The sequence below is a fragment of the Ochotona princeps genome, chromosome 7 (assembly GCF_030435755.1).
Source record: "Ochotona princeps isolate mOchPri1 chromosome 7, mOchPri1.hap1, whole genome shotgun sequence".
Lineage (NCBI taxonomy): Eukaryota > Metazoa > Chordata > Mammalia > Lagomorpha > Ochotonidae > Ochotona > Ochotona princeps.
In genome coordinates this window covers 65,907,947-65,980,035 of record NC_080838.1, presented here as the reverse complement: position 1 = coordinate 65,980,035, position 72,089 = coordinate 65,907,947, and the positions used below count along the sequence as shown (strand labels likewise).

The following is a 72,089-nucleotide window of genomic DNA, read 5'->3' as shown; positions in this document are numbered from 1 at the left end:
TCCTGAGCTGTATCTTCTGTATCATTTTTGGTTGTCAAGGAAGGAACTTGCAGAAACCCGCTGTCAAACATTGTCTCAGCTCTTCCTACAATCTTGGCTCTGTTTGAATTCAAGTTTGTGGGGCTCAGGGACAAAGAGGTCACCAAGTCAATAAGATGGTGATGAACAGTCAAGGTCACTGGGTTATACGTGGCAGCTAAGATGGCGGCCAAGGACAGAGCCCTGGGCGTGAACCAGGGCAGGGGTCACGCTGTCTCCAAGACTGATTGGCCAGAGTCATTTCACTCAACTACCCGGCCTATGGGAGGTGGTTTCTGCAGTCATGCTCCTAAGTAATTGGCTCCTAGTTTCTCCCCTCTTGGAATTGTTGAAATTCCTTGCCTGAGGCTATCCCTCACTCTATGTAAGAATCTGAATTTCCTCAATAAATTGGAACTGCTTAGAACCCCTGTCCATCTGTCTCTCGCGGGCCAGGAGGCTGGGTGGCGGGCAACAGGCTCCTTTAGTACCCTGTTATGGGAGGGGATGAATCTGTGGGGGAGACCCCACACAAATTAACCATTTGGCCTTTATAGCCCCTTCGGAATGACAAGCAATCAAGGGACTGTACAGCTACTTAGTGAAGCAGTACTACATTCTGCGCAGTTCAAGTAGTATAAAAGCCAATGCTTGAGGAGCAATGACTAGCATTTCTCTAGGACTTCATACTGGCTCTTCCCCAGGGATTCACTGCCTTGAGTATGCCTAAGAGCCAAGAATACAAATGCATTAAATGTAAAAAATTATACCCAACACAAGGCACAATGTATTTCAACACTCCTCAAAGCAGCTTTGCTATGACTTCCAGACAACCACAGACCAAGAGAAGCAGTTAGCTACCTTCCTCACTTTGCTTCAGACTTCAGTGACCTGTGAACACTAGGACATTCAGTTCTGTGTCCATGCATCAGTATCATGTAAGGCTCATGCACTGAATCCAACTCCTTCTCATATTAGCTGTACTGGTAATAGGAAACCAATGACTTTCTATTCCTTTTCCACCCTACATCAAGGCTGTTGGATGAACAGATACAAGACTTGCTTTTACTGCTCTGTGACCCAGGATTACAAAGCCCTCTTTTCAACTTGTTCAAGCCAAGCAACTGAACTGCAAGCTGGATTTGGGGAAGTAACACATACCCATCTCAGGACCCTCAGGAGCAGTGCAACAGAGCCACTATCAGCCCACAACACTTGGTAAGGTTTTAAAGGCACCTTTATGGTAGAACCACATCTGACTCAGGTAAGAGCCATTGCCCAGCTACACTCTAATGCAACTGTAATCTTGAGCCAGGGAGCCCAAGATGAGAGCACTAAGCAGCTTAAGTAGTGCACCACTGAACATCAGTCTCCTGGCTATCTGAAGGGCTCCCAGGTGTAACAACTGACCCAAGAAGATGTTGTATGAATCCCTTATGCATTGTCAGCTAGAGTCAGCTTTCCTATGTCATGCTATGGCCACATGACTAAATCCCAGTGGTTTGTGACATGACGGTTTCATGTGAAAATGTACTCACAAAGGTGGGCATGACTAGTTTTACCTACTCTCCTTTCAGCTACCTCAAACACAGGCTATGGTAACCGAGACTGCTTCACTGATATAACAATAATGCTCTTCTGAATGCTGCAACCAAACAGCTAAGTTGGATCCCAAACTCACGGGTGACCCTGAATAAAGCCATAACTACTATAATTCAAGCTGCTAGAGAAACAGGAGTTTCATACCATGGTTGACATTTAAAAGCAGCCAGAACATTTGAGTGTTATGTACCATTAAGAACCCATCTCACCTTTCCTAGGCATTAAGAAGTTCAGCAAGGACACCAGACTGATACTTTTGGTGATGCACTTGTAAACTTGACGCAAGCAGATTGGGTTTTTCGTGGAGCTAGAGGAAAACTTCAGTGTTTTATATCAGAAGAGTCCATAAAATGCTCAGCTCTTCCTGCCAATCTTCTACCATCATATATTGGCATTATTCACAGTCAAGTTGTAGCTACTGTATGGTTTTCTAGGCAGTCTGGCTCTTCCTGATCCACCCAGTCTTATAGGTAAGAAGTGGATTCACAGCTGTTATTTACCATACCATTTCAATGACCACCCAGATTTTTTCACTGCAGCTCCACTAGCCAGCAGTACACTAAGTCTCTAGACTTGAGACAAGTGAAGCAGAGGAACCACTCAGAACCCTTAAGGGCATGAATGCTATAGACCACAGCAGAACCACTTGTTTCATACCCAGTCCCATTGTTCTGCATGCAAACGCAAGCATGGAGTATTGCGACTGCACCAACTCCTGCCACAGTTGATGCAACTGCAGAGTTCCAAACAATATGCCACTAGCACACCCAGCATGGCTTCTTCCTATGAAGTGCCATGAATTCAATCTCCTCAGGCCCCATAAAAGCAAGCACCAAGCATCTTTGGAGCCCCTCAAGCACGGGCAACTTCTGTTCTATAGGAAGGGCCTCTAACTTGTGCACCCAGTGCAAGAAGATGTTTCTCTAGTTCCTGGACTGACACCCAGTGAGAAGGTTGTGACTGTCAAGTGGATACTTAAGAGCTGCACCGAGCCTGGTTAAAAGTCAAAGTTGTAGCTAGAAGGCAGAGAATCCAGGAGGGAGGTTGCAATTTTAGGCTTCAAGGAAATTATTCAAGTTAAAAATTCTGGAAGAGCTGTCAATGTTCCACAGCAAGTTAAACTGCTGCTTGCCACACCTGCATCCCATATCCAAACACTGGCTTGAGTCCTAACCACTATGCTTTTAATCCGGTGTCCTATTAATGTGTCCAGTAATACAGGTTTTAGACCAAACATTTGAGTCTCTGCCATCCATATGAAAGATGGGGTGGCATTTTTTTATTCCTACCTTCAGTTTGGCCCAGCCTTGACTGTTGCATTCATTTTGTAAGTTACCATTTTAGAAGTTGTCCACCTAGCAGTTGGATTATCTATTCAAAACACTGGAATAGATAAAGTCTAAACTCAGTGTAATTCTCAGGCTGGCATTGTGGTGTAGCAGGTAAAGTTGCCACCTGCAATACTGGCATCCAGTGTGGGCATTGGTTAGAAATGCAGCTTCTCTACTTCCGGTTCACCTCACTGCTAATGGACTGGGAGAAAAACTGAAGGTGGCAGAAAGTACTTGGACCCTGTGCCCACATGGGATGTCCTGAAGCTCCAAAGTCCCTTGTATACTTTGGCCTGGCCCATCGTAGTCACTTTCAGTGTACCAATGGATACAAGACTGTCTTTTCCTCTTTTATGTAAGTCTAAGTGAAAGCAAGTCTGAGTTGGTGACTATGAGGTTAGAAGCAGAGACACGATGTTTTCTCCAATATAAGGAATCCATCATACTAATTGGAATGTATGGTGGAGTATGCAGACTATATCCAGAAGTGAAGACACACTGCAACATGCATCTCTGCTTCCACACAAGATGGACTCCCAAATTGTTGGCTTTATCTAGACAACAGTATGATCAATTGCCTGACATTGTACCAGCAATGTTGGGGCACACTTAAACAGACCAATGGAATTGTAACTCTGAGAGCTGTGACTTTACGGGAAAAATCAATCAGGGGATTGAAAACGGAGGCAGGGGAATCCAAGACTACACAAAATTGTATTAAATTTTGAAAATAAAAATCAAAGCAGCAGACACCCCAAGAACCTGACACCCCAGCAAGCTCAAGTTGAGGTATGGATCCCTCTTGAACAATGTTTTCCTGTAACAAAGTTAACCTCGTCTAGGTAAATTCACTGTATGCTGAAACTTCATACTCCAAGCCTATGCCAAGCAACTTGACAGGTTGTGTAGTACTGAAGTTGAAAGCCGGTTTCCCATGTTCTCCAGAGTGGTTTTCACTACCCAGGGAGTGGGTTCTAGCAAGCAATATGAGCTGATAGAGGGAAGAGTAGGTCTCCCAACACAGCAGTGTTGCTACTCAACCATCCTCAGAAGGTCATCACAGATCAATCCAACATGGATCTTGATTTTCACAGCATAATACAAGGGCTTCATTGTAGCCTAAGTTTCTACACTGAGTATTTTCAGTCATATTATATAGATCTATTTCCCTAGAAAACAAGCTTTGGTTTTGTGTTGGCCTACTTCAGACTGTCGCCCAATAACCCAACAAAACTCCCAGGAAAGTCATTGTCTTTTAAATCAGTACATCTTAGAATATAAATTGTTGGGACGAGACAGTTGAGGGCGTTCATAGCCTAGGCATCAAGGAAAGGAGTACACATTAACAGGTAAGCTTAATTAGTACAGCAGGTTTAAGTTTCTGCAGCTCCTCAATTGGGATCAGCTTTTTCTAACCTAATGTTCTAACTGCTGGTCAGCTTCAACACCAGGGGATAAAGTGACCCACAGGCATTTCTTCCCTAGCACAGATACTGTGTAAGGAGTTATTCCAATATCTCTCCCTGGACCCGGCGCCATTCCTTCTTCCTCACAGCTCAGGAAGTTCGCGCCGGTCTAGCTATCCACCAATCGGATGTAACCTGGCTTTCCACCTGAATCCCACCTCCCAATCTTCCAGCCCCCTCCCCAACTCCGCCCACTTGCCAATCATCCCTAGGCATTCACCTGCAGGCGCCAATCCCCCGGGGGCCTGCCCTCAATCCCTCCCAATCCCCACCCCCTACACCTGGCCGACAAAAAGGCTCCCCCAGGTGCTGCTCTCTCTTATCCCGGCTCTTATCCCTCCCCCTCTTACCCCGCTCTTCTCCCTCTCTTATCCCTCTCTCTCTTCTCTCTCTTGCTCTTCTTTGCTCTCCCATTTTCTCCTGGTTTTCACCACCTCTACCCGTTCCTGCCCCGTTGAAATAAACCTCCTAAGATACCTCGTTGCGTCTGGTGTTTCAGCTCACGGTAAAGAACCAGGTTGTGGGAATTAGCTGCGCGTAATGGTGTGTTTCAGCTCACGGTAAAGAACCAGGTTGTGGGAATTAGCTGCGCGTAATGGTGTGTTTCAGCTCACGGTAAAGAACCAGGTTGTGGGAATTAGCTGCGCGTAATAATATCGGGATAATATCGTAATATCGTATGAACTAGAACTCTACAATCTTTTTAAATAACTAACATACTGTCTTTAGCAACGGAAAGTTGGGAGTAATGGCACGTCAGCTGCAAGCCATCCTGCAGTAGATGTACAAGCCTCATTTCACTAGCACATGAGACAGACACATGGGACTGTGGATCAGGATCCACTGGAAACCCAAGTCATGCTCCTAGTTGAGCCTTTCCACTGCGGAGTGTCATGCTTGAGGCATCTGGCTGTTGTCCACTCATCACTATACTCCAACCCCAGAGCCAAGTCTGACAGTCTCAATCTAGAATCAAAGGACAGCAAGGCCACCCTCAACACCTACTGGTAGATCCACCATGATCCTGGCCAGGTTGTGACCATCTTGACCCTTCCTCACTTGTGAGTGGACAGTGGAAACCTGCCCCCATCATAGTTCTTCCTCCAGCACTGAAGCTTCCCTTGTCTGACAGTCTGCTTATGACCACCTGTGGTTCTTACTGACAGTGGTGCTTCAGGTAACCCAGGCAGAACCCCTTTGGAAATGCCATCTCCAGATCAGCAACTGTCTACTCAGTGTAATAGACTTTAGAAGCCAAAGGAAAAACCCTTCAAGTCACTTAGAACAAATGCATGCATCAAGTACTAAAGACTTTTAGGATTGAGTGACAGACTACCCGGGTATTCTAGGTTCCCGTGTTAAGGATCAGACTCTAATATAGCCTCAGTAAAGCTGCAAGCAAATGCGACTTGATTGCCCATCCAACTAGACTGGAAGGATTTAAACTTTTTGCTTCACATGGCTACCCAGTTCAAGCTGCATGGATTCCCGTTTTCTATTGGCTACAGCTGTCGAAGCTATCGACTCTTTCTGCAGAAGTGACATGCATCTAGGGGATGATGTAGGCCAAGAAGCATGCGTCTCAGGCTGCAGATGCTCTAACAGCCTGAGCCTGCATTGCAGAACAGGATGGAGAACAGGGCAGAGTTCCCTGCAAAATTACTGTGGCTTTGATACTGGGAAGTTCCAGTTCTCCATTCAGGACACTTTTCATCCACCTTGCATTAGTCTGTCAAGGGGTCAAGGCAACAGTCACCTGAAAGCAAGATGGCCAAGAACATCGGCTGACAATTCAGAGCTCATCTAAGGAGACTTAGAACCTTTGTTTCATCACCTGACCCTCACCTCACCCCCACAGGAGACATTCTCAGCAGACAGAAGTGACTTGGTCAGCAATGCTACATGGATCCCTCAGAGGTCTCAAGGTCACACCATGTCTCCCAGCTGATGACCCGTTTCACAGAGATCCAGTTAGTGGATTTTTTCATAGCGCTACTTCTTAAACTCTTCATTCTTGCTCGTTAGTAGCTAGCAAGCTGAAGAGCAACTGCCTCCTTACATCCTTTGTTACTGCTGAGGAGACTATGCAACTCAGCAACCCAAACCCTTAAGTGGGTTTGTGGATTAGAAATGCAGGTGAAGATCAGGTGGATGTTTCTGGATTGCATCAAGAAAAATTCTTCATACATTGTCAGGAACAGGAACACAGCCACTGAAGCAGTATGAATATCCTTGGGAAGAAGAAATCTGACCCTAGATATACTTGTGAGAATCCTCATGAAGTCAGCAGATCTTCAAACACTTTAAGACATTACAATACACTCCAAGGAATTGGAGAAGTACTATATCATTTAGAAGTTTTGCATGCTTCACAAAATGAGCGTGTGAACCCAAAGCATCCCAGATCCTTCTGAAGTAGGCAAACTTGTTACATTTGCAGCTTTAGGTTGTCATAGTAACTGATGGGCAACAGTTCAGTTTTGACTCATTTGTGTATTTTGGAAGCCATTGCAGAATTCAACAGTACAGACCATGGGTTTCCTAGAGCTCCCTGTAGCAGCCTCCTGACGTTCTTTCCAGCCAAAGCCACCCCAAGTCACTATATTTCACTACATTTACAACTAGGTAGTGTAAATATCTACTAGGAGTTCTCATGAACTTTCTGTTAGCCAGGACTCATTCACATTCTCAATCAAGTGGTAGGAAGAAACCCAAGTTTTAAGTTAACCCATGGTAGTTGTCACCCAAGTGTCCACTTTCAAGCTCAGTTAAGCTCCAACTCCTGTCACCCTTGTGCAGTCAGCATCTCTGCTCCACATCATGACACTCTAGGATGGCTATCCACAGTCCATCTACTTGAACTATTACAGGACCTCAAGGCAAGCCACAACTTTAACTGCATATTGAAAAGGTATACCATGCTTTCTTCTGTTCATCAAGAATCAAGTGAGGAAATCCACTTGAAAAGTGAAAGCACTCCCATACATGACCTTAAGTGCCAAGCAACAAGGATCACAGAGATATATAACATGGTCTTCTGCACCCTGGATCATTTATACTGTAGGTCACACTCTTGGAACATCTTTAGATTGATCCATTACTACACAGCCTTGAAGTCATTACTACACAGCCTTGAAGTCATAGTGCAATGAAGTCTTAGGATAAGTATATATGGCACCACTCAGGATTCACAACACCGGTTGGGTTGTACATTGAAAAGGCAGGTCAATACCCCCATGGCCTATGAACTTGAGCAGACTTGTTTGGGGAAGAGGTCGTCGCTATGGACCACAGGCCTTATAGTTTCATGCTGTCAGTCACTCTGGTCCCAACAAGACCCCATGTCAGCCTGTGCTTAGATGAGCCCTTACTTGTCAGGAGCTCTTGTAAGACTTCTGCTCGCTTCTTCCAAATCTTTTGTGTCACAATAGAGAAGATGCTTCAGTCAAGCCAAGGGTTGCAATCTTGTGTACTAATGGGGTGAGAGCTACTGCACCACTACCCATTTGCCTGTAAAGTCAAGAGGACTGCTCCTCTGAGGCACACCCACCCTAGCCATACTCTGCAGCAACAAGGAATTATAAGTTGGCTGCAGCACTTTACCCAAGTTCTGCCTTTGAGGGGCTTTTCCAAAAGGCCATGTGCAGCAGGTGAGGTTTAAAGCAGCCTGAAGGCACAGGTCCTTGAGCACATGTCTGTAGATTCACCCAAGGCAGAGCTTACATGCCAGTCACTATTTGGTGTGACTACAGTTGAACGCACTACTGAAGAACTGTTTGTACCAACTCAAGAGATGTAGCACTTGACAAAATCAGACAGTTTATACATACTTTTGTATTATGAGTGTGTGTGCCCCAACAGAATAGGGACCCATGACAGATAGCTAACATCGTACTAACTTGGAGAATGATAGGCTTTTATCACCAAGATCAGAAATGAGAAGCATGTCTGGCTTTATTAGTAGAAGTCTGCCTATAATTGCCAAGATATGTAGGATGTCCTAGGATTCTGAGAAACTTAGAGGTTCAGTAGGCTGGCAGAATGGATTTAACCAAATTACTGTACTCCAAGAAGTCATCCATGCTTAGGAAGATGACCAGATTAAGTAATTTTAACATACAAATGCTGAGGACCTACACTCAGTGGTATGGTATTCCTTCTTACTAGCTCAGGCATAATGTCAATGTAATTACTATCAGAATTCCCACTTGGTACAAAAGCCATTTTAAAACTTGCTAGCCAAGCCAAACTTGAACAATCTACAAGCAACACAACAACTTTTAGGAAGCCTGGTTTTTGTATTGGGCCAGTGTTATGCCATAGTGTCAAGTTGACACCTGTGATGCTGGCACCTCATGTGTGGTGGTTGGGGTAGGGGTGTGGATCACTTCAGGTTACATCTCTAATCCAACTAACTGCTAGGCATCAGAAAATAATTTTGCATACTTGGGTCACACTGCCCCTATAAGACATATTGATGAGCTCCTAGCATTGGCCCAGCTCAGTCACCACAGCCAGCAAGAATGAACCAGCACAAAGTTCTAAGGGAACCAGGAGTCCAGAAATGTACCCTATGATTATCAATCTGGTAAGTACAAAGAAGCTGTAAAGAAAACAACGAGATTGGAGAAAACTGGATACCCAAATGCAAAGTGATCAGATTAGACATTTATTTTCTGCCCAAGAATGACTGGCCAAGAGTTAAAGAATTCTACAAAAGCACTTACTGAAAGTACCTCAGAAGCATATCTAGGACACTAGTTTCAGAACTCCACCTCTTAGTGGAAGTTTCTCAATCACGACAGTTCTTTCTAGGTAGGGCATCAGAAATAAACAAAAGTATAATTACAAAATCGGGTTTTTACATAGCAATCAGCACAGTAGGTGAAAAGCAACATATCAACTGGAGATAATGTAAGCCCTGTATCTGGTAAAGTGTCAGAGACCAGTAAGAACTCCTGCAACTTCATGATAGTTACTCAAGACATGGGTACAATGGGCTTATGGCCTAGCAGTTAGGACATCCAAGTTCCGTACTAGAGTACTTAGGCTTAAAACCAGCCTCAAGCCTCACTCCAGCTTCTTGGTGCAGCACCTCGAAGACCGTGGTTCACGTCATTCACTTTCTGCCATCTATGTGGGCAATCAAATGCCCAATCAGAATATGCACAGCACATGCAGTGCTAGCATCTAAACTAATACAATAAGCAATTACTAAAGCTACAGTAAAAAAAACAAAAAAAACAAAAAAAACCTTGAGGTTCAATCTTTACATTCAGCAAGTTTAAATTCATTCTTACATTTTTTGAAACCTTATTAACTGAAAAATATTGCTTGCTGAGAAAACTTGCTCAAATGCTATTGCTGAATGTACAAGTCACCGATTATGCCAATACAACAAATATAACCACATATTTGAGGATTGCAACGTGCCAGACTCACTGAAAAATACACACAACTAAACAAAACTGAAACATCTGAGAATCTGGACACTTTTCAGTGTTCTGAAGTGTTTCATTAATATCTTAAGACAAGTGTATCAAAACCTTGGCATGATTTAATTTCAAGTCGCCAATTTTGCTTTTACTAACATCAGAAAGTTATGGCTACACTGCCAATGCTGGGTCTGCTTAATTTGACTTAAGAGTTTAATATGACTTTACATTAGAAGCTCACACTACCCCCAAAACATAATTTCATGCATACGGTGACATTCAACATCCAAGTGTTCTTGCACCGTCTTGGATCAAGTTTCTTTAAACTTTCAAAGAATCACTTTAGGCTTACAAAAATAAATATTTGTCAAAACGTTCGATAAATATTACATAAAGCTAGCAGCACAAATATCTAGCTTTTGTCCCAGCCCAGAACCAGCCACTGGGGGCATTCTGAGAGCTTAGGGTATGTTGACTCCAAGTTTAAGTTTGTCAGACCTAGATGGACATTTCTCCCAGGAGGACAAAATACAGAATAGAGGCACCCAACATCTCTGGTGGAGTAGGAGAGTTGTGAATTCAGGTTAGTATCTAATTTCATAGTTCACTGGAAACTGATATGGGGAAAAGGTACCACCCCTAGAACCCCACTCTTGGGACATACTCTGGCATGGCCAGTGAAACACTGGAGGATCTGCAAAAGCAATTCCAAATTGACCTGCCGTCCTCAGCCAGTCTTCCACACATTCAAAGCCACTAGCTCTGCATACATCCACTCACATGGGAGAACCGGTTCAAGGTTATAAGCAAAAAACTAGGCCACCGAATCGTAGGACATGAAACCGCCATAAGGCACACTCCCTCCTTTTTGAAAGGGTTGTCTCAGCAGCTAGGACCACTGCTGGCCACTCTCCAGATGATGCCACCTTCAGATTTTGCTTCCACTGCAATGGATGCCCTTTTTTTCTGCCCCTTCTATCAGTTCTACCATGTCTGTCTCCAAAGAGAAAATTCACTTCAACTTGCTTCCAGAGCACCCAACCTGCAAAGGTAAACCTGAGGGACCATGAGGAATAGCATGTTTTCTGGAGCGAAATGCAGTGGGTCAACAGGAACAAGACCTAGCTCTGTAGACCTTTCTCCAGTGCATGTACCATTCAGTTCCACTTGTCAGGACACACATGGTTGCTCAATTTTTGTTTTAGTTACATTTCAGTCATTCCCAAGAGGAGTTTCTGGTAGACTTCCTGCCTCATGCAGCTTCCTCAGTTTGATTTTATCGAGAAAAGGATATCAACGGATGCAAAATTAGCTCCTTCTCCAAGTTTAAGCACAAACAGTTCATTCCAGAAATCATTCAAGAACTGGCTTTACATGCATAACAGAAGGACCTGAGTACAGCCAGTGATGAGTCCCTTCTCCCCATTCCCTTGGGGGGGGGGGGGCTCACGTGTGAGAAGACTTGGTAATTGTTACGAACAACTGCTGGCTTGGATGTGAAGAAAGCACATGAACTCCATTGTTGGGAGTGTATACTAGCTCAGCCACTATGGAAGTCACCATGGAGAGTGCCAAGGCAACTGAAAGTTGATCTACCATGTGACTCCACTATCCCACTCCTGGAAATATATCCAAAGGAAATGAAATCCACATGAAGAAGGGACCCATAATCTTATGTTTGTTGCAGCACAATCTACAATAAAGACAGGAATAGCCTCAAGGAGTCTAAAGAGAAATGGGGAAAAAAAAAAAACTGGTCCATCTGGTTTACTGATTGCTATTCAGTCAAGGATGAAATCCTACCATTTGCAACAAAATGGTCCCAACTCAACACCAATCCCAAGGGAACAAATATCTTGTGTTCTGATGTAATGCAACCTTCATGCAAGTTACCACCAGGCTGATCTAGGTAAACATATACATTTCATCCAGAGAGCTGTATAATGAGGCAAGTATACCATGAAGATAAGTTGCAGTATGCATCTACTCCAGAGTAAGAAATGGACTCCCAATGAAACTGAAATTCCTTGACAATATGCTGGACTTTACCATTGTCTACAATGTCAGGATTCACTTAATAAACTCTTGACTGTTGAAGGACTAGATGATCATAATGTAGGGGGAAACAGAGGGAGAGTAAGTATGGGTGTGCGAGTCAGGAGTCCTTGAGCCAAGACTCCTTATTGTCAAGATTTCCATGAAGTCTTATTTCCCTTGAGACTGACTATATACAGATGCGTTTTCATGTATATTCAGTTGCATTAGCATGCAAACTAGGCAAAGTCAGAAGCCACTGTAAAAGGTTAGGTATTCACCTCTGAAAGTTGTATGACTAATTCCAAATGATTGTAGTAGACTTAAAACTCTCCAAGAGTTAATTTTAGGATTGGAGATTACTTGAGTGATACAGTAACTAGGCTTCTTAAAGCACTCCATTAGCTTCCTTGGCAGTTCCAAGAGCTAAGCAAATTACTCATGAACCCAGAAGAACTTAAGACTAATAATTGCTACTATACTGAAGTCCTCACCTCTACAACTGATAGAAGCTGCCAATAAAAGCAAACACCAGGTAAACTCAAAGTGTTCAGGTGTGCCTTGGGGTCCTTGACAAATTCAGCTGCAGGGATAACTAGGGGGAAACATGTCTGCTTCCAAGACACAGCTTTTTCACCGAGCCTGCTGTACCAGTTACTCTGCAACTTGGAAAAACTGGATTCTCAAAAGTCAATGTTGTTGCAAGAGTTTGTAACAAAACTTGGATGAGGCATAAAATTATAGCATCCATTAAAACCATGTACTTTACTCCTAATGATGTACTATTATATGACAAACCCTAGGGTCAGTTTGCTTGTTCTAGGAAACATACCATGGGGCAGAAGCCCAGACACTCTAGAAGAGTATGACACTCCCAACACTCTTTAACACTCAGTTCTCAGTGAAGCCCACAATGGTACTTGGAGGACTTGACTTGATTCTGTGGAAGTTGTTCTGCATTAGCCCTTCTGCATCATGGTTCCCTTACTGACAGCACCTATTCATGACCTTTGGGTCAGTTTCGAGATCATTTCCCTTTAAGCTTGACCTACCTTCTGCCTTGGGATACTCTATAAGGAAGAGTTGTACACAATTGGATATTTAAGGTCCATCCCAGCCTATCACTGGTTGTTTTTTGCTAGGAAGCCCTGGGAACTTTGTCATTACAGCTATGTTGTAGGTTGATTGCTGCCATCTAGTGACCAAAACACTCATTCCCATTTTATTGTCAAGCTATCCACACCTCTGAAACAGCAGGCATTCACTTCAAGACATGGAAATTTAACCAGTTCTAGTAATGCCCTTTTGGTTCACACCTCATAGCATCTGGAGCTATTCCACTTTAGAGGTGATCATTTCTATTTTGATTTGACTGGTGAAATTAGCCACATGAAAAGGCCAGAAGTTTCTAGCCCATGGTTCTGCCACCTGGGTTAAAGTTCCCCAGTGAAAGGGCTCCAAAGGACACAATTTCAAAAGATGACACCCTGTGAGTTCAGTACTTTACTGATCTGAGTGGGTAATAACTTATTTACTCAACTTTTCTGAATACTTTCTAGTAAAAACCTATGATCCATCCTCTGTAGTCCTCAGTCTATCTAACCCACAGTATTTGATCAGTCTGAAGTTTGTAGTTCTATCGCACATGTAGCCATCTAAAACACATGGGAGGCTCATGTGGAGTTTAAACATGTCTAGTTGTCAACTGTAGGTAAGTAGTCCCAGCTGCTCCATTACTGAGTCACTGGTATACCTCATAGCTTTGTCAATAGAGACTTACACTGAACTATAATGCATAATGCTATTTAGGGAAAAGTCACTGGGAAACGGCAATCTCTGCTCCATTCTGTCCTGGATGTGTTGACTATGCAGTGTTGAAGTAGACTCACTTCTGCAGTGAGGTTCTGTCTACAGAAATCTTCCCACTGCCTGGAGATTTCCACATCTTCCAGCTGAAGGCATAGGATCTCCTTAACCCATTAGAACCCACCATCACCTAATGACTTCACATTCAAGTAGACACAGTTCCATCCACTGTCAATAGTGTCTTTCAGGTTAGGCAATCTTTTGTATGCTCGTGTTCAGAGAACTACTAGACTGAACTTGTTGAAACTCAGAATGTCTTTTAGAATACATGCAGTGCGTTGAAGAGGCACCTGTATATTAACTCATACCTAGTAGTAAGACTAGGTGAATCCACATATTGTCAGCAGAATGATTGTTTTCCATGTTGAACAGTTCTTTTGGACCATTCTTGAGTAACTCAAGGAAAGCAGCTGTGCTGTTTCAACATTCTAGGAGACAAGTGCAACCCAGATGTTGTTCTTGGTCATCTTCGTGTATCCCTTCATCTGATCAGGGTTTAATGGAACTATAGGTTTCAAACCCTCTAGTAGGAATTGGGTCACATCACTGAATCTGAAATCTGTTGAACATCACTCATCAGGGTGGAGAAAGATGTCCATTTTAAGCCAAAGTCAGTTCTGTCATTAGGAGCAGCACTCCATGCCAACATTCTGTTGCTGCAACTGCAGAAGCTTCTCTGTGTGGAATGAAAAGGGACTAGCATGAAATTGATCAGTGGAAGAATTCCATTACAGCTCGCAATAACTACCTATTGACTCAGTGACCTATTACCCAAGTAATGATTTGTTCCACATGAGCTGGTTTCATCAAGAACTGGATGTTTCTTCTTCTACCTTTAAGTTCTACTTAGTATCTACTCAGGACCCTATATGACCCTCCCCTAGGGTGAATGCTTCCAGGAAGCCCCTTCATGAATGAAAATACTCTGGTTAGCTTGGCACCAAAGCTCACCACCTTCCAACATCCGAGATTCAAGGGCATGCCCATTTTGGTAGTCGAGATAGAATGGTCTTTAAGTCAGTTACTGTTTTGTTTAGGTAGGTGAAAAAAATACCCTGAAGAGCCAAGACAGCCAAACCTGGAGATGGAGATGAATGATCCGAGGGGACGATACAATGCTCCCCAAGACAAAGATGCTTGCATTTGCCAAGGTGTAACTCAGTTGAGGACACCTCCTAGTGCGTAAGACTCAAGTCTCGTGTAGGCTCACCAGGTCTTCTGAAGTCCCCTTCCCCACCAAGAAGTTTCTGCTTGAAGTGGAACCCAGAGTAGGTACAGCTTTCTACTAAAAACTTGCCCAGCTCACCCTACCTGATGTATGCCGCCTCCAAGAGGACTACTAAGACCTAATGGTATTGTCCGATTCAAAACAGGAGTTTTGGGACTACAACGTCAAGTGTTTGTCAGTCGCTGTGTTGGGAGCTCAAGATGGGTTTACTCAGCTCTACCATAGAAATAAACCCTTAGTATGATCTATAGTACATTCAGTGGCTAAGACTTCCCAGCATGTTTCCTCATTAGGAAACAGCATGAGCATTTCAGAGTATTTGCTAAGTTGAAATCATGGAGCATATAGAATACATGCATACGGCTAGTCAAGATTTACTATTGCTCAGGCCATTCACATGTGACCTACACTAGTAGCATGACCCAAACCCGATCTCAGATATACCAATTTAAAGCCCTCTGAGAACTCTAGAGATACCTAGGCTGTAGGCTGCTTAGAGCTCTTGTGGTCACACTGAGGAGATCCACATGGAATTTGATTCCTGCAACTCAAACCTAACTACACGTTGTGGCAGAACAGAAAGGCCATTTGTGAGGCCCAGGAAACTTCCAACAAACTAAGCTTTTCCACCTGGCTAGCTTTTGTAAAGGCATCACCAACTTTGTTATACCACCCTACCTTAAAAGTTGTTTTTAAGATTACCTTCCTCTGGCATATGCTCCAGCAAGTTCCTGCATTGACAGCTTTCTCTCAATGTGCTTTTCCTAGTGCCTGGGCCCAAGCCAAGAACTTACTGCCCCCTCCACATCCCTGCTTCAACACTTCAAAACAGTACAGGTCATGGCACTCCCTGGATCTGTGTTAACTGCCTGTTGTGTGCAGTTTTCCCCAGGTTTCTAGACTCTGCACAGCTCCAGCACCCCTATCTCAGAAGGCTACATTTCTCGTGTTTAGGAATGTTAGAGTGAGATCTCCACAATGAACCCTTTAAGTCATTTAGAAATGGAAGCTCATGGATAAGTGTCATTCAAGTGACTGCTACCTGACGTCTGCAATCCCTACTGAAATATCAAGGACTTTTACAGAATTTGAACCCACACAAATTAAGAATTTCTCTAAGACCAAAAAAAAAAGTGATTCTCAAAATGCAAGTTGACAGCAGCACCTGACTTTGCAGCGGACTATGAAAGTAGTCATTGAACAGTGTAGTACTGGCATAAAAAATGTCTAGTGGGATAGCATACAATCCACAGCCAATCGATTTACACAGAAGTGCTCTAACCAGAGTACATCAATATGATTCTGGCAAAAATGAAAAGTAGATTTTTAGGTCCAGACCTCCTACCACATAAGAGATCAAGAGATTAAAACAGAAGTTTAAGACCCAAGGCTGTGAGGTCACCAGAAGACATGGGGATACACTTCAAGACACTTGTGTGGGGTTGATTTTCCTTGGATAGGACCCCACACACAAAGCCCAGGCAGAAGTTATGCTAAGTGTGATTATACCAGACTCTTTTACAAAGGAAGTAATCAAGAGATGTCCAACAGGATGGAAAGGAACATTTGCCCAACACTTCTGATAAAACAGTCCAAGAGATGGGCAAGGAACTACAGCAGACAGCTCAGGATACAAGTCGCTGGACAGGAACAGCAATGCTCAACATTACTACCCATCAGGAAGCTTCTCAATCAAGATCTTTTATCATGTGACTAAAATCCAGAACAGTTAAATGAAGTCAAGGATGGGGACAGAGTCGAGTACATTTACACTGTTGGTCAGTGCAGCCCCTGTAGAACTGTTGAGAAGACTTATGAAGCAGGAGTTGACTTGCATGATCCAGCAAACCCACTGCTGGGTGGACCCAAGAGACCTGAACAATTAGAGGACCATACTTCCATGGTCAGAATCTAGGATTTGGGACCAGCCAAGGTATTCATAGTTTTTATACAATGGATTATTCAGCCCTGCAGGTGCAAGCATAAATTAGAGTGGGTGAGGGATGTTTGGGGCTTAGCTACAGCATCAGCTGGCAGAAGCTGGCACTGGGGACTAATTCTGTCAAGTCAAATCACAGAACCACCTGGAGAGTGCATAAACTGGGACTGAGAGAGACCTGGGAGGGGAAAAGTGGGTTCCCCCTTCTTGGGTCACTATTCCCACTGGAGGGCATGAAAACTAGGACGGGGGCTGGGGTGGCTAGACAGAGAGGCACTCAACAACATCCGTGAGGGCTGGATGGTTGAGTTGGTTAGATGGAACTAAGCTTTAATACCCACTGACAAGTACAAGAGCCAAATGGGATGGGGGACAGACTGGTCTACTGCTACACATACTGGCAAACCAGGGTAGGGGGTGGGCCTGATGGGGGTTATTGTGGGTCGCCCCAACTAGACTGCAGCTCCCACTGGTTGATGTAAGGGCCGAGTATGTACTGGGCAGAACCAGACTGGACTGCAACACCCATTGGTTCCAGTGCAACTCGGGACTGAAAACAGAACCAACCCAACAATTGCAACCAACAGCTGATCGGGGTGATGGACTGTGCCGGGCCCTGTGCTTGCTAGAGCATACAAGAATCTGGTCTGGGAATACCTCAAAGTTTCTTTGGAGATCTCCCCAATCGAACTGCTGGACTCAGAACTCTAACCAAGAAAAGACAGAAGACAGAACAGGTCAATCATTCATCTCAGCTATATGTTGGCAGCGAAATATGGGGCAAACGGAGACTTTATAATGGACCATATCAATCAGTGGACGACCTCATCGAGCGAAACTGGCAGCGATTCATAACTGGAAAACTATTAAAACCACTTGAGCAAATATCTCAAAGCATGCCCCACATCTGGCACTTGGGGTGGGCGGGAAACCAGGTGGAGCTTCTCCCTCAATATCCCACTTTACCTCAAATACATGATGGAAACAATATGGACATAATAGTATTACCCACTTCCCTATACCCCCTGAACCTTTTATTTTTAACCGTAATTAACTACGTAAAGATTGTCAACAACAATACAATAAAATAAATTAAAAAAACAATGGATTATTCAACCATAAGAATGAAATTCTACTTTTCATAGCAAAAATACTCAAGTGAAGCAAGCCAGAGACCAATACCACTCATTCTCCCTTATGTGTGGGAGCCAAGGCTAAGTAGTGTCAGTATTTTCCTAAAAGGATAAACCAAATTTTTCAAGACTATTTAACATGCCAATAGCCAAGAACATTATACGATGCTTTCAATGACTTGTGACTAATACTTACTGCATATGGATAAGATGGCCACTTTTCCATTCCATTATTTGCTTAGCCATTGTGTATTCCCACTAATGTCTTTTTACTTTTGACTTGTTATGTTTAGTGAAGGATTAAGCCTTTTTACTCTAAGCCTAAGATATTCAAAAAAGTTACACAGCAAAGGAAAAGAACATGGCAGACACACAGGAAATATCTTTGCCGATAATCACATTGCATCAGTCACAAGCCAAGTTCAAGTTCCATATCAAGGAAGTGAGGCTGAAACATGTTTGCTAAGGCTTCTAATGTATCCAACATTTCAGAAAACTGCACTTCAGAACTTGACTAACACCCGTACACCCATGTCCGAGGTGTCCATTGCAGCTGATACAGGTGTGAACTTCAGATTATCAAAGATTATCCAAGAATTCCAGCAAAAACAGAAAGCATGTAAGTTGTCGCTAGCATGCAAAACAACTTTTAAGAGGCTGTCATTTGGCTTCCCCAAATCTTTCAGCATAATGCTATGCTTAGAATGGAGACTAGTGCCCCTATGAGGTAAGGTTATTAAAGTCAGTGTGTAAAGTCAGTCAGGGGTGGGGTGGATTTGGAAGGGGAGATTCCCAGACTTCGCTGAATTTTACCATAAAATTCAAAATTAAAAATAAGTTACAGTGTTCAGCACAAATTAGATAAGGTTCTCATTTATCTGTTCACTTTCACTTCATGACATCAGTTGAGCCTTTGCCTTTCTCCAGGTCTGAGAGCATTTATTTCTCATTCCATAACCATTCAAAGTATGGGATCACCATCAGTAGCCCAAGGCTCCAAAGCAACTTCCTCTAGTACCTATGGGCCAGCTTGCTCCCATTTGCTAGTAATAGTCTTAAGTAAATGTGGTAACTGAAGGATCCCAAAAAAGTTAGGTCCCACATACTTGCAATGCTTAGTTAAGTCCCTAGCATAGGAAGCAACTAACAAATGCAGCCATTTCACTACCAAGTTTGGTGGAAGTAGCCTTCCACTAAAGATGAAGTGTCTTCATGTCCTGGTATGAACACTTTTGTAGCTTTCAGAGCCACCCGCAATGCAACCTGATCCTCTCCAGGATGTACAAATTGACTTCCTCTTCATGTTACTTCCTTTGCAATGGTTTTACCTTAGGCTGATCAATTGCAGTATGGGTATCATAACTTGAGACACGGGGACTATGGTAGTTTCTCCACACATTTTGTTCTTGTTTAAATACTCCTGCATATGTTTTTATGTCTTAAAACACTGATAGGTGTGGGGGAATCTATGTTCATGGGAGGGTGCCATGTCCCCAAAGTGTTGGAAATCCTCATTCGAAGATAGAGGCTAAGTTCCTTCAATCCTTTCTCCACAAGAGGGCATCATGTTCAGCTATTTCCATACCCATTTAGCTTCATACGGGTTTAAGAGGCCCACGCAGACTATGTCATCTGCTTTTAATCAGTCATTAAGGTAGGAATGAGGGCAGATTTTCCTGGAGAAACCACCCCTCAATTTCAGGTAGCTCAGTGGAGACACCTGTAACACCCTACTCACACACTTTGGCTCTGGACAGACAACCCTGACATGCTCACCCTAATTGGCACAAGAACCAAAGGACTAGATTACTTGTTCTCAAATTGAGCCCACAAAGGACTTCAAGCATTCATGTGACTGCCCATCCTCCACTTCCAGAAAGCAGATGGACCATGTCTTCCATGATCAGGCTTGAGTCCCAGTGACATGACCTGTGTTGCCAAACACTGCCACTTGGTCCCACTATTGCCATCCAGTTCCCACTCAATACTAAGGCAATAACAAGCACTCTACCCTGTGCTATCTGCACAATGCCTTCCAGCTATGTGGGGGACAGGGGAGAGGGAAGAGAGATCTCTAGCAAATTGGTAAGCACACTACAGAGCTACCAGGAACTTGCCCTGAAGCACCTGCAATCAGTGATACAGTGTAATTCATGTAACAGGCTATTAAGATATCCTGACCTCCCCAGGAATCAGACTAGACAGATACTGGAATCAAGTTGCAGCCTACACATCCAAACTCATCTTCCCATTGCATTGCTACCGTGAAAGCAAAGTGAAATTTGTAAAGTGATCTACCAAGACACAAACAACTATGAAGGTAACAATGACTCTGGAAGACCACAAAGAGTTGCCCGAGATTTTGAAGGAATAGTGTACAAAAATAAGATTCCATGGAGTACGTTCAACCTTTCCACTTAGCATCTTGAATGTTCTGAGATTCTAGTCCCATGGGTGGGTCCATTGAGAGCTTGACCCTGTCCATATATTTGGAGCACAACATTGTCATCTAGTATAGAATTAAAGATTACAGGCAAGCATGCAAGAGTGCTGCTGTCTTACAAAAACCCGAGCTGGTTTAACTTGAGCCTGTAGCCGAATTCAACTGTCTGCAGAAGACATTCTTGAAGGGGGGTAGGGAGGAAGCCACTAGCCTCAGAGGCCTTTAAGTACAATTACACTGCTCCATCTTCGAGCACTGGCTCAGTTATAACCCAGGGAACCCAACAGCCTTGTCACTATCAGCTTCAAGAAATGTCACTAACATTCCAAAGCAGGAATCTAATCAGGCAGAGGAGAACTTCTAGTGTTATTTCCCCCCAGCACCACCTTTGGAATAGCACCTTGATCCTGGCTTTTAGTGTTGTTCCTGTAATGGAAGCACACCAAGTTTTCCGAAGTCTATGGGAAACACACAGGCCCCTTTCTGACTGTTCATGCGGATCTGATCTAGCGGTGGAGGGGAGCGCCGGCTCTGCTCCCTGCGCGGTCGGTGTGGTCCCTGGAACTGAAAACTAGCAACTGCATTTCTCCACCTGGAGCCATATCGGGTGGCAGGACAGCAGGTGTGAACCCTAAGTGGAGATCCAGAGTGGGCATGTTGTTGGTTAATTGCGCGGAGCTGAGCCCACGGCAATAGTCTTGCAGCCTGGGGGGTCTGTGTAGTCCCTGGAGCTGACTGCGACAGCCCCCTGATCTTTCTGGCCACCAAGTCTGCCCAGAGTGACCTCAGGAGGTACTTAGACGTGTTGGCTAGCAGGGGGCGACAAGCTCAGTGCCACGGACAAAGCAATTATTCAGGACAGCTGTGTTTCCTAAACTTAGGGTACTGATTGAACATTAAAGTCAATTTATACACCTGAGGTAACAGACCATAGAGATGTCGTCAAATAGATTGGCAATTACAAAAGATAAGACAAAAAAAATTGACTTTGTCAATTTAGAAAGCATAAGTAGTCTACTTTTTCCTGACCCCTCTTTCAAGGTTTAAGAGCTTCTTGCATATTCATGCACTCATGTAGATGCATCTCATATGTCTTTCATGCACCAGGCCTACTAAGCATCTTCATATGTAGGTTGATCAACAGTTAATCAGGTTGAAATGTCACCTTACAAGGTTGTCATCTCAGGCTTTGACTCAGGTCTGTCATCCTTCACAGAATCATCCACAACTCCTTTCCACGGGTCTATGTTCTTGGCAAGAATCTGAAGCACAAGTCACCTTCCAGCGACTTTGCCAGAGTTTGCCACTTGTCTCCTGCATTCTCCATGTTCAGAGGAGTACATACTGTTACTTCAGAATACCAAGGCCCAGGATTATGCTAAAACTTTCAGATAGCTATGGTTTTAAGATCCTGAGCTTATAACTCAGATGGCACATTTATCTTTCGTATCCCAAGAAGATACCACTCAGTCTAGAGGGACAATGACCACATTCAGTGAGTAGACCCACTCTGACAGGCCTTCAGACTTTCTGATCAGTTCACGTTAATACCCAATGTGTATGGATATTGCCTTCCAAAGTAAACCTCCTACCCTACCCCTAGTTCTATTTCAGAAGTTCAACTACCACTAATACCTAGTGGAAATTCCTGCTCAGTTCTTGGTTGCCATTGGTTTGTTACTACTTCCCTGAGCAGTAAGTACTGTTCCAACTTCCGCACCATGTCTTCTTATCCTTCAAGAGGCCACGAGTGTCAAGGGGCTTTATGGATCCTATAGTCAGAGGCCAGAGTTCACTGTTCTGACTAGATCCAGCCTGGCATCCAGACACTCTACCCGTAATGGCTAAGAGATACCATGCAGCTCACTTTTCCCCCTTTTCATACTGCTTCTGTTTCATTTGAAGTTCTGGTACTTCTGGCTTTGTCTTTATTCAAGTGTTCTAACAACTACAGGATTATCTTGGCCCAGAAGCCTATGTATTGGTAGAGGATCCGTTAGGATCACGATAATGAAGCTAGGAGGTTTGATAGGACACAGAACATGAACAATTTCATCCTTTGCTCCTGTAGCTGAAGATACACATCCACAATGAAGCAAGAGTTCCAAGGGGAAGGGTTTCCGTAGGACAATGGAGAAAAGCAAGCAGCAACAGCTCAGAGGTAAACAGCCAATGAGCAGCTGCTAGTCAGAAGCATCCTCCGTGCTTCCATGCAGTTTGCACCTACGGTTAAAATTAAGCTTTCAAGGCAAACGTGGTTACACCAAGTCAGACCCTGTTACCCTCCTGGAATGGCAGCATCTGCCCACAGGTTGATTACTGTATTCCCTGAGCCTAGTGAGGCCTCATTCCAACCTGCTTCCCCTCCATCCACATGAGAACAGTCTGGTCTTGGGCCAACACTGTCGAGACTGCATTCCTCCGTGAAGTCTGCTGCTCAAGTGAGTTTAACTTCTCCCATGGAAGCCGATCTTCCAAGTCCTCATGCAGAACAGCCTTTAGTCCCCTAATGCCACAGCACAAAATGCTGCTCCAAGATTTTAAAGCAAGAACTACTGCTTCAACTCTACACCCCTTCCATCAGAGCATCTGACTTGGGACTAACATGATTGGAAAAGGTGAGCAATTCCAGAATAGAGTCATTGATTTCAACTGTGATGTGTCTTCTCTGGCTCTTCTGGGTGGCATGGTCACTACAACCTGGAACAGCTACATGGCCCAACTCAAGGCCAGATGTGCCATAAGTGACAAAGTCTTAGTGGCCAACACTTCAAATACCCTGGGTTTCATACTAGAGGAATAATATCCTCTGGATGTTTGAGAGGACCAGGGTTGTTTGCAGGCAGATTCCAGAGCAGCACTGAAAGAAGACATGCCATCTTCACTGGCATTCCATACAGTCAAGCTACTGATAGTTGGCTAGGACTACGTTAGGGCCAGAGGTGTGGCTTTCAGCTCATGGCTCTATTCTAGCTCCCTGCCTTATCCCATCTCCTAGCTATTTCATCTGTTCTATAGTTCAAAATCCTTGTTCAAGGTACCATTTTTTTTAAACTTTCTGCAGCTTATTGTATGCACCCATCTTGATTGCTAAGTGTCAAGTTCAGACACATTCAGGTATGACTCAGGGCTTTTTCCACAAGAACCCTAGTTTTAGAAGGCGTCCAGTCCTGTAGCCATCCCTCACATACCCTTTATGGTAGTAGCAAGTATTTGTTTACAGACTATTGAGTTGTTTTGGGCCTTGTGTTCAGCTGGAGCCAAGAAGAGATGGGAGAGGAGCCCAGGTAAGTGAGGCTCTGCTTACCCCCACTGGAATTTTCAGGACCCTCTTCCTGCGATGTTCAAGCACCCAGGAATGCCGCTTGTGCCCACCACACCCACCTTACTGGTGTTGAGTTTTACACAAGGGTCAACATGTATGTCACATGTGCAGCACTGACTGACCAGAACAGCACTGGGCACCACTGCTGACAGACTTCCCTAGAAGCACTCTATTACCACCCTATCCCCGCAGCCTCAAGGCAAACAGGCCCCACCCCTGCTGCCCACCCAGGAGTGGCCATCAACAGCCATGACACCCCTCCAAGATGAGTTTTGCTACCTCTTCAAGGTGAGCTGTGGCTAAGATACAGCGATAGTGTTCGTTTGTATACCATATCCACAAGCTCCGCAACCCCATCTGCTACCTTGAGTATAAGACAGTTGTGATGCCCCTTCATACTAGCAGTTTTTGCCCCTCAGGGCCCGGATGCCACTTCATCCAACACCAAGAATCCCCATGCCCTGGTCACAACCTGAGATCCCCTCCAGTAGCCATCCCTGCCATTAGCATAGCTTTAGCTACCTGGTTTCCCAGTGGTTACTGCCACCAAGCTGCTGGATAACCCACAGCTACAATTAGTACCATACTAAGCACCTGTAAATTCATGGGTTCAGCTACCCAGCCCAGAGAGCATCAGGAGTTTCTGCTTGTTTAGTCAGGAGTTCGTGACCCCCTTTACCCATGGGGTGGGAAACGCAACAGTCCTTGCTCTCCCAAGTTCAACTCTCCAGCCTTCAAGGGATTTCTTAGGCCAGGAAAATGACTCGAGTAGTTCTATAGTATTAGTTGCAGTTGCCAAGGGTGCCTCCTGTGCCCACAAAACACTTGTCTTAGTCAACTCAAGGCTTCTGCCCATCAGCCAGTTCTGCCTCAGATCAGGGACCCCATGGCCTGTCCTATCACAGTGGTTGCCCGCATCTCATTCCCTCATGGCTAGGTCCTATCTTTGTTCAGAGACTTGTGGATAGCCCCTCCCAAGTCCCCTGTCATCTCCATCTAGGGTGAGGAGATGTCAGTTTTTGTTGGTTTCAGAAACTGAATGAGAGGTCTCTCACCATGCATACAAATCTTGATTTGTCACAAGATGCCTTCTCATTGGACAACTTACTCTGAAGCTGAAAACTGCAGACTGCATAAACTTACACGGACAACTTAGCACCTTGCAACCAAACTGTCACTGACTTCATTACCTCTTCAGCACTGGGGGCACCTTAGGGACCAAAAGCCTCTGCCAAAGGGGAGACAGAAGAACCATGACCTGCAGCTCCCATCAGTTGTAGAGCTACACCCAGTAGTCTACCACTGACACTTGGTTAGATTCAGGTGTGATTATGGTATAGCATGGTAAATCTATACTGCACTTTTCACAAAGGCGTACAATCATAATCTTGCACAAAGGCCATTGCCACAAAGTTTCCATGAGGAAAACTTCGTAATGACTCAGCATTTAGATCTTGGCTGCCCCGACTCTTCCTATTAGTTTTTGTACTCAAGGATTACTATGCCAAAACATCTTGCAAGATCCTCATTTCACCTTTGAAAATCTTCATTGCCTTGCTCTCCCCCTTTCATGTTCCCACATGGTGCTGCAGTCCACATACTTGTTCAACTCCGATTCTATGCCATTCGAAGTCTTCAGTGAATCCTCTCATTGTTTCCTTCAGGACAGTGTCCTGTCAAAGCTTAGTGGCTTGTGCCATTAACCTTCTCTTTTGGAGGTTCTGACAGTCATATGCTGAAACCACCCTCCTCCCACTCTAAAAGAGAAAGTGTCCTATCTTGGCTACCTGTTACCCCCTATGTATTCCATTCTGCACCACTGAATGTTAATGCAAGTGGTATACACACTGCCATCCATATCCTTAGGTAGAACAGCTTCCTTGTCTGCTGGTTGGGCTACCCAGGTAGTCATGGTTCACCATCTTTGGCAGTTCAATAGCAACGGCCCTTAGCAATGCTTTATCAAGAAGCCCTTGAATATCATTTGTAGGGCAGGTTTAGATGAGACAAAATCTTGAAGTTTTTCTTTATTGTGGAAGAATTTTATTTCATTTTCAAAGACAAAGGAGACCTTTGCAGGGTAAGTTATTCTGGGCTGAAAATTTTTCTCTTTTAGAATCTGGAATATGTCACTCCAGTCTCTTCTGGCCTGTAACGTTTCCTCTGAAAAGTCAGCTGTGAGTTTAATTGGGGTTCCCCTATATGACACTTGATTTTTTTCTCATGCACATTTAAGGATTTTTTTCTTTTTGTTCAACTGAAGAGAGCTTGATTATCATGTGTCGTGATGAAGTTCGTTTTTGGTCAACTCTGTTGGGAATTCTGTAGCCCTTCTGTATATTATTTTCTAATTCTTTGCTCAGCTTAGGGAAGTTTTCCTGTAGCAATTAACAATCTAAATAGCCCATTAACATGCACTGAGATTGAATCAATAATTAAAACCCTCCCAACCAAGAAAAGCCCGGGACCAGATGGCTTCACTGCTGAATTCTACCAAACGTTCAAGGAGGAACTAACCCCAATCTTACACAAGCTTTTTCAAACAATAGAAAAAGAGGCAATTCTTCCAAACTCGTTCTATGACGCTAATACCACTTTAATACCAAAGCCAGAGAGAGAGAAACAGAAAAAGAGAACTACAGACCGATATCCTTGATGAACATAGATGCAAAGATCTTCAATAAAATACTAGCCAACAGGATCCAACAACACATTAGGCAGATTATTCACCCGGACCAGGTGGGATTCATCCCAGGTATGCAGGGATGGTTCAACATTCGCAAAACAATAAATGTGATACATCACATCAACAAGTTGACTAAAAACCATATGATCCTCTCAATAGATGCAGAGAAGGCATTTGATAAAATCCAACACCACTTCATGTTAAAAACCCTAAACAAGATAGGCATAGAAGGAACATTCTACAACATAATCAAAGCAATTTACGATGAACCCAATGCCAGTATCATACTAAATGGGGAAAGACTGGAAGCCTTCCCACTAAAATCTGGAACTAGACAGGGATGTCCACTCTCATTGCTACTCTTCAATATGGTTTTGGAAGTCCTTGCCAGAGCTATTAGACAAGAAAAAGCAATTAAAGGACTACAAATTGGAAATGAGGAATTGAAATTATCGCTATTCGCAGATGACATGATTCTCTACATAGGAGAACCAAAAGACTCAGTCAAAAGACTATTGGAACTCACAAGAGACTTTGGCAAAGTAGCAGGATACAAAATTAATGAACACAAATCAATGGCACTCGTGTATACAAATAATTCTGCTGATGAGAAAGAAATTGTAAGTACAGTTCCCTTTAAAATAGAGAAAAGGAATCTTAAATACCTAGGAATTAAGTTAACTAAAAATGTGAAAGACCTCTATGATGAAAACTATAAATCATTTTAAAAAGAAATAGAAGAAGACCTTGAAGAAGCCCTAAGTCACTGGCCTGCACGGTCAGTGTACTGGCAGTACCTAGTAACTGAAGTTATAGGAGCTGAGCAGGGGTACGGGAATGCTTTTGGGTCTATCCAAGACAGCCCATATCACCTGTGCTAGTCATGACAGTGTGAAAGCTAGATTCCAATAAGGGCAGGTGACCTCTCCCACCTTTCAGCAAGTTTTTCCTATAGCAGAGCCTCCCACAGCTGTCAGAACACTTTTCCACAGGCCAACAGTTACCTTTGAATCTTGTTCAATCCATTGGGTATCCAGCAGAAGTATAGCTCAGCTTAAACCATCTAGTACTGATGCCAAAGCTGTGTTGCAGGTAGTCATGCAGGCATGTTGACATCCCTGGTTCCCCAGTATTTCTAGAGACAGGTTAGAGCTTGAGGTCGTACTGCCCTTATTGACCAGGACAGACAATGGTAGGCATGCTTACTGATACTCAGAAGAGCAGACTCGTCTCTTTAATACGCAAAGCTCATGAAGTATGGACAGACCACTCAACTCAGGACAACAGTGCTGAATACCACATAACTGAGCATATACACAAGGATTGCACCCTTTGGACCTGTATCATAAAATACAGACTGCACCCTAAGGCAGGCATTTGACCATCTATTCCAACTGCTACTCATCTTGACCAAGTGCTAGAGATACCAAGTCAACAGCTCTAGCGAAGCCAAACCATGGTCGAGCAAGCCAGCTTATGTGTGTACCAGAAGTCACAGGCCAGAGCAAGATAATTAGAAGGTAAGTTATTGATGGCTTCAAAGGTCAAGACCAGACCCTTTGTCCATCTGAATACCCAGTGTCTTAGGAGTCCATGGTTTAGTGGTGGGATGATCTAGGGCTTATGATGAGCACAGTATGGACGATACTCAGCAAGGTCTTTCATGGATATGTGCCTCTTTCAGGGGAGAATTTGGTGTCAGCCTTCTGTAGTAGAATGTGATTTTGAATCTTGCCACCTAACACCCAGAAGTCATAGCAATGTTATATCACACAGTACGGAGGCTGTACAGGGAGAGGTTGGGATGGTGGCATAACTCAAGCCATCACTTGTGATGCTGGTACCCTGTATCAGAAGTAGCCCAAGGCCCAACTTGTGGGGAGCAGTGTGCCGGGAGCTGACCCCACGTGTATGAGGGACCTCAAGATGATGGCTGGCTCAAGGCCAGGAGGTGGGGCTGGTCTCGCCAGCAGGAAAACAGGAGGTTGCGGGTGAGGCAAATTTGTGCTCCTCTCCAGGGCCTGGCCTATCAGGTAGCACCCAATGGACCCATGGGAAAAAGTGATTGGGGAAAAGTGATATAAGCAGCCCGCTTTCTTCAATAAAGGGCTTTTTTCCTTTTTTCGTTCACCTACCCCTTTTCGTTGGCCTTTGCTTTCTTGGTTTGGCTTTTTGTTTGTTCGTTTGTGTGTTCGTTTGTGTGTGTGTGTGTGCCGGTTGCGGTGGCAGTTCCTGTTTTTTCCAGGCCCTCGAAATTCCTCGCCATTTTAGTGTCGCTGCAGAGCGGGGACACCAACTTGTGCTTCTTAGTCTTTGTTTCCTTGTGAAGTGGACTATGTGAGTATCTGAGCCCCTTCCACCCATTTGGGAAACCTGGATTATGTTCCTAGCAGCTCCTGTCTTCAGCCTAACAGCCCCAGCCATTATAAGCTGTTTTGTGAGCAAGCCAGCAAGATTTGTCCCTCTATAATGTCACTCTGGTCCTTTTTCATACTTCAGTTACAGAATTGAAGCTATTCATTGGTATGGGGGTGGACTGGTTCATTCAACACCTTAACATGGAATCAAGTTTTGGGAGTATTAATGTCATGTTGTACAACAGGCTATGGCGTATATTGCTGACCTTCGAATGGAAGAGAACTATGAGCCAAGGAATACACAAAGCCTGTAACTACTGAAGCAAGATGGAACCTTCATGCAGTCAGCATAAACCTGCCAACCAGGCTGCATGAAGATTCAACATTCAAGACTCATCTCTATTGACCCTATGACTTGGCTGCAACTGGAAGTGCTATTGAATGTCACTTGGCAACAGTTTCTGGTCCAAAGTGGGTGAAGCCACCTGGTGAAGGTTTGTGATCCAACAGGAAACTCCCATCTTATGGCTGAACACCCCCACCCATAAGCTGACATAGTCTCAAGGTCTTCACCCATAAGGTATTAATGACTGCTTTTTCATGCCAAAGCAATTCTAAGCTGATAGTCTCAGAATGGCAGACTCCAGGATTTTCAACTACCACCATCACAACTTGCTACAGCCTTCAGCTACTCAGACTGTATAGTGAAGCAAATGGCTCTTAAGCATCCTACTCGAGTGTGCTCAGTGGATGTCCCTCTCCCACACCACGTCATTCCCCAACTTATATCCCAGAAAACCAGAACCAACCTCCAAATCACTGCCAGTAACACTGCCTTGCATATAGAAAGGTCACTCCATGTTTAAGTCCTCAATTTGCCAGTAGTTCCCCTTTGTAAGGGGGCAACTTCCAGGTTTCATGAGGTGTACCAGAAAGTTAAAGCAAGCTCATGAATAGCCCTTCAAGTCTACTGGCAATCTCCACAAACCAACATATAGTGAGTATTAGTTTTTCCTCCAAAGTCCTTCAAAACTTCAAGTTGGGTCATTCACAGCCTATTTATCCATGTTTGGCATAACCTCAGGGGAAAATACCTTAATCCATTTTAGAGAGTGTTTTTCATGGTATGTTGGTGTGGGCATGCCGCAAGTCCTGATTCTCAAGTAGGAACTTGGTTATTGTGATGCCAGTTCAGGTAAAGCCACTCATCAGTTGGCTTAAGAGGTTAACCCTAACGGGTGAGTCCAAGATTCACCAGAATATGGGTTTTTTACTTTTCAAAGTTCCCAGCTCTATAACCATGTTTAGGATTGTTGCACTCTTTACTTTGGATCATATGACCCATAGTGTTGCAACAGTAACCGATGAGTACACTAAACTGTCTAGGTACTCTCTCCAGCTCAAACTAGAAAAACTTCTGCAAGAATCTCACTGGGACATGAGAGAAGCAGATTCCCAGCCTAACAGAACAGGACTTGAAGGATAGAAAGGTGAGGCACATGGGTCTACAGAATGATACAGCATCTTCCCCTGGAAAAATCTAAAGGAATGGACTAGAGAGAGCATGAATCACGTCCTGAATGCTACCTTAAGCCAAAGTATTCACTTTAGATGTAGGTCAGATATAGGACCATGAAACCCATCACACCCAACTGCACAGTATACCACATTGTTCAAGATGATCAAGTCCATCTCCAAAACATGCTTGTGGCCAAATGGCATCTCCATCCTGTAGACCTGTAGCATTGTCTTCTAGGATGTAGTCCTCAGTTTCAGCTAATGGCTGCATCTCTTCCTAGGCCTTTTAACATCAGGTTTCCTAGCATGAGTTGTTTTCACTGCTGACTCTATAGCCTACTAGATACAACTATATTGACATCTTTGGAGCATCACAGACTGGCAGGCAAAAGGCTCTAAGCTACTGGGCTGCCTTTATTCATTGCAAGCTTTGATCCAGAAATCTGGACAGAGGGGTGCAGGTGTTTACAGATAGCCCTATGACGTGTTTGGCTTATTTCAGGAATTATTCTGAGTATAACAAAGATTCATAGCATGGATAAGTCAGGGCAATTTGCAACATCCAGGGCTCAGGAGAAGGTAGCCAGGGGATTCAAGACCTCACAAGAACCAAGGCCTGAATTAATCTACTAGGCATGAGTCCACAACCAGCAGTAATGCTAGCCTGAAATTGTAGCCTGCAGCGAGATACTTGTATTCTGAGGCCCAACTGCCAGAACAGTTGGCAACCAATAGTAATTCTATTTTTAGAGAGATTGGGTTAGTGGTGAGTCACATGTAGTCTGATATTGATGCACCCGTGCTAAGGCAAGACAAATCACTTTGTTTCAAGCCTGAGTGGCTTGACCCCAGATGTACCTGAACTACTACTGTACAGTTTCAGCATGTGTCTGCTTCTACCACAAGCGCCTATGCTCTGAGGATCTACTCATGGGCTTTGGCACAAGAGCTGAACAGGCTTCTTGCTGATGTGCAGTCAAGCATTGTAGGCTTTAGCTTGCTAGTTCCTCAGTGAAGAATTCAAACCACCTCTTCCAATCATTCAGTCCCCAAGGGGTTATGTCAGGAGCCATGTACTATAGCCACACTGAAGCCATTTTGAATATAGACCTATGGGACAGTGGAAAACCCCCGGTTGGCTAGATGCTTGGGAAAGAGGTTATGAAACTCATCACATGCTTAGCTTCCATTGTTTCTAGCAACTGTTTCAGAATGTGATTGATGCTGTACTTACCGACATCTTGTTACTGATTACCTATGCTATTGTTGATATGCTGGTTACTATTGTTGATATGGTGGTTGCTCAAGAACAATCGGTCTTGAGACCATGGCCTGCGTCCCAGTTTCTCCTTCCCTGAGCTTCAGTTACTGAAGAATATAAAAACCCTCAGTTGAAATCAATAAACTAACAGCTTGATCAGACCTACTGTCTTGCTGTCCATTCTTTGTGTCTCTTGTCCCTTCATTCTCTCCTAGGTGGCTGCGACCCCGTTGACTGTCCTGCTGGACGGGACAGGGTTAAATATCATTGAATTGCTATAGGTGCTGGATTAAGCTTTACTGGTTTTATTTTAGGATCTTGTCACCTCACCTGTTCCTTTCACTTGTCATGTAATACATCACCTCTCAAAAAGTCATTTGTCTCAGGACCTTGTGGAGGAACTTAGTTCATAACCGCTACACTGGAGTATTACTCAGTTACTTTCTTGGCTAGTTGGGGCAAGAGTTAGAATCAGAAGCATAATTTAATGCTCCAAGGAGCATGGATAGGATTATAAAGTCACTGACCTCAATTTTTTCAGTCCACTAGTATTGACTCATGCGATTCATTCACAACATTTTGGCAGAAGTCATGAGTAGAAGCACAGATATGTTCCCCATCAACAGGAAGGACTGTAGCATCAATCATGTAGTGCAGTTAGGCAGCAAGAAGCAAAGTGAAGCATGATAAACATAGAAGGCAGAACAAGAGTGAACTGAATATCTAGCCTTAGTGCTATGCTAGAAGTAGCATATCCAATTCAGTCTGGATTTACTGGATATTCTCGAAGCAGGAATGATTGTGGTCGTGTGCATCAAGTGGCCTTCAGTTGTGACTACATGCTAACGTTCAGTGATTATGTGTGAATATTCAAGTCCAGACCATTTAATGTCACTTCACTAGTGAAGCATTTGGAGTGTTTGAGAAGCATGCTGAGTTGTTCCCTAGTAGTGTCCTGATCCCTGGCTCTAGCTTTTGGCATCTTTGATAGCTGGTAATGGCTGAGCAGTATCCCTCTAAGTGGAATGGATTCCTTCTCTAAGCAGATTGTCTGATTTTTAGCCATAACCCCACCACCACTATCAGCATTATGATGCAGTATCCCCTTCAACTGGCAGAACAGTTGCTTCAAGTGCAAAGGCCTTCAGCACTCAAGGAACTTAAGGATACTGACACTGCACAGCAGGCACATGTAGGCGACACTATTAACCCTTCCCCTTAAATCCTTCCAGTCTGACATTATCCTCCATGGGGCATCCTCCATATTGTAAGATGGCTACTTCTCCAGCAGTGCCAGGAATTGAGCTTTCAATGAGCTTACTTCTAGAAATCAAGCCACAGAAATCAAGCAGACAGGACTAGTGACTTCCTAGTTGAGTAGGCTTGTTTCCAAGATCATCTCACTGGTCTATTACAAGAGCCTTACAGGCAGAACTGAATGAGTTCACTGCAGACATTACAACACCTGGTTCAGCTTTTACAACTTATCTGCCCTGGGCAGATACCCTGTAGCACCCAGGGAGATACCTAGACCATCTCCAACACAGCAGCTTCTGATCATCTTTAAAGAAAGCTTCACTGCATAAGCAGGGACAGGAGTAAGGGGTTTCCTGCCCTGACAAGCATGCCACAGCAGCTCTACAGCAGCTGTACTGGACCAAGCATTGAACCAGAATAGCCAGGCTGCCTAGAGACAACATCAGGAAAGGTAGTGGCACGAGTGCATACTGTCATTTTGGCTTCATTATCTCAAGTTCACCTACTTTAACTAACCCAGGATTCTTAACTGGGAGATGGAGAGGGAATAGATCCAAAGCTACTTAGGGACTTGTAGATCCTAGCAAAGTTGGAACGAGACTGTAGATCCAAGATCTGAGTTCAGATCTGCAGGTACGTAGTTCAGGAGCAACGAGACTGAAGATCAGACATAAGTAGGATATTGAGTCTAAGACGACATCAAGTCTATGTGTAAAGCCTACCATAGGGGTGTAGTCATGGATAGTATAAACTGTTCATATACCACATGTGCCCTGGGTGGTTAAAACCAAGAGTGTTCTCAGAAGGAAGCCATATTGTCTTCTAGTGGCCAGAGGTCAGAGATACAACCCAAGCTGTCTGCACTGGGTATTCCAAAAAAGTCATCCAATCCAGGAGGTGGATATCTAGCCTCCAGTTTCAGCTTGAATTGCTTTGACAACCATCTGGTCAATCTTGCAAGATCAAGGCCTTAGGGTTCATCTTTAAATCCCCATCATGTTGGCTAGGGAGGGCCACAAAGTGAACAGCAAGAGCTTCAAATGTATAATCTGACTATACCAGCCTGGAGTTAACTACAGAACCATTGAGCCTAAGAAGCCCTCAAGCTCCAATTTCCCTGTAGGGAGTCACCTCAGGAATCACAGCTAAAAATAGAAAAAGTTTTGAAGGTACAAATGGGAACAAGAGTCGGGTGAGGAGTTCAGAGATGACTGGGTCTTTTTGTATTGCCTAGTTGACTTGTGAATCCTGCTTGTGTCCGTCACCTCAAATTCTATGCAGCTCTGGGGTCATGTGTATTACTCATGCATTCCCTTAAACTCAGTTTCACTAGTGAAGTTAATTATGGAGCTTACTACACTGCTTCCACATGCCTGCTCAGGTTTTACGCTCAACTTTGCAAGTATTCTGGCCACTTACTCCTATGCATTAGTGTTGTCTTCCTCCCAAGTGCCTGTATGGCTTAGAAAGAGGAGACTTTCACCATCTGGTATCACCCAGGCTACTGGGTATAGAATCCACTTTCTTTAGCAGCTTTAAGGATTTGTGATCAGATCCCATCACTTCCTGAATGATCCAAGACGTCTTGACCAAGGTGAGGCTCCATGCACCTTGTGCACCAAGATTCAACCATTCATACTGAAGCTAGGGTAACGGTTACAGATGTCTGGGGCTCCTGGTGCCAAAGCTAGTATCCTTAACCTGTCAAATCCCTGGAGGTGAAGAGGCAATGTATTTTCAGGTGATCTTACTGCTCCCTGAAGTCCAGAGAAGTGTTATACATCCATTGGCTGAAATACTGTGGTGCCGTTATGTCATCCAAAGTGCTAGCCTGGAGATCTGGGTCAAGCCATCTTTCTGCAGCAGGTCTTTCTCTACTTCAGAATGGTAAATTAATACTAGTGGGCTCCACTAGCCTTCAATAGGAGATACCAATATCACAGCTGGCTAGAAAGTTTTTCTCCAGATCTGAGATCAGGTAGCACACCAAGTCCCCTTCCCTTGAACTTGTATTTCTCCAGTTAGTGGTGCTGTAAACAGCAGCACCCCTACTGGAATAGATGATCCGAGTTAACTTTGAACTTGTTTCTAGCCCCTGAATTTGTGTAGCTGAAGTGTTATGACACTGCCCCACTTAAGATGATCCCAGGTCTTTGTTAGCGAAGCACAAACACCATTACTGGTCAGAATCGTCCTGCCCCAGCTGCTTTATTCTGTCTCCATAGGAGTGTTATAAATCTGCCTTTTTTCATATGCAGAGATTTAAGTTTGCTTATGGCTCTCATTATCGCTTTGCAGTCTTCCCCTCCCTCCATTACCCTCACGAGATTGTTCATTCCACTTTCATCCTATATTCTCAGAAGCCAACATTTGACTGCCAGGAGTTTACGGAGACAGCTATAAGATCAGGCAGGCAGGCAAGTTCTTGGAAGAAGTCTTCCCAAAGCCGTTTGACCATATTGCACATTCAGGCAAGTTCTATAGTTCATCATGGGATTTGAGTTGGCATTGCTTTGGAGATCAAATCCATGGCCATGTGTTGAGAGGCTGGCGCAGAAGTCAGGTGATACAGCTGCCCTATGTTTGGCTGCTAGTTGGTCTGGGAGATCTGAAAGTTGCTTAGAAGTCAATTCCCAGGTCAGTCTGTTATGGATATTAACAGACTTGTCATTTGGTGTAACCTCCATGTTGGTTACAACGCATATGCACAAAGATGTTGAGTAAAGACAGCCACAAATTTTCTGAAACTGTCCACATCAAGCAAGCTCAGAGCTTGTATTCTTATGCGAGACAAGATTCATGCCACACTCGGCTATGAAATGGCTTCATAAGTCATTTTAGTTTTTGCTCTATTCCCTGGAGACACTTGGTACAGACCATAGACTAAGGTTCTAGCGAGTGTTAGACCCAGTTTTCCATGTGTGCCATTTGAATATAGCATCTGTCAAGAAATGCCCATGGTAAGAACCTATGTGAACACATGAAAAGTGATCAGTAGTTTAGGTGTCTTGTTAGCAGCCTTGAAGCCTTAAAGCAGGAAGAGGGTCCAGGCAGAGGAAAATGGGCAGATGGATGACAGGTGTAAAGTGCATTGTTGATTCAGAAAGCTGCAGAGAGACCAGATCCACTCTGGAGACACTGCAATTCCCCCATCATCTGCCAAGGTCTTGTTTCACATTGCACTTGCAACAACTCTAAACAAGGTTCCTCTTGTCTTCCTGATCTTCCACAAGAGTTAGACCGCAGTTGAGACAGTCTCCTGCTGCCTGCTCCTACCCATGTTTTCCCTCAGGTGTTAGCTGTACCCTGATCAGTCTCACTTCAGGCTTAAGTGCTCAAACCTATGCAGTTGCTTCCACTCCACAACTGCACGCCTTCAAGTGTCCTTGGTTCCGCACTCCTGAAACCAAAGACCTAGAGTGGAAGATCCTTTTATCTAACTTTAAACAAGCTGCCAAAATGCCTGTTTTGGAGACTCCACTGTTTTCAACCATTATTCACTTCCAGCCTAGCAGCTAGTCCTGCAACAGCACCTGTTTTACTTCCCCCTCCCCTTCCCAGATCTGGCCATAGTTTGAGGCTTCTCAGTCCTGCTCTACCATAAGTTCTGACACTCCAGGTAACTGAATTTTTCACAACCCAAGAGATTTCCTCCAAAAGTTCCTGTCCTAGGCCGTCTCTAGGAGCTTAGCTGAAACAGCTGGACAGGTAAGAGCAGTCAAGATCTTCGTTTGACATGAGGACATGTAAAGGTGTTCAAGGGCCCAGGACTGATTACACCAAACCCCATCATTACACTGTTCTGTCAGGTCAGTTACTTGTGTGTACCTGAGAAATCAGACATTATGGGCCTGACTACCAGATGCTGGCAAACATTTGTCCAGGGTTTCTGTAATGCAGTATTTCTGCAAGACCCTGAACACATTATGTTTGTCTCCACACCAGACTCCCTCCCACAGGATCTGGCCAAGCTCCAGGCCTGACCCCACCTATACACTACCTGCCTGGGACAGTGGTATCCACACCTTCACACACCTTCCCCACTGTACAAGCTGTGCTTTATAGCTCTTCGTGTTACACACCTTTGTGGGGAATAGCTCAAATGCAAGTCTTCAGCCTGGTCTTTATCAGCTCTGGGCCACTGATGGGAAGAATGAGATGCTTTTGTTGCCCTAACAAGTAGAAAGCCAATGGGAATTAAGCCTCCATTCAGATATAGTCAGACTGGCTGTGTTTCCAACTGGATTATCTGATCCAGCGTTAACTTCCCTGAATACTCACTGATGCAACCATCTCTTGCTCTCTAACTCCGGAGACGTTCATGAGGACAGGCCACTCAGAATGGAACGGCATTTACCCATGAACTTAAGTTAATCAGCTTGGAATAACATTAAGTCATCCCTCAGGAAGATGGGGGCACATAGGTAAGAAGGAGCCAGAACATAACTTGAAATTCAAGCTGAAGTTGCCCTTTAGAAGGATGCATTGGTTTCTACTCCCCTAATCCTAACACTTAAGATGTGCCCCAGAGTACCACCTTAACTCACAAAACTGATATGTTTACCCAGGAACACACTAAGCCAACTAGTTCTGTCTAGCCTCACTATAGGAGACCCAGACCCCACAGCAGAGTCTACAGTTTGACTGCCTAACATTTACAGACAGCTACACCCCAGCTCTGAAGGGACAACACATACAAGGACAGCTTCTAGTTTGAGAATCTAGTCGTGAACTTAGCCTTGTATGTTGTGCTTTGTTTAAACTACCCAGAGACCAAGTCTTGCCAGGAGGTCTCCTACGGTATGTCATTCACACTGTAGCTCTCTGAAGTTTAAAGATACTGCCAGTTTCACATAGTGCAACCCAAGCATCCCATGGCAACTGAAGACATGACGATCTGCCAACACTGCATACAGTATGAGGCATTCTGAACCCACTAGGTCTATCTCCTGCTCAGATACCCACTTCCAGGTGTTAACACTATTGAAGCTGGCCAGTTGGTAAGATCTTATCTGGCATTGCCTTATTTTTCATTCTGCTTTTGAATGAGGCCAAGTGGGCTCGATCCTGCTCCTGAGCTTCCTCCACAGCACAGGATCTCAGAACATCTCGACTCCTTGGAAGCTGTAACAGCTGACCACCTGTTTGCAGGGAACACAGTTAGGCTTTGCCTCCAAAGCATCAGCTGATGAGCTTCCAGCAAGGAAACAGTGGGACCTTTGAAGGACAAGACCTCAGAAGCACCTCTTGCAGGCACTTCTACAAGGCAACCAGCAGCCACCACTTCAAGTAGGAGTTGCCATGCCATGGGTCACAGAAGCTGAGGTACAAGACATGAGCCAAGTGGCCAGCCACTGCCTGGCATGGAATCTGGCAACCCACATGGACTCGGTCTAAGTGCTAGAGGGGAAAATTCTGGCAGGTCAACATGTTGTGGTGTAGAGGTCAGAGACCAATGGTGTGTGTCTTGACTAACACTGGTCATAATGCAGTTCAGACTGGCCAGCTTCTTGGCCAGAGTAGCTTATGCTACCACTTGCTATGCCAGCCATTACACGCTAAGGGACACCTCCAAGTCCTAGCTTCTTCTGGATTTACTTCCCTTCCAGGTCTCCAAGGAAGGTAGCAAATGTCTTGAGCTCCTATCACCACTTACATGGTATAACCCAAATGCAGCTTCCAGGCTCCTGACCTTGGCTTAGTCCAGTGCCAGCTATTGCTGTCACTTAGGGAATGAGGAATTGGAGGGATAACTTCCATCCAAGATGGGTTTGAAGTTCTCCCCATTCTACAAACTTGTGGAATTTGAGCTTTAAAGCCTATCCTCAATGTCCCTTACTGACCTTTACACCACATGTATTCCAGGACAGCTGCCTCTTCCAATAGTAGCTCCACTCTTGGCCAAAGCCACAGATGGCCCCTTGCCATGCAGGCTTTAAGGTTTCAACTTCTAGAGTTATAGGTATCCAAGACATTGACCACCAGGCCAAGGAGTTACTCCAACCTCTGGATTATCCACGAGTTCTTAGCTCTAAGCAACTGCAGAGTAGTTTTGCTTATTCCAACAAAGCTGATAGCTGCAACATGCTACAAAAGCATGGCAGCTCAAACCTGGATTTTGAGTTTGTGCCCTTGTTTCAGAAGCTCCCCATCAGACCATTCATGCGCAGTACATTCAGAGTTCTTACATACGGTAATTTTACAAGACAGCTTTCCGTGTAGCATAATGCATCACCACTTTTAAGTCCGGAGTAACTACTGAAGTGCATAGAGAACTATGTACCAAAGAACCTGGTGATTTAGTAGACTTAGCCCACATATCAATGTAAAGTCACTTCAGATGTGGGGCCATGGCAGCTCTAGCATGGCCATCAAGATGTGGATCCCTTTCACTCAACTTGACAACTTCAGCTGCAGCCCAAGTCTAAACTCCAGTTCTTTCCCTAGCCTTGATGACTAGATACTATGCATCCAATAAAGGTCTCTCACAACCCATTTTCAGGGATGTTTTCAGGTAGCTTATTAACATGCTGTAAATGGATCAAGGATCATTCTTCACGTCTGCTACAGTTTGGATCCTGGGAAGTTAACCCAATTTCAAGTAAAGGGGGCCAAAACCAAAGCAGTAGTGATGCACTAGTTTGTCCAAATACAGAATGTAGTACTAGAAAAGTTCTTGCGTGTGAACACTAGGTGGATATTCTAGTGGATTTCAGATCAATCTGCCAGGAAACTTTCACACAGTTGACAGTTAACTGGCCAGGAGAGATGAGTGAACTACAGCATTGCCTTGTTTTTCAGCGATCTGGATATTTGTGCTGTTGTCTTACAAGTATTGTGTTAAAATAAGCCTGGTATCAGATTTGTGATCACAATGGTTACATTAACCTGCTATGCAGCACTGCTGTCACAGCCAAGTCTACAGCACTTTCCCTCTGTTGAATGACAGACCTAGCTACCTTATGGAGCAGGTGCCTTCAGTTGATCTAGTACAGGAAAGCATGCAGAACAGGAGCATGCAAAGGCTTAGCAACTCTTGCATGCTATTCCCTGTCCACCTTTGTGTGATTCTGCAGTGTTGGTCGTGGCCCCACTTCTCCCAGAGGCATTACCATGACCCTGCGTATCCACAAGCAGTGAGATCCACAGGAATACAAGATCAAAATCACTTCAATGTAGTAGCAAATTTAAGGTTGGAAATAGAAAACGAAGGGCATAGCATATAGGTAATTAGTATATAGTTGGTGAGTAGCAACTAGCTAGTTGCTGCACCCCCCCCCCCTTACTCTGCTAGTCTTTGTTCCTTCCTGTTGAAGAGCAGGTAGGGAAGTGCCCATGAAGTTCCCCTCAAATGCACAGATTTCTACACGATTCATGAACTGTGAGACGGGAGAGGCTGAGCAACTCCAGGAGATCGATCCCTTAAACTAGGATCTTTAAGCCCTGTCTTGTGTTGACCCCACAGATACAGACAGCTGGCTTTTATGCCAAGCAGCTCTTTGGTAACAGCTTTAAACAGAGGGGGAAAGTTCACGTCACTCACCATATTAATGTAGCTTGGGAACAACAGGCCTGCAATCAAGCTCACTGGGAATCCTGGTCATCTGTTGGCCAGGTACAAGCTCCTCATCTTCAGAGCTCCAGTAGCAAAACATTCTGAAACAGGCAATGGCTACAAGCTGTGAGGATGGGTGGGCTACTGGTACTAAGAAGCTATAGGTTATGGTAAGATGAAGCTTTTCACATGGAACTGTCCAGAACTAGAGACCTGCTAGCTACTAATTTAGTTGAAGGATCAGGTAGTTAGTATAGCACCTTGTCAAGAGCAGTCCTGTAGCATATAAACATGTACTTCTGTCTCTGGACTTCAAGGAAGGACCCCACATCATCGTTATGACTTGACAGTTGAATCTCACCTGTTCACCTACGTTTGTCATGTCATAAAAGTCAGAGATCGGTCACTTTCCTGTCAACTGTGGTGACACCATGCGACAGATGGGTGGAGTACAGCAGACTAATGATCTATGCATCAAATCTGTCATGAGTATCTGAAGTGACATTTCATTGCCAGAAGTAGGCACACAAGAACTGGGACAGGTTCTGTTTCAACTGCTCACACTCATGTTAACTGCCCTTGGCTCGTCACCACCAGGTCACACATCTGGGTGTCTTGGGCCTTATTAAAGTCATGTTACATTAGCTCAGGACTACAAAGGATGCCTAAGCTCAATTTAAGCAACAGTAACGTGGGGAAAGTGGCCAAGGCTTTACTTGGGCAAGGCACTGGAAGCTCAAATCAAAACTGACCAGAAGGAATTCAAGATGCTCTTGCAGATCTGTGCACGTCAGCAAGTTCTGTCAATAGGCAGAAACTCAGCTTGAACCCAGCAGTAGGCACTTGGCAGAACTTAACCTTTCAGTGTCTGTGGCAGTGTTTGTGGCAGTTTAACAAACTGCTCCATGAGCTTAACTGCTGGTTTCAGACAAAGGGATCACAATTAACTGATGATCCCAAGACATCTTCCCACATGAACTGTGACCACTTAGCCTGTGTCAGTGAGGTGTACGTAAAGCCAAACCAGATTCTTCTTACTCCTCCACTATTAAGAAGGTCATCACTTGACGCAGTCTAGGATAGGAAGTCACTTGAGCTCAAAAGGGAAGCTGTGGTAGGAGAGAATCCAAGCTTCTACAACCATTAGGTTTCTTAGGATTCAGATCAATAGGCCCTGGTAGTCCAGGGTCTTAGCAGCCAGTTCAGAGAGGCCGTACTGTTAGTGACAGTAAGTGATAATGATAGTCATTCATGGGACTCTAGGTCATTGTTTTGTAGTAGCACTGTTACTAGGCAGATAATGCTCTCACTAAAGCCATGATCTTAGCTATGAATCCCTCGTGAAGCCCCTTGACTTAAGCCATTGTTCAATACCTTCCCCTTAAAAGGGTGGTCAGTACAGAGAAGTCGCTTACAGACCCTTGCCCTCCTGTTAACTTGGTTCCACAAGAACCGACTGCTCCCTTCATACCATCTGAAGCCGTCATTTGTCCCTACCATTAATGGACCATTCCTCAGGGAGATGTTGCATATGCCCATAGAACTACCTCATCTCCGTGGTCACCACGACCGTTAACATGCATGAGAACAGCTCTGCTGGTTACCCAGCTGTGGGTCTCTTGTCGGCCAGCATCAAATTAAACCTCAGCTCGGAGCTTTTTCTGCCAGTGGTAAGATACTTCTTTAATCGACATAGTTGTAGGACATACACGTGTATTCTCCCACCAGGTCATTAGCTTTTCTGATTTAGGACGACTCCACAAAGGCAGCTTGCCTCTGCAGATTCAAGTTCACCCAAGTTCCTCCATCTCCGGCTTACAGTACAATCCTGAGAGTCAATTAGCCAAGCTATATCCTTCCCTATCCTCATCTTCAGGAGGCTTCCTGGTTAAGGTGTCTTAAGGCACCACTGGACTTGGATTCTGGCTGGCTTCCAAGGCTATGTCACCCACTTGTCTGGCTTGTCCCAGTGCTAGTGGGATACGTTAATGGATACCGACCTTTCAAGTAGGTAAATGGGTCTGCAGCCTCCGAGGGAGCAAGTCATGGTTATAAATGAAAGGTTATTTTGCTGACATCTGAAAGCAAAAGCTTGTAGCAATACAGCTCGAGTCCTGGTTCCTGACTTCACATCTTTCAGCCTCGATGGCTGTGATGCAGGCCGAAGGCTACAATGTCACATTCATATTGTATCCAACACCAAGAGCTTCATCTATGGGCATTTGTTGCCTCCAAGAGGGGCACAGCTCAGCTATTTCGAGAAACAGTGCAGGTTCCATCCACTTACTCTGGGGGGGGGAGGTGTCACAGTAAGCATGTATAGACCTGCTATGTTCTCCTGTTCTTGATGCAGATGCTTAACATTTGCATTGGCCAGTATGTGCATCGAACTTCCAATCTTAGTAAGCTATAATTGGAAGGGTCAAAATCTCTACTAATTAATAACACTAACATAACAGATGAAAAGCGTATTGCAAACTCTACTTCTGAAGCAGGAGGTTTGGGGGTTCTTGCACAGCACCCGGAGCTTAAACGTTCTGAAGCACAGGTTGGGTAGTGAGGGCCTGGAGACATGCTTATGCAATCATCGAGATGTCCAACTTGAGTTACTTGGGTAACAAAGTTGCACCTTGTCTTGAGGACCAGAAATCTAAGCCACAAAAATCCAGGTTTCATCTTAGAAGCCTCAGGTATAGAGGAGCAGGAGTTCGGCAGGTGGCTCACTACTAATAACCAAGTAGAGGAGCCACACGAGGTGCAAGATACACACATTGGCAGTGTACCCATGTTTACCACAGCAGCATTCCTTTTGCAAGGCAATCTGTAGCCTAAGTGGTTTATATTCCAGTTCTGGGAGTGTCCTTCCGAGTCTTACTCGACTGGACAGGAATACTGCAGCCAAGTACAGTGGTTTCAGACTATCAGACCATGTCCAACACATTAGGGAATAGGGGCCTCAGGTTTGTTTACAGCCATGCAAACATGATCAATAGCCACTCAAGGGGCACAGAAATGTGCTTTCAGGATGTACACTACACTTGTGTATCAGAACTTGACCTTAGCACCTGCATTGCATGTGAACCAACACGTCGGGCTGATGAGCCTTCACTTGCCTTAGTGGCTCCATTAGGCGACATGGTGTGTGCTTGTGGGCCACACCTTAGCATGGCCTGCAGGGCGAGTGCCAATTGTCAGTCTAAAGCTTGGCTCCAGCAGCTTTCCAGAACACTGTCTTGGGCAGGTGTTGTGACATTTGTCCCGAGGCCTATGAGATAAGCTATCAAGAGGATAAAGACTTTAGAACTTAAGTCCCAAAACTGCCCAGCTGAACATAGGAGTTTCAACTCCAACTGTGAGAACAAGAGATGTAGGAAGGGCCCTTTCAGTTGCTCGTTTTTTGACTCTTTAGGCATCCTAAGCAAGGGCTTCCCTAAGCAAGGGCTTCAAAGCCTGAAGTAGCTTCATAAGCCAAAAGCCACACTGAGGTATTTTTCTGGCATCTTCCTTTCCACTAAGGGCTTGACACCTTGCCTACAAGCTCACAATGACACCGGTTAACAAACCTTCATGTAGAAAAGGTTCACTTTCCATTTTCTGTAGTGCTAGAGACCTCCGACTTGATTAAGCCAGGATTTGTTTAAACCTTGGCATGTCTTGGGCACAAAGAGTACCTTAATGGAGGTTAGGGATGCTGACGTGTGCACCAACAGGGCTTTGAACATTCCCCTCAAGGAACAAGGATTGGACAGTCTCAAGTCCCAGCCGGCACTCCTTGCTCTGCTCCCTGTGGCTGTGCAAGCTGAGTGTTGCCATTGACACTTCAACACCTTCAAACACATCTAGGTCGAGTCGGTCATCATGAGGTCCTAGAGTATAAGGATTCTTTCTGCAGTGTGCTCATTACCATCTTCAACCCCTCAGACCAAGAAAGGGTTGAGTTGTTGGCTACCAGCCAGAGTCTCTTGATCACAGGGAATACCTTAGTTTTGGTAACATCAGGCCACTACATTCATCCTTAGGCTGTAAGACTCCCTAGAAGGGCCTGGCACTTGAATTCAATAACATCCACCTGCCAGACACCCAAGCCATCTGTCATGCTTTGGCTCGAATCCTTGTGTGCTTTCTTCGTACAGAAGAATCAGAAGGTCCCCAAACGTATGGCTCACTTACAAGAGAAGTCCTCGTAAAACACCACCTATCAGAGAGCAGGTCTCATGAGCAATTTGGCTTTACTAAGTGAAGACTCAAGTAATGAAAGTTCACATTCCTCATTGAGACCTTGTTCTAATTCCACTGTAATCCCACCTGAGACCCAGACCTATGACACTCCTCCGGTGTCATCGAAGCCACTCAGCTCAGTCCAACAGAAGCTCCACAGTAGCAAGGTCAGGCGCAGATGTGGCTTTCCATGTTTTGGAGAGGTGTCATGACGTTACGTTAGGCGTTTCCCTCATCAGGAACTGATAATGGTATTTGGGCTAGCATCTTTGCAAGAAGCAGAAGTAACAGGCCTACTAGTCAGTTTACTGCCTCCATGCCTCACGTTTTCTAGCCCTTTGAAACAGGGACAAAGGGCCCACCTGCCTGGCACACATGCGCTGTACCTACAGTGGACCATTGTGTTTGCTGTAGAGCAGAAAGCCTTGGACATTTAAAGACACACTCAAATCTGACATGAGATTCTGGGTTTTCAGATGTGAGGTTCACCTGGTTATGCTTTCTAGAACTGCTGTCTTGACTTACTTGTCCCTACATTTTGGGACTAATCTGAAGCTTGTTTCCACTGTCAGTAGCTACATGCAGTTTGGTAGGCATTTATTCAGCTTCCTGGAGAGGCTCTAGGCAGACAAGGAGCAGAACTGAACTCAGAGCTGAGCAGTTTGTTAAAGCTACCCGCAAGACAGTGTGCTTTGACTTTCAAGCCACTGTAGACAGGGTATAAGCCAAGATTCAAGCTAACTGCGAGCCCAGTGGCCTGGGAACAGACAACACAGCCAGGACAGCATTCAGCTGTTCATGCTTTAGCGCATCAATTGGCAATGTGGCCAGCTGACTTACAGGAGGAATCCTGCTCAGATTTATTGCTTAGGAAGCTGGAGGACTCAGCCCATTTTCTGTAGTTGTGACTCCTTTAGCTTGGCTCTCCAGAGAGCTATACAGTTAGCCACGGAGGCATCAGATGAAAGCTCACACTTGTAGCTTGCTTACTTGGGTCCATATCTGGTAGTTAACTGCACCCTTCATTAGGTGGGAACATTCAACTGAGTTCTGGTCTATTGGTGTGCTTCTAGACTTAAAGTTGCATATTTACATGGCATTGCAGTGTCTAAGGTTTACAGTAGTAGGATTGCTCAATCCCAAGCATCCATATCATACACCCAACATGCACCCTTTAGTGAACACCAAGAGCAATAAGGTCATCAACATGCCAGGTTCTGGCAAAGTAGAAAGATTCTGCTGTCAAGAGACCTGAGCGTGGGTGAGGACTCTCGGCAATCAGTTGAAGCTGTTTTTTATCAGCCATGGAGAAGTGAGGTCAAACATAGCCACAGCCCAGCTTCACCTGTGGGTGCTTCTCCGGCTGACCACCCCCTCTGCCTACTGTAGCCATTTTACTAGCACCGTTGCTTGTGAGAGACCGCTTCAAGGTCCCACAGGCAGGCAACTGTCACGTTGGTTACCAGCCGAGAACCACACTCCTCGTTTAGAGCCTCCACATGCAGGCAAGGACCGTGCTGTCCCATTTCCCACAGATGGACTGCCTTGGAATGGAGATGGCGAGGAAGAGTGCTCCTCTTACACAATCACACCTGAGCACATTTTGAGGCAGTTAGATGGGGGTGTTGGAGTACAGCCCTATTTTTAGGTCTCTGCTATGGTTAGCCTACAAGGACAGCAGTCCTAATGCATGTTACAGGACACCTGTGAACCATCACTGTCAGAGTAGTCACAACAAGCCCTGTTCTGTCCACTTCATCCCCCTTTCCCTGTGAGGAATACGGCTGATCACTCTTCCCATCAAGCCCAAGAGCTTTCCACACTGCTACATTTGCCATCACTCTAACCAAAGGTTCCCCTGACCGCCGTAGCTTTGCCTGACATTAGAAATTTTCAGGAAAGAGAAACTGAAGACCCCAAAACGAGGAACTCCTCCCCGCTAGCAGGTGGAAGGTGAGCTGCTGCTAACAGCCTTTCCCGTCACCCAGTGGCTGCTGTGAGCACTGAGCCCCTGACATGAACGCAACAGCCGACTCAGGCTTTTGCTTCTCAGTGTCTGGAAGAAGGCCTCTCCCTCCCCCAGAATGTAGCTCAAGTGTAATTACCATTTCCTGCGTTTCCTGTCAGGAACTTAAACTACTGGCTAAACCTGAAGATAGGATGTGCTTGTTAGCCTGCTTTTGCCACTCCTGACAGCTGGGTTGAATTCTGAGTAAGAAACAGAAGTTAAACCGCTCCTGAAACTTAGGTTGGAGGCAAGACTTGTAGACTTACATCTGCATTAAAAGCAATTCGTCAGTTCAGGGACTTCCTGGAAGCTTTACTTAACCATCCTAACACTAGAGATTAGAACCATCAAGCAATCCCTTGGGAAGATGTGAAGACAAGCTAAGTAGGGAGGCAGGATCACGGCTTAGGTTTTAAGAACTGCTTTTAGAGACCAAGGCCTAGTGCAGTTCTCATGCCTTGAGGCAGGGTGGGATTTCAAGAAGCTTTCTCCACTTTCTAAGGAGTTTTTCTGCCTGCAAGCAAGGATTAGCTTCCCCATTTTCAAGTTCTTTGATCTGTCTGCTTAGCTTGCTAGCTGTTTTGTTTGTTCATCTCTCAGGTCTATAACCTAGCCAAAATCTTCCTTGAAGTCTTCCAGGAGCCCTACCCATTCCCCACCCCGCACTAGCTAAGAATCTTCTACCAAACAGGGTGCCTAGAACACTTGGGACGTTGCTCCTAAAGCCCAAGCGACCGACCGCCACCCACACCAACAAAGCACCCAACAGCCCACGCCCAGCATCTTTTTTTATATACTCATAGCCCCGCCTTCACTGGAGATGCTGACCAATAAAAAGCCTAGGGCTACTTCTGCCCTGCAATTGACCCCATGTAGCCTGCAGGTGAGTCAGAGCTTCCAGAAGGTAAAACCCAGGTGTCCCAGGGCAATTTTTTTCCAGGCCTACTGAATTATGCATGCATCTCTCTCCTCTCTCTCTCCTCTCCTCTCTCTCTCCAGGCCTCCTGCATTACACAAGCATCTCTTTTTTTAAAAAACTTGTAGAAAAGATTTTAAAAAATGATGATCTGTTACAAATATATTTGAGAGAAACAGCTGTGAGTATTCATGAGAAGCAGCTGAGTCAACTCACCCTCTAGCTGTTGGTGCTAACATGAAAGATGACAGTGTGTCCTAAAGACATTCAGAAAAACAAAGTACTCTTTGGACTGACACTGGTGTTGGAGTCAAAGACTGGGACTCCTCAGCCCATGCCACTGACTGTCTTCCCAGGCCTGGGAGCCTCATTCTTGCTTTCTCACTCCCCACTATGCTGTGAAAGCAAGGAAATCAGCAGGGAAGTTTAGGGGTGTGGCTGCGATGCTCAAAGTGTGTGCTAGAAGGCAGAAACCTCTGGATACTCAGCGGCTTTATTATTTCGCTTTCTCTAGAGCACAGGTATGGGGAAACAAATTGTCATATGTAAATCAAGATCACAGTGACTCTAATCACTACAAATGATGTGCCTTAATAAATCAGGGGAGAAGAACCAAATCTTCCTTCCAGAAAGAGCTGCAGGACAATAGGGACAGCTGCTCCCCTACAGCAGGTGCTGTAAGTTGCCTTCTGCTCCAGGGCTACTTAAGAGAACTGAGAGTAGAAAGGAGAAAAGTTACAACTTTGCCAAGAAGAATGTGGTAGACACTCCCTAAGTAAGCGAGTTGGGTTAAAGTCCCCAGTAATAGTCACATGGCTGTTATGTAGCCTTGATTTGAAGTGCTGAGGAAAGCAGCCATCCCTGTGCTACGTTTACTCACAGTGCCAAGCTCCAATGTCCTGGCAAGAAAAATACATTGAGGAATGTTTCACAGGACTCCACTCAGTGTTCAAGACAGTTCATTGGGGTCTTCAAAATTAAGAAAAGGATGAGAATAGGCCACATGCTCAAACTAGGGGATTTGGTGGTGAAACTCAAGGTCACATCCTGGATGAGACTCTGGGACTGAAAATTACATGCTATGACCTCCAAAAGTTCATGCAAAATGCATATCATGAGGAAACTATGTGTGCCTTTCAAAAACTTTTGCAACAAAGTAAGTTTATCTCAATTCCATTTTTTCTGTGAAATTTTTGGTCTATTTTGCATTTGAAAAGTGGGTGAAATCCAAATAAAATTTGGGATTTAGATTAAGGAATGCAAAAGCAGACCACTTACCTTTGACAAATGTACCACAGTTGTGTAGGTGTTAAGAACAGAGGAAACGGTGTAACAGGAATACAAAATTTTCTTCACTATCCCTACAAATGTTTTGTTAATTAAAACTTGAGGCATAAGATGCCTCCCATGAATCTGGGATGGATTTCTGGCCCTAGTTGTGTTTACAGCTTCCTGCTAACGTGGGCTCTGGAAGGCAGTGGCAGTGACTCACGTACTTAAGTTCTTGCCACCCACAGCGGAGACCCCAAAAACCAAAATATAGTCACATCCTTTTGCTTGCTTTTGTAAGTATACCGTTCATAATATAGTATTTTCATTGTAAAACAATTAATAGGGACGTAAGAAATCAGAAGCAAGGGACCAGACACAGTAGCCCAGAGGCTAATGTCCTCACCTTGCATGTGCTGGAACCCCATATGGGAGCCGGATCATGTCTCAGCAGCCCCTCTTCCCATCCAGCTCTCTGCCTGTGACCTGGGAAAGCAGTCAAGGATGGCCCAAAGCTTTGGGATCTGCACCCACATGGGAGACCTGGAAGAGGCTCCAGTCTCCTGGCTTCGGATCGGCTCAGCTCCGGCCATTGGGACTGCTTGGGGAGTGAATCAATGGACAGAAGATCTTCCTCTCTCATCAGCTCTCTGTATATCTGCCTTCCAATTAAGAAAAAGGAAGAAGAAGAGGAAGAAGGAACATACCAGAGACTTAGCTCCACTCAGATAGCTACTCTTCAAAGAAAAATAATAATAATAAAGATATCAGAAGCAAGATGGCTTTGAAAGCTTTATTATAACCTCTAAATATGCAACATTTATATCTGGCATCTACTTTCTAAAGAAACAAGTCTTAAGTAATGCTAATATAACCAATGAGGAAAAAACTTCTATCAAAATACACAATTTCAACTACAGACTAGAAGGCTAATATTTACAAAATAGCTAGAAGCCAAAAGTTTGCTTCTCTGGATGAGAAGCGACATCTATCCTTTTGAAGCACAAAGCATCAAACAAAGTCTATAGAAAGATAGATGTGTGAGCTTCTTCATTTGTCAGATTCCTGATAAATTCATAAAGCTTGAGTCTCAGTCTTTGTGTCAACATATATCCGTGTTTCTTAATCCAAGTTTCCAGAAAAAGAGGAAACCAAGTAATTCAGAATCTCAAGTGAGATTTATGCCTCACCATGTATCTATCCAGTGTGTCAAGAAAACGTCAAGAAAACTGGTCTATCCAAATGACGTTTATGGTAGCTGAGTTCTAGCACTGTTACATCCCATTTCTGAACATTTGGATCTAGACGAACTTCATCATACTTGAGATAGAAGGCTTTAATTTTGGCAAATATGTCAACTGGTGATCAGGCAAAAGCCATGGCCACCCTTTCAACTGCCAAGTGGGACCTTGCACAAACACTGTCACAACCCAGTCCCAATCTTGAGGCATAAGTTTAAGGGGCTGATCTAGTACTTTATAAGGTACTGTGACACTCCTTGCAGTGCCACCTGGTTGCGTTTGCTCTTCTCTTCTCTGAATTCGAGTTTCATTTGCTCATTGGCAACCCTGTTTCTTTTTTTCATCTGATGAGACAAATTTTAAATCCAGTAGAAGGTCTTTTACATTCAGCATGGTTATTAAAGAAGTGGTAGCTGCAGGAAATATGATAATGGGAGTTTGAGAATCTTCTGATTCGAGGAAGTCTTGCTTATGAAACTGGTCTTGGTACTGGCTGTGCTGCAGGTGTCTGAGTCTTGCGGGCAGGTGCACCCTCCGCTAACAGCTGCAGTGGCATACCGTGGGAGGTGCTCCTAGTGTCGATTTTGAAGCCTTCCGTTTCTTCTCCTTTGAACCTCTCCTCATCATATCTGTTGTAGGGGGGCGTGATAGGCTGTTTCAAACGCAATGTGGTATCCAATGAGGCTACATTTGGAGCTGGTCACCGTTCAGGTGCCAGCCCTTCTTAGTCTTCCACAGACTGAAGAATTGCAAAAATATCATTTGAAAAATTCTTTCCTGTGCTCTGTAAGATCATGTTGGGTGTCCTCCATACTCTCTCCCTGCTGACAATATCTCGGGTCACATCTACTTCAGCATCTACAAAACTCCTCTGCTTAAGGGCAGTGATAGCATCGTCTAGGCCAGTCTTGATAGTAGAGCGTTTCTTGGCCATAATTTTGGCTTTGATCGCAGCAATTTTTTCCACCGTCATGTCTTCAGACAAAGACCTAATCTGTTCAGTATGTATGACCCCTTCTTTATGGCTCTCCAAGCGAGCAGCCAGTCTCTCTTTATCAAGACGTACGCATTCTTCATTCTCTATGCGTGGTTTCTTGGCTTCTGCTAGAACTTCATCTGCAGCTCTTTTGACTTGAATAGATCGCTGAAGCCCCATCTCCAGGGGGAGGCTTCTATCAACACTTGCACACATTGATGCCTCCCCGTTGAGACAGCCAAGCACATATTTGTGGTCCGGTGTTTTAACCACAGGAATATTTTCAGCAGCTGCATGGTAGACATAAGCGGGATGAGAAAGGTGCACGTTATTCAGCTGGAACAGGATGCATTCCAGCGTGTAGTACTCTCTCGGCTGGTCTTCTCAGTCCCCCACACTGCATAGTTGGTCTTGATGTTCTTTGGCCAGGAGAACTCCCCAAAGATGATTTTGTCCTCCTTACCATGATCTCCTTCTTTTGGATGTTGTACTGTCTCAAGATGCTGAGAACTTCTGCCATCTTCCCCAGCTCTCCCTCACCATTGGTCAGAAATGTCCTAGCTATTCATCACAAGTTTAAGGTTTATAAAGGCTTACAGAAAGGTAGGGTAGGAGGGCGTTTCCAGATAGTCCCTTCACCCAATAAGGACACTGTGATTGACTAAAAGGCACACCTAATGCTGTTGACCTTCCAATCATGTCAGAGGTCACAGTCCCTCTACAGGGATGGTAGGTATGCCTCAGGGCAGATAAGCTCCAGGTCCTGCCTACCAGGTAGCAGGCAGAGAGAGGCCTGGGGCAATTTCCCACAGCTGCACTTACCCTCACTTCACTCTCAGGAGTGTAGAATACTTTTCTTCCCACACCCACGCCAAGCCGAGTTAGTGGATTTTGAGTGGGATCACATTCAATCTGTATATGACTTCTGGTAACAGGGACATTTTCATGTTGATTCTACTGATCCTGGAGCATGGTACACTTCTCCATCTTTTAGTGTGTCTTTAAACGTTGAATAATGATTGGATATTCCACATCCTTGTTTAGGTTTTATTCCAATGTATTTAAGGTGGTTCTCCCTGTCTTGAATGGGACTGTTCTTAGAAGTTTGTTCTCAACCATGGGTTGTTTGTGCATAATAAGCCCATCCATTTATCTTCGAGGATCTTGTATTCTGTCCTCTTGTCAAACTCATGATCTCCAATGTCTGGGTCTTTTGGTTCTCCCATAGATACAATTGTGTCATCTGCAAACAGGCATAACTTGACTTCTTCATTTCCCATTTGCATCTTTAGTGAGAACCCTGTTGGTGAGAAATCAATTATAAAAATATCATATAATAATATATTTTTTAAAAGGCTTCTAGATTGAAGATGTCAGGTAATTCCTCCACTTTCTAATTAAAAGCCTTTGCTTTTATGGGGGGGGGGGATTGCCAGTAATCTTTTCTACTTTGTCGTCCCCGTCATTCCCAGCCATGGGTCAAGATGGCAATAGTTTATTCTCTATCCTATTTACCTACCTACAGAATGTAAGTGAATAAGTAGACAAGGGGAGTGGACAAGCCACTAAAGCCAAAGCAGGCTTCTCATAGAAGTTGCTAACCTGATTTCCAGAGAAGATTCTAGAAAAACTGATGTAGACCTGGTCATGAAAAAAGAATCTTAGAAACTTGAGTCCGGAGTGTGACTGGGGGCAGGGGATACTATACAGCACTGAGAATGGGTCCATGGAAAGTAAAGAAATGGAAAGCTGCTGTTGGTAAGACATAACCTCTTCAGCCAGTTATACTTGGAGTTGTTGCATCTGACTTTTGTTGGCAAGCCAAAGAATTTCCATTTAATCTTAGGCAATGGTATTATGTTTAGCCTTTCTTGTTGAAGGTTCCTGATGGTGACAATGCATTGGAACATCACCAAAGATTTTAGGAAGCTGATCTTTTGTAACATAATGTTGAGACTGAGAATTTATTTTAGAATACATGACTTAAAATGGAGTAGAAAGGTTGTTTCCGTAACACACTTGGAGAAATCCATGGCAAGACCATCGTAGAATTTCATGTCCATGTTGTCTTCCCAGTTAATATCCCCACTTGATATCTATGAATCTAGGGTCTTAATTAAAGAAGCATTGTTCAGAGAGGTTAGCCACCATGTTTGGACTTAAGTCAACTGCGTAAGCTAGATAGTAGGCACCTTTAACTGGTGACTTGTAGCAGACTATCAGGTGAATGTCACAATGTTCAAATGGCAGTCACCATGTTGCAAGTTGGCATACAGCCGCCTAGTAGATAGCTACATGCAGGAGCCTCGTGAGTCAATCCTAGATCAAGAGGACAGAAGTCAGTGGTGTGTGACAGCACGAGGGAGGACAGGAATGGAAGCTACAAGTGAGTCACAAGCAAAAATAGGGCGGTGAGTAAAATTTGAGGAGTGAGAGAAGCCCGTCCAATCAAGATGAGGTAAAGTCGTCGTATGAAATAAGTCAGACCTGCCTACCCTCTGGTAAGACAGTCATCCTTGACTATGTGTTGCCTTGGAAAACCCTAAGCATTTAGAAAAGCCACCTGACAAGGGAATTCTAGAGCTCAGCCTTAAACAGTTATTACAGATTCCATATGGTTGGCTGTGTCTGCAAATTATGGGACTAGTTAGCTGTTCTAGAATTTAGAGAAGGGGGAAAAGGCATCTGAGGAAAACTGAGCAGAGAGCTACAGGAAGCTACAAGAGGAAGCAGACCCTAGTGTGGGCCAGACTTCAAAGGAAAGAGATGTTGAGTAGGAAGGGGCTTGGGCTATGTGAGTGATCTGGCAAGATAAATGATGTCTAATTGGCCACAACCCTGCATAGGGAGCCTCACATAGGGCTACCTTAATAGCCCAGATATGCTGAAATATTGTTGGAAATGGCACATGGAAAGTTACGAAATTCTAGTGGTGTCTGGAGTTGTCCCATATTGGCCCAGTCTGTCCTGAGGCCCATGGAACAAAGAATTCCACATCCTACCTGCCTGCACTTAGAGAAACACAAGAAACGAAATGGGGTCTCCTCTCATTGAAGGTGATCTAGGAGTCACAGCTGATACTCCTCCTGAGCTACCCATACATTCGTTTTGGCTAAGGACAGCTGGCCTGAGTCTCCATGCTTCACGGGTGAGACCAAAACCTTCATCTGAAGTCTATGAAAATCACGTTTGCACAAGGTGTTCAAACAATGCAGGCTGCTCACAGGGGCAGCTGCCATGGATCCAGGGTATGAGGACATACTCAAGTAGACCACATTAGCTCTCTTCATGTTTTTTCTCACTTTTAACGTAATAATACTGCAACATCTTTATTTGAATCGTAAGTTAGCCTGGTAATAAGGTTGAGTGAAATAACTCAGTAACAGGTTGAAGGGATGGAAGTGCTTTTGATGATGTCCTCTTGGATCCTGTCACCATGCAGTCTACTAGAGAATCATCTGTACATTCCTGTTGACACAGAGCCTCAAGAAGGGAAGTTCAAAGTTGAAGTGTCTGCAGTGAAGACTTCCCCTTTATTGAGCATCTGAATGGAGTCTGAAGATGCCTGGTGTGGAGAGGAATTGCTTGACCAATAGATATTGGCATTAATATAAGTACACTTTGCCTGTGACCACAGTCCATAAATAACAGCCTTCTTTCTATGTATACTGAGCACTGCAAGAGCACCCAGAGAATAGCATGGAAGCTGTGTTAGCAGGAAACATGCCCTACACCAAGAAAAGCCTAGCTCCTAATGGAACCACTGCCTTTTCTACAATAGCAAGAAAACGTTAACTGAAAGTTGGCCTCCTTCACACAATGGTATGCTGAGGGCTCGGCTTGGTTTTGATAGCATACAGAGGCAGCATGAGGCAGATGGTCCACAGAAAGTAGCAGTTTTTGTGCATATAGTATCTGTATGCTGTGGCTATATCTTCTAAATATTGATTATTAGCCATTTTATGTGTATGACTCCATTTTATGTGTATGGCTCCATTTTATTGTATACTCAATACTACTGTGGATGGTGCTTTGTAGTAGGTCTCAACAGATGTCTGCATGCCTTACAATGTACATTCTAGTTGTAAATATTCCTGTCTGAATTTTCTTGGAGTAGTCATCCATTCTGCCACTCTGCACCAAAACCAATCTTACTTCTGATTACTAGACCGATACCCAAACTCTAAAGGCTGCCTGGAAAGTGATCCACATGCTGGACCACTGTGCTTAAAAACTCACTGTTGGGGTGCATACTTGATCTCATGATTAGACACCTTCATCCCCGTGCCTGGGTTCATACCTATCTCAGTCCCTGAGACCCTATTGCTAATAGATACTAGGAGGTAGCATAGCTGGCTCAAGTGATTGGATTCCTGCTACCCACAAAGGAGACCCAAATTCAGTTCTTTGATCCTGGATTTAGCCCCAAGCCAACACCAGCTGTTGCAGGCATTTGAGGAATAAATGACTATCAGAGATGGGAGCGCTCTCTCTCTCTCTCTCTCTCTCTCTCTCTCTCTCTCTCTCTCTTTATTCTCTTTCCCTTTGTGGCTTTGCATTTCAAATAAATAAATCTTATTTTATTAAAATTTTATTTATTGTTATAGCAAAGTCAGATATATAGAAGGGAGGAGAGACCGAGGGAAAGATCTTCCGTGGGATGGTTTATTCAGTAAGCAGCCGCAAGCTGATCTGAAGCCAAGACCCCGGAGCCCCTTCTGAGTCTCCCATGTGAGTTCAGGGTCCCAAGACTTTGGGCTGTCCTGCTTCCTAGGCCACAAGCAAGGAGCTGGATGGGAAGCAGAGCTGCTGGCATTAGAACCGGTGCCCATATGGTATGCCGGCGCATTCAAGGCAAGGACTTTAGCCGTTAGCCTATTGTGCCAGGCCCCATAAGTAAATTTTTAAAATCAAAATAAAATCCCACTATTGAGGATATTATGCATTCTACTCTTAAGGAGTTCTTTTATAATGTAAACTGTCTTGGGTTGAAAAATCATAAATGCAAATGAGGAAATGCAAAACCACTCGCCTGTCTTGATCAGTTTATGCTACATATGTATATTGAAATATTGCACTGAAATTGTTAAGTGTCCAATAGTACACATTAAACAAAAAATAAAAGGCTCTTTTTAAAACAAAATTCAATAACTTTAGAAGATCTCCAGATATATATTCAGAGAACATTCAGGAAACACATTGAAAGGGTGATATATGGATGAGCCCCTCACATGTGCCTTAATGAACATGTATGTTCACCCTCATATTTTGCATAGATTTCCTTTAAAAATTGTTTTTCTTGTTCCCATTATAAAAACGTTTTATTTTATTAATCTAATCAACAAACCACTCAATAAATTTGAGTAAACATTTTACATAGCTATAAACAGTTCATACTTTATGGAGTACTTACTCATATTGAGATCTTTTCTGGCTCTCCATAATGGAAAGTAGGATTTTCCCCAGTTCACATGTTACTTTGCTTTTGTACATCACTGCCTCTTGCAAATGATCTAAAATTACATGTCAGTGGTTGAGTGACGTTTATTCCCAAGATCAACAAAATGGGAAATGTGTGGCTCTGAGAGCATTTGAGCTCTAATGTACTAATCATAACCCCCGTCAAACTCAAAACTTATGCACAAGCCCATCTTCAGAAAAGTTCTTGGAAAAACAGAATGTAAGATAAGCTGATGTTGGTGCCGAACCATTTTGAAATCTGTGCATAGTTTTTTCTTAATATGCATTGTCCAGGAATATCTTGAAGGTGCCTCATGTTAATTTTTATTTATTTATTTATTTGTTTATTTGTTTATTTATTTTACATATTTTATTATGATACCTCAAATGCGAAAAATGATAAAAGCAACATACAAAGTAAAATTATAATTATAAAAATTGTAATTTTTATTTGCCAATTTGTTATGATAATATTTTTATTGATTAGATAGGTATTAGAAGATGAACTAACCTTCCATTTAAGGGTTATAAAATATATTGTCTTGATGTATTATCATTTTAAGTTTTGCCAGGCAAGACTTAACAACATTTTGTCAAGAATCTTTCTATCTTGATGTATGTGTTAAGCTGCCTTATAATTTTACTTTATAATCCTCATGTTAATTTTAAAATTTTCCGATGTTTCATTTGACAAATGTTTGCGATGATTTTGACAAGTGAGAATCCAAGCAACTCCCATGCCTTCCTCCCATTCTTCACCAAGTTCCACTGCCTATTTGGGCCTCCTCTTCTTCCCCAGCTGCTTTTGGGAAAAGTCTGCTCTCAGTCATTGTGCTTATCTTTCCTTTCCTTTATAGCACTTTCCTCCATCACTAATGTGGATGAGAGTATAACTATATAGCATCTCTGTGTCTCCCCATCATACCAATGACCCCTTGTCCACAAGAAGTCTCTCTGGTTTTGTTTATTCTGAACTCATTAGCAACAATGATGGCCTGGCATGCAGTAAGAGTCCAATAATTGTTTGTGGAATAAATACATAAATGAATAATGCCTTTTAGCTGTTTCATTTTTTGTCATTTACATATTTCAAGAATGAGCACTTTATACGTTTGTCCTATTTACTTTTTTGGACTGCAACCTTCCGATAAACTGAGTCTGATTTTGTTTTTGTTTTTGTTTTTTCATCTTCCTCACAGTGTTGCAAGCAGTTAGCAAGCAACTCTCATGCAAAATGAAAAACATCTTGCAATATGTAATGTTTTTTGAGTGTTTGGGAAACATTTCTTTTTTACTGTATTACCTGGAACAGATGACCAGGAGACAGTATCTCTAACCACAGGTTTTCAGCTATCACTCCACATGAGAGCCAGCTGGCAGGCTTGGTTTAATTGATAATTATCATTGAAATTTGATACAATTACATGACATTGAGATGTCCCATCATGAAAATTTAATAAAATGACAGCATGTACAGAATTCCAATTTAAATTCCACTGAATGTATGCACTGGGAATTAGTATACATTATCAGAAAACGGAATCAGCACAAATTCACTCTCACCCTGAGCTTAAGATGATTCACACTAACGTCTCACCTGCTGTGCACTTTAACTGCCAAGGGCAAACAGGAGGCCTGCTCAGCTGGGACTGCAAGAGCCTGCACAGAAGGAGCTCTTTCGGAAGGGTGGACAGTGTGGAACCAGCAAGAAGTCCTGACGCTCCCAGGAAGTGGTAGCCGCACGGAGGTCTGGAGGAGAAAGGGAAGGAAATAGTGTTCTGGGAGGAGGTTGGGCAGCTGGGTCGCCTGGCAGGAACCATTGTGGTTTAAGGTCCTCGCCTTCAACGCGCCAGGATCCTACATGGGCACCAATTCTATTACCGACAGCTCCACTTCCCATCCAGCTTCCTGCCTGTGGCCTGGGAAAGCAGTCGAGGATGGCCCAGACAATTGGTACCCTGCACCCACGTGGGAGACCCAGAAAGAAGTTTCTGGCTCCTGGCTTCAGATCGGCGCAGCACTGGCCAGATCGGTCACTTTGGGAGTGAATCATTGGACAGAAGATCTTCCTTTCTGTCTCTCCTCTCTCTACACCAGCCTTTCCAATAAAAATAAATAAATCTTTAAAAAAAAAAAAAGAATATGAAAGAATTTTCCTCCACCCCCGTCTCTCTGTCTCTCTTTCTCTTGCTCTCTGTCTCTCCCTCTCTCAAAGAGGGTGGAGGTTCTATGAAGCAGAATTCCAGGATACTTAAGGAAATCATCTGAGTTGTTCTAAAGTACATACAGTTTGTGACCCAAGTAGCATCCAATTTCACTGAGTTCCTTTGAAAGCCTCAATGTTCCTTGTTCTGAGATTGACATTACCAAAGTAGACAAGGGGCCACTATGCCTTCAGATTAGTGGCATGAATGTGTCAGCAGAAGATGCTATCAAGCAGTGGTCTAGAAATGAAAATGGATAAAGCAAGCACCATTTCCTATCATTACCTGAACATATAGTCAAGTCACCCCCTGATCCTGGCCAGTTATGTGGTGGGCAGGACCTAGAGCTTATCTGCCCAATGGCTTAACTTCCAACCCTGATAGTAACCATGACCTCTGTCAGATTGTTCGTTCAAGAGGATTAGGTATGCCTTTTAGCCAATCACATTGTCATTATTGAGTGAAGGGACTATCTGAAAACGCCCTCCTACCCTCCCTTCCCATCAGCCTTTATAAACCTTGAACTTGTGCTGAATAGACAAGACATTTCTCACCAGCTTGTCTCTGGTGGTTCCTCGATTGAAGAACACCATTGCATAAGGACCGTTGACCTTGGGACCTGTTGGCAGACTTAAAGCCCCAAGATGCAGCAACTGGGGAAATCGGCATCAGAAGAGGATCTTCCCTTTGAGAAGCAGATCACGCAAAACAAGTACTGCATCAAATCCTGGCTCCACTACATCGAGTTCAAACCAGGGACGCCCAAACCTAGGCGCAACCACATGGTAGGCACTGGTCTGGTGGCTGGGGAGGTGGTGGTGGACGCGCTGCCCTATTTTGACCAAGGCTATGAAGCGCCCGGTGTGCGGGAAGCAGCTGCAGCCCTGGTGGAGGAGGAAAGCCGCAGATACCGACCCACCAAAAACTACCTGACCTACCTCATGGAGCCGGACTATTCTGCCTTTGAAACTGACATAATGAGAAATGAATTTGAAAGGCTGGCTGCTCGACAACCCATTGAACTGCTCAGTATGAAACGATATGAGCTTCCAGCCCCATCCTCGGGTCAGAAAAATGACATTACTGCGTGGCAAGACTGTGTAAACAATTCTATGGCCCAGTTAGAGCACCAGGCAGTTCGGATTGAGAATCTGGAACTAATGTCACAGCATGGATGTAATGCCTGGAAAGTGTATAATGAAAATCTAGTTCATATGATTGAACATGCACAGAAAGAGCTTCAGAAGTTAAGGAAACACATTCAGGATTTCAACTGGCAGCGAAAGAACACGCAACTCACAGCTGGATCCAAATTAAGAGAAATGGAGTCCAGTTGGGTATCCCTGGTCAGTAAGAATTATGAAATTGAACGGACTATTGTGCAACTAAAAAATGAAATCTATCGAATTAAGCAACAGCATGGAGAGGCAAACACAGAAAACATCCGGCAAGACTTCTGAAAAGACTAATTTGGTGGGTAGAAAGGCAAAAAGCTGGGCTTTCATACGGTGTCAGGCATCTGAACGTTCTCTGAACTATGAAGCACAACTACTTGTCACAGAAACTATTCATGATGATTAAAAATTTCAGAAACCGTGAAAAAAAAAAAATGTGCTCAATGTGCTGCCTGACAGCTACAAACTCTGGTCACACTACCTAAAGGAGAGGAGGGCCCAGGTGTAGCACCGCTGTGTGGAAGACCCCGCCTACGGGGATGTCAACAACTGTCACCACAGGGCTTTTGGGTTCATGCACAAGATACCCTGGCTGTGGCTGGATTACTGCCAGCTCCTGATGGACAAGGGCAGTATCACGGGTACTCGCCACACCTTCGACCACGCCCTGTGGGCCCTGCCCATCAAGCAGCACTGCCACATCTGGCTCCTGTACCTGCATTTCCTGGGTTCACACCCTCTGCCCGAGACAGCCATTTGAGTCTACTAGTGCTTCCTCAAGGTGAATCCTGAGAACGCTGAGGAATATATTGACTGTCTCAAGGGCAGTGACCAGCTGGACGAGGCAGCACAGTGCATGGCAACCATGGTCAATGACCAATGCTTTGTGTCCAAGGCCAGCAAATCCAAGTACCAGCTGTGGTTTGAGCTGTGTGACCTCATGCTGCAAAACCCAGACAAGGTGCATTCCCTCCACATGCACACCATCATCTGCTGGGGCCTCACCCACTTCACCAACCACCTGAGCAAGCTCTGGTGCTCTTTGGCTGACTACTACATCTGCAGCGGCCACATTGAGAAGGCTCAGGAAATGTACGAGGAGGCCATCTGGACCATGATGACTGTGAGAGACTTCACACAGATTTTTGACAGCTACGCCCAGTTTGAGGAGAGTGTGATCTCCGCCAAGATGGAGACGGCCTTAGAGAGAGGGCATGAGAAGGAGGATGAGGACATGGATCTGGAGCTGCGCCTGACCAGCATCGAGCAGCTCATCAGCAGGCATCCCCTGCTACTCAACAGCATCCTACTCCGCCAGAACCCGCATAACGTATACAAGTGGCACAAATGTGTGGCTTTGCATGAAGGTCATCCTGGCAAGATCATCAAGACATACATGGAGGCAGTGCAGACAGTGGACCCCTTCCATGCCACGGGCAAGACCCACATGCTGTGGGTTGCATTTGCCAAGTTTTATGAAGACAATGGGCAGCTGGACGATGCCCGTGTCATCCTGGAGAAGGCCACAAAGGTGAACTTCAAGCAGATGGACTACCTGGTAACTGTGGGGTGCCAGTGTGGGGTGCTGGAGCTGTGGCACGAGAACTATGAGGAGGCACTGCAGCTATTAAAAAGGCCACGGCACTGCCCGCCTGCCCAGCTGACTACTTCGACAGCTCAGAGCCCATGCAAAGACATGTGCACATGTCCCTGAAACTGTGGTCGATGCTTACTGACCTGCAGGAGAGCCTCGGCACCTCCCAGTCCAAGAAGGTGGAGTATGACTGCATTCTAGACCTGAGAATCACCAGCCCCTCACGGATATCCACTATGCCAAGTTCATGGAGGAGAACAAGTACTTTGAGGACAGCTTCAAGGCCTATGAGCATGGCATTTCGCTGTTTGAGTGGCCCAACATGTCTGACATCTGGAGCACCTACCTGGCCAAGTTCATCACTAGCTACTGGGGCAATAACCTGGAGGTGGCCCAGGACCTGTTTGAACAGGCACTGGACGGCTGCTCTCCCAAATACTGCAAGACCCTGGACCTGCTGTGTGCACAGCTGAAGAAGAAGGGGGGCCTGGCCCGGGACACCATGGCCGTGTATGAGTGCGCCATCCTCGCTGTGGAGTCCTCACAGCATTACAACAAGTTCCAACTCTGCATCACGAGGGCAGCCGAGATCTGCAGGGTCACACATACCCGCAGGATCTACCAGAAGGCCATCGAGGTGCTGTCAGATGAGCACACCCGGGAGATGTGCCTGCAGTTCACGGAGATGGGGTGCAAGCTTGGAGAGACTGACCAGGCCCGTGCCATCTACAACTTCCGCTTGCAGATCTGTGACCCAAGGAAAACCAGTGCCTTCTGAACAACTTGGAAGGAGTTCAAGGCATGTCACGGCAACGAGGACACAATCCACGAGATGCTGCGGGTCCGTTGCAGTGTTCAGGCCACCTACAACATGCAGGTCAACTTCATGGCCTCCCACATGCTCAAGGTGTTGAGTAGTGCTACTGGCACCGTGTCTGACCTGGCCCTAGGGCAGAACTGCATGGACAACATGAGGCTGCTGGAACAGAGGGCCGAGCAGCTGGCGACCCAGGTTGAGCAGGACCAGCCACCATGAGCCCAGAGCAAAATCTTTTTTGTGGGGAGCAATGGTGACTGTGAGGAGCTGGCTGAGATGGCCAAGCAGGACAACCCTGAGAAGATTCAGCTGGGTGAAGATGAAGAGATGGACTTGGAGCCCTGTGACGTGCCGCTGCAGCAGTAGAGTGTCCCAGTGGCTCTGTTCAGGAAGCTGAAGGAAAACTACACCACAAATCTGCCTAGGAGGCAGCAGAGCTGGCTCAAGTACTTTGGTCCTTGCTGCCTGGAGTTCCAGTTCCACATTCAACACGGGCCAGGCCTGCCACTTGTGGGCACTTGTGCACTGAATCAGTAGGTGGGGGCCCCCCTCCCCTTTCTCTGAAATGAACCAATGAGTGCTTGTGTGAATAAAATAACCTATAAAATAACATAGTGACACACATGCTTACCTTGGATTCACTTGGCAGTATTTCCATCTCAAAAATGGGCAGGGCATGGGGCTTGGCTGGAGGGAGCTTCCAGCTGTGTGGCAGCTGCTGGAAGTACCAGGTCAGAATCACTGCTTGCGGCACTGGCCATGGCCACTGCTGACATGGCAGTGAGCAAGTCCTGTACTTTAGGTGGTCTGCACACCGTGGCACCAGGGTTGAACTAGGCTTCAATGCCCATTGATATGTGAGAACTGAATGGGATGTGGGACAGACTGGACCACTCTGCTGTACATACTGGCAAGCATGGGAACTAGGGCAGAGGGTTCTGGCTTGGTGAGGGTTATTGCAGGTTGCTCTGACTAGGCTGTAGCTCCCACTGGTTTGTGTGAGGGCCAAACGTGTGGTGGGCAGGATCAGGCTGGGCACCAAAATCCATTGGTTTGTGTAAAAGACAGGGCTGGAAATGGAACTGACCCAGCAATTGCAACCAGCAGTATATGTAGCAGCTGATTGGGGCAACGATCTGCCAGACCCCATACTGGCAAGCACACACAAGAATCTGGTCTGGAATCATCTCAAAGTTTCTCTGGGGTTCACCCCAATCAAACTGAACTTAGAACCCCAACCAGCAAGAGATTTGCACATTCCATGGTCTGACCATGGAGTCCACGTGTGAAAGCTAAGCCTCTTCAGTGGCTCAGATGGAGAAGTGGACAGCATATCCAGGTGCACATGAAGGATATGGTAGTACATTGGAGCCTACTTAGAATACCTGCTACTAGAACAGAGTACAGAACAACTGGATCAATTATCCCAGCCAAGTGTTGGCAGTGAAACTCTGGGCAAGTGGAGGTCCTAAGATGGATTCTGCCTGCCAGTGGATTCTAAAGAGATTTCATTGTGCTTGGAATGGCAAGGTTGACAGCAATTCAGAGCAGTTGAACTATTGAAGCCACTTGAGCAGTGTCCTCACAGCATGGCTCACATGGGGTCCTGGGATTGTTGAGAGGGTGGGTGTGGGCTTCTCCCTTTGTCTCTCCCCTTCCCCCAGATACAAGAAGGAAGAAAGGAATGTGGAAACAAGGGCCTTACTCACTTTCCTGTAGCCCTTGACCTTTTGAGCCATAATCAACTATGTAAAGGTCATCAGTGTAGGGAGTTATTCAAATATGCCACCCTGGACCCAGCGCCATTTCTTCTTCCTCACAGCTCATGAAATTCGCTCCAGTCTAGCCATCCACCAATCATATGTAACCTGGCATTCCACCTGAGAATGCCACCCCCAATCTTCCAGCCCCTCCCCCAACCCCGCCCACTCACCAATCATCCCTAGGCATTCACCTGCAGTTGCCAATCCCCTGGGGCCTGCCCTCGATCCCTCCCAATCCCCACCCCCCACACTTGGCAGACAAAAAGGCCCCCCCAGGTGCGGCTCTCTCTCTGCTCCCTCTTCTTTGCTCTTCCTCCCCCTCTTCTTCAGGCCTCTTCCCCTCCTCCTTTTCCCCTCCCCTCCACCCGGTTCCTTCCCGCTGGAATAAACCTCCTAAGATATCTCGTTGGGTTTGGTGTTTTCAGCTCACGGTAAAGAACCAGGCTGCAGGAATTAGCTGCGCACAATAATATCGTAATATCATAAGAACTAGAAGTCTAACATCTTTTTAAACAACTAACAATCAGAATTTAAAAAAAAAAAAACCAAGGCATGGTCCTTTAGTTTGTTTATTTTTTTTAAGATTTATTTATTTTCATTACAAAGTCAGATATACAGAGAGGAGGAGAGACAGAGAGGAAGATCTTCCGTCCGATGATTCACTCCCCAAGTGAGCCGCAACGGCCGGTGCTGCGCCAATCCGAAGCTGGGAACCTGGAACCTCTTCCAGGTCTCCCACACGGGTGCAGGGTCCCAGTGCTCTGGGCCGTCCTCAACTGCTTTCCCAGGCCACAAGCAGGGAGCTGGATGGATAGTGGAGCTGCCGGGATTAGAACCGGCGCCAATATGGGATCCTGCGCGTGTTCAAGGTGAGGACTTTAGCCGCTAGGCCACGCCGCCGGGCCCATCAATCAGAATTTTTTAAAAAATGGTCAGGACCAGTCAGGATCCCTTCTTGCCATATCAGCAGGTACCACATGCACACTGCAAAGCAGGACACAAAGTAGCATTTCTGTTGTTTCATTATGTTGACTTTAGTGCTGTCAGAAAACCAACCCCAGAGGCTGGCCATGTTTTTCCCAAAGTTACACAAGCATTTCCCTTTAAGCTGGTGGAATCATCTTGTTAGAGGCCACACCGAGGTGGCAGTTCTGTTTCTGAGGGACCCAAGAGCCTGCAGCCAGAGCACACAGAGGACAATGGAAAGGGCCCAAAAAGAAGTAGGAGACTTCCGCAATTTTAATATTCCTTGGAAGTTTAGTTTTTGCTAGAAAAGGTAGCTTCCTCATTCTTCTGATGGTGACAAGAAAGACTTCAAGGGCACTTTGAGACCCCTTCTACTCAGTCACTGGGAGTTGGAAGTGGCCAGAATCATCAGGCATCACTGACCAGTCTAGAAAGTGGAACCACCCCACGCCACCTGGCGGTGACTCACTTGCTCTGCACCTGGGTGTGCACCATCTACTCACCTTAGTGAGCCCAGGTGGAGCTCCCAAGGGACTCAGCATTCATTACCTAATCTCTCCACACTGGACTTAGAAAACCGAATATCCTCTTTCATTAATACTAGGGCAGTACTGGGTAGTCAAAGGGAACATGAATGAGGTTTGTACAAATGGTGCTGTTGATAAGTAGGGGAAACATAGCATTGAAGACTTGAACCCAGGAGAGATTAACTGTGTCTCAGCGAATCTTGTAAACCTCAATTTACACCCACATTGCTGAGGGGTTTTTTCAACTCTCATTGACTTCAGTGAAAATTGTCAGTATACGATATTTTCGTGAATGTGGAGAGGTGTTTTTATTTTAAAAATTTTCCTGGATATTCCCAGAAGAGTATTATTAAAAAAATTTTTATTCAGTTTTATTTGAGAGGGAGGCAGATATACAGAGAGAGGTGAGAAAGAGAGGGGGCAAGGGTCCCTCCACTTGCTGGTGTACTCTCCAAATGGCTGTACGGTCAGAGCTGAGCCAATCAGAAGCCAGGAGTCAGGAACTGCTTCCAGGTGTCCCGTGTAGTGCCATGTCGGATGCTGGCACTGCAGGCTAAGGATTCGCTTGATGAGCCACCGCGTGGGCCCTAAGATGAAGTTCTTTCAAGCTGCTCCTAGAAACGGAGTCTGTACATTGTAACTGAGGCAACACATACTGTGATATCCAGCGTCAGGCAAAAGGTGAAGCAAAATAAAGTTCTCTGTCTCTCTGGGCACTGTAATTGTTTCTCAGGGACACCTGTCATTCTGTGTCAGGAGGGAGTGACCTCTGGACCTGGATTATCTCCTTTGTGGAAGCCCAGCAAATCTGTGGGGTCATTTTTACTTTGCAGGAGGTGGGAGGCAGAAAGCTTAGACCGTGCAAAGAAAGCAAATGGAAGGACGCAGACCTGGGACTCAGGGCCCCAGAAAGGAGGCTGGGTGAGCAAAACTGCCACTAGTTGTCAAGACTATTGGAAATGCTAATTTGATTATAAAACAGTGGGTTCCACTTGAATGAATCCTTGGCCCCGATTTGGTGCCTGACTTAACATGATACCTAAGAGAAGACAGCTTGCCCCTGGCAGCTGATCATGAATGGCACTATCTTCCTGCTTAGAATTGGAAACCTCCATCCTTGCAGACTCAGCTGACACTGGGCTTGTAGCCACATTTCTTCCACTCCTCACTGTGGGCTTTCTTGGGAGCCATGCAACCTGCCCCAAGCTGGTGTTAAGCTCCACCTTCCTGGGCCAGTGCTTGGGTTTCCTGTGCTGCTGGGCTTGAGCTGGTATTTCCATCTTCCCACTCCTCACCACTGGATGCCAGTGGAGGACCAGAGCTGAAATCTGAAGGCTGTGGCTGTTTCTGAGCCGGCTAGGGAGTGATGTTACAAACGGGAGGATGATCCCTTGTTCCAGCAATCCATCACGCCCGGCAATGACCTTGAGTTAGGTGGGGCTGATCTGAAAATGTTGTTATGCTTCATTCCCTAAGTGTTACATGATATTTTCACCTGGAAATTAAGAATAAAGAGACTCGGAGCATTTCTGTTCATCCCAGCAGGACATGTGGATCAGGTTCCTCGGACTTCCACTTGCTCATCCCTTGGCCTTTGTGCAGATCTGACTCCACAAATGAGGGCCTCCTGTGCTCTGAAATGAGAATTTGTGACACAGATGTCATTTTTGGGATCTGGCTCATCCCTTTTGTAGGAGGTGACGATCTTCCACCAGAGCTATTTCATTGGTTTTCTGACACGAAAAAAAACTAGGGGACGCTTTCATTTCTCCGTGTATCAGTCCAGCTTCCTTGGTTGCAATTGGGCCTGAACCTGTTAACCATGGGAGGTACTTTTCCATCACCAATCACCCCCACCAACCTCTTGGGCTGTCTCCTAGCAAATTTAGAAACCCTTTAGATGGGTTTTACCTAAAACATGATATATGCCTTTATAATGTGGATTGGCCTCAGTATCCCCTAATGAGCTCTTCCACGTGGCCACTTAATGGTTCTCTGGATCAGATATGCTCTGAGATCTAATCAGCTATTGCATGCATTCAGAAAAATGGGGAGAGGTCCCATCCTCTGTTTGAACCCTCTGCTCTCAGCTCTCTCTTCTTTCTATATCTTTCTAGTCATGAATTAGGAGACCCCAGAGCTCTCTTTCAGGGTTCTGGTGCCACATGCTTCCCCTATGTCTCTGGCCTCTGTTTGATATTCCTAGCCTGCTAACAAACTCCCCTCTTGTCCTCCCCCACCCGAGACCTCAGCCCTCACCCACCCACCCTACCACTATGTCATCCTGGCCTCTTCTCTCCCTTCCATCCCCCTCTGTTTGAAGCTCTCTGTTTGCTCTGCCTCCTGGTATCTAAGATTCAATTTGGGTCTGATTTATCCATGCTAGATAACTTCCACTTTGCAATGGCAAGGAGACAGACATTTCCTATGTTTAAACCTTCCTTTTCTCCATTTTAACCCTCTGCTTTCCTTGTCTCTTCTGACTTTAGTCGACCCAGCTACCCTCAGGACCTAAATGCTCTCTAGCTCTTCCTCCCCCCACCACACCCTGATATGGGTGGGGTATGATATAAGCGAATTAACAATTGTTTTAAAAAAGAGGGAAAAGGAAAAAAAAACTGTTACTTGCAAAACTTGTTCTGTAACTTGATTGAACACTTATATATAAATATAATCTGGTACGGCTTTGTTCTAACCCACTGTTACATTATTCCAAAGCATGAGATAAACCTATATGCTCTTATAACTTGTTTTACAGAGTATTTCCAGGTTGAGACTTGTTGAAGAAGGGGTGGGAAGTTGTAAAGGTTTGAGAGGAATACATCTTGTATGATTTATGTATAATGTAATTGATCATTGTCCTTAAAAAAATACCTATAGTGTTTTCTAAATATTTACCATTGATCTCACTGCTTTTGCTAACATACACTGTGGGTTAATTGTAAACCTGTGCTCTTGTTTCAAATTGGTAGCAGACTTCAGATCTTTGGTAAATGTTTTCTAGTGCTTTTATTTGATAGTTTTCACTTGACAATGTTATGTAATTAATGTGGTCTTTCCAACTCCTTTCTTCACCTCTCTCTCTCTCTCTTTCTCTGTTTCTCTCTCTCTGATGCTCCAGGCTGCACAGTTTTATCTCTAGACCTTATTAATGGGATGGCTAGCTTGTTAGACCAAAAAGCCTAATTATCTTCTCATGGACATTATCTTAAAACTGTCAGTATTTGCTTCTGCTACAAATTTCTAGCTCAGTCCACTAAGGATTTGGGGATAGAATTGAGCATCCCCTTGGCTGACATCCCAAAGGCTGCCTCTGTGGCTCACTTTGCCACAGGCCCGGAGGAAGAGTAGTAAGCGTGGGAGCAGAAGGCCCATTAATGTGGCTTTATATGGTAACCTGCTCTCCAGGAGAACCAGCAAGTTAAGGGAAGAGGATAAACGGATTTCTGAACAGATGACTAAACATTGGCTCTGAGCTCAGTGCCATTTCCAGGAGACCCAAAGTAATGCGAATAGCAGCAAGTGGAGCTCAGATAATAGACTTGGAGTAGTGGGTGGTGTTGCATAGCATAATGCAGGAGTAGGGCTTGAAGCCGATGGTAATAGCAGCAACAGTTGCCCACTGCTAGCCATGAGCTGTATCCCCTGAGTTCTCCACCAGCTGAGGTAGAAGCCAGGTTAACAAGAACAGCCGGAGGGCAGCTGGTACATTGATTTTCACAGCTGTGGCATGCTCCTGTTTGGCTAAATTGCAAGCGGACAGCATCTCACTTTCCTTCCATCCCGAATGGGACTCACTTGCACTTCCCCCTAAGCCCAAAAGGGGTTTAAAGTCACTCTGCTGTGATCAGAGGAATCAGTCTTCAAGGTGGTAAAGTTTCAGGTTTCAGATTCTGAATCTTTTGAAGTCATTAGACCCATAGCATAGTGAAGCAACGTATTGAAAGGAAAAAGATACTTGGCTTAGGAGATCTGAAAAGAGGAGTGGAATTTTTCTACCACAGACTTATCTAAACGGAGAAATTTCTTTATATACAAGGATAGAATGCAGGGAGCAGGGTTTCAGGGGTTCCACAGGAATGATAGCGACTAGTCTGGGGGAATGTCCGAGGAATCCTAAAAACCAGGACACGGGGTCACCAGCACGCTGCTGAGGCTGAGTTATCCCGCACACTGTTGAGATGAGGTCTATCGGGGTCTGAAATAGTAGATGAGGCAAAGGTATCCAGGACACTGCTGAGATGAAATTGATCAGGGTCTCACCCGAAAGTCCTTGGTGTCTTGGTATCCCTGTTTGTGGTATCAGTTCTCGGGGTTGAAGTCCGCCAGCTAGGCCCAGAGTTCACCAAGTGTGATGCAGTGGTGGTCTTGGGTCAAGGAATCACCAGAGACAAGCTGGTGAGGAATGTCCTGTCCATTCATCACGAGTTCAAGGTTTATCAAGGCTTCTGGAAAGGGAGGGTAGAAGGCGTTTCCAGATAGTCCCTTCACAGTCATGACACTGATTGGCTAAAAGGCACGCCCACTCCTGTTGGGAGTGGGACCACTAGGCTTAGAACTAGCGCGCCGATATGGGATCATGGTGTGTTCATGGCGAGCACTTAAACTGCTATGCCGTCATGCCAGGCCCAGATGGAGCCCCGCAGCTGAGTTGGAGACCTGGAAGAAGTTCCTGGCTCCTGATTTCAGATTGGCTCAGCCCCAGTCATTATGGCCACTTGGGGAGTGAACCAGGAGACACATAGAAGATGCCTAGTGTCTACATGGGATCCTGGTGCCGGCAGGGGGAGGATCAGCCAACTGACCCATAGCACCAGGCCCTACAGGTTAGTTCTGAACTGAAATCCACATTGTAATGTGATTGTCTCTTGAAGTTTAAATTTTGGCAATTAATCTAACATTTTAAATACCATTGTTGAAGCAAAAGCAATATTTCTGCAGTTTGTATCTCTGGTCTTAGTTTTGAGTTTAGCAAAGTCTGAAAGTCTTGTGGAGAGAGATGACTCCTGTTAGGAGCATCTAGGGCTGGATGTCAACTCTTTCTAGCTAAATTGCCCTTAAGCCTTCAGATCCTAATTCTACTGTATGAATTCAGTACAGATGCCTTCATTTGCCCATTGATTAATTTTTTCTGGTTGAGACATACTTTACTCAGCTTATATGTAGCTCCCATCAGGCCATCCTTGTGGAACATTGCAATCCAGTAGGGCCTTGATGGTTTTCCAATCGGAAAGTACAAAGCATTCCATTATAATGCTTACCTTGCATAGGCACAACATAGTTCCTGTATGCATTTCCTGAGCGAGGTCAGAGTAAGATGTTGCTGAAGTTCTCACCTGGATTATCTGCCAGGTGCTTTTGGAAGGTATTTTGTCTTTCAGAAGAACGTACTGGACTTCTGGTTCTGTGTCTTCAGCATGTTGGGCCTGAAATTTTCCTCTTTTCTGAACAGCTCAGCCGGACTCATCTTTCAGCTCTTACAAACTCTGACCCCTAGGTGGCACCATCTGCAACTTTCTGAGTCTTCTCAGGTTTTAAGTCTCCCACCTCATCATTTCATTCCTGGGTCAGCCAACTGCCTGCACTATGGGCACATAGCAGCTCTTCCTCACCTTTAGGCAGATCTGCAGTGCTTCAGATAGATTTCCGCTTGCTCTTTGGAAAATTTTTTCAATTTATGTGAAAGGCAAAGAGACACACACAGATACCACTCCCTCACACACACACACGGGAGATATAGACAAAGGGGTGTGTGTGTGCGTGTGTGTACAGAGAGAGAGAGTTCCTAGAGGAACTGTATAATAGAGATGAGCATATAGGAAGTGAAGATACAGTGCAGTATGCATCCACTTCCTAATAAAGGAAGACTCAAGTTGAAATTGTTAAATCTATCTTGACAATAGGATTGCTAGACTTTCTGACATTAATTATATCTACAATGTCATATTACACTTAAATAGCAGAATGATGGACTTGTGACTGTTGCACTCTACTACTGAAGTATGGGAGAGGACTGTGGAAAGCAGTGGTGGAAGGGGAAACTGATGTGTATATGGAACTGCATCATAAAAAATAAAAAGCAAAATAAAGCTGGTTGTGCCTTGGTTTTAACAGCATAAAAGGGTTCCAAGATAAAAATTCAAAAATAATTTGGCTAGAAGCTCTGATAACATTTATTTCTAGAATACCAAAAGTATCTTGAACTTGTGTGAGGTCATGTATCTAGCCCTTCTGTTTGCTGCTGCTTTTGGTTGCCTTATCCTTTGGATGAAACACCTGAAAGCTTTCTTGATCTAGTGTCATTGGCCTTTAAAAAATAATTGGCCAAGAGTCTAACTGGTTTAGCTATATAGTTGAGCAATATTTATCTTCAGTTCTGCTAAAAGCTAAAATGTAAGGGGTATCTATTCTGTCTTCCTGATAGAAACTACCTGTTTCCTTTTCCATGAGGGGTAGAATCTTCTGTAGATGTTATCAGAAGCCTCCGATTTCACGTAAACA

The 72,089-nt window shown here is 44.8% G+C and overlaps 1 protein-coding gene and 1 pseudogene across 1 annotated transcript; one reads left to right on the top strand and one right to left on the bottom strand.

The window, feature by feature from the left end:
- Positions 1–50,025: 50,025 nt before the first annotated feature.
- Positions 50,026–51,602, bottom strand: LOC131480775 (parafibromin-like; annotated as a pseudogene).
- Positions 51,603–59,524: 7,922 nt separating this feature from the next.
- On the top strand, positions 59,525–60,341 carry LOC101516380 (pre-mRNA-splicing factor SPF27-like). The gene has a single exon (XM_036495088.2). It carries the CDS (start codon positions 59,529–59,531, stop codon positions 60,204–60,206), a length of 678 nt encoding a protein of 225 aa, XP_036350981.2. The 5' UTR covers positions 59,525–59,528; the 3' UTR covers positions 60,207–60,341.
- The last annotated feature ends 11,748 nt before the right edge of the window (positions 60,342–72,089 follow it).

What these genes read in the sequence shown, in the direction of transcription:
- LOC101516380 (XM_036495088.2), top strand. Translation starts at nt 59,529, where the DNA reads ATGGTAGGCACTGGTCTGGTGGCTGGGGAGGTGGTGGTGGACGCGCTG.